Genomic DNA, 62,854 nt, shown 5'->3' on the forward strand with positions numbered 1-62,854 from the left:
CCCAGGTAGCTGGGACTACAGGCACGCGCCACCACGCCCAGCTAATTTTTTCTATTTTTAGTTGTTTGGCCAATTTCTTTCTATTTTTAGTAGAGACGGGGGTCTCGCTCTTGCTCAGGCTGGTCTCGAACTCCTGAGCTCAAACGAAACGCCAGCCTCGGCCTCCCAGAGTGTATTTATTTATTTTTTGATGGAATTAAAATCTTTATTGGAGGCAACAAAGAATAGATTTGACACTGTGGAAAAACATTAAGTGGAGGCTGTATTAGTCAGAACTTTTTAGCTTTAGTGACAGAAATCTACCTCAAGTTCAAGTAAAAAACCAGAATTTATTGGTTTACATAAATGGAAAATTCAAGCTACCTTCGGGCATAACTGGACCCAGAGGCTTCACGGTGTTACCAGGACTCTCCCTCTCTCTCTGGAGCTGCTTATTTTTTAAAAAAATTAAAAGTGCATATGAGAACGGGTGTATTTTTAGGCACATATACAAGGATATAAACGAGCCAAAATCCGGAAAATCTGGGTAGCCACCTTTCTCTTAGAGGTGAACTTAACAATATTCATTCAACACATAACTGCTAAGTACCTAACATTTGCTAGAAATGTAGTTTTGGAAATTCAGCCATGACTTGTATTCCTCCTATAACAGAGAATTTCATATATAACATCTCAAAACTGACTGCACGGTCCTGAGACTCAATCTACAACTGCTCTCCTAATATACTTCCCAAGCCAGAAATGTTCCCAAAACTGCTTCCTATATCGCATTTTCTCATATTAGATCTGACACTTCTTAATGCTGTGCCTCCTAGGCTTGGCATTCAGTTAATTAAGACCGGGCACACCTATCCAGTAGGATCCCTCTGTTTACCTGCTCCTCACATCACATGACAGGTCAGGTAACTTTGGACTCCAGGGCTTCACCAAAGGCTCAGTTTTTAAATGTTCGCACTCTCCAGCAAAATCTCTGATCTGATTCTATCGTTCAAATGTGTCCCCAGCCCTGATGCCTTTCTTCCTATACCATGCACTCAGACCATGGACTTCAGGATCATTCTCAAACTGGGTCACATTCCAATCTAGCACCCCTGGATCTCGAAGACTTTTTCAGCCTGTAACTCGGGTTTCGGTGTTTCCATGCCTGGGACCCCAGGGGCTTGCACACCCTCATTTGGGCTGTGCATGTACCAGAGAGGTCACCTCCGAAACTAGGAGTGTCCCCCATTCCGAGCCATACCCCAGGCTACCCCCAAAGCACCAGCCAGGCCATCACCCTCTTTTCCTCCCTTAAGGCTCGCCCCCAGCCTCCACCCCATGCCTGCGCGGTAAGGGGTCACTGCCCCAGCTGCCCAAGCCCAACACGCGCTTAACCCCACAGCCTCCGATTCCTTCATCACCCCCAAGGCCGGAGCCGGCGCGACCAATAAGGTGCCAGGTCCGCGGCCTCCCCGCCACCGACCAATCACGAGCGAGCCCCCCCGCCGTCGCCTTCCGCCAATGGGAGAAAGCCCGCGGGCCGGGCCGACTAGGCGCACGGACCCCACGAGCACGGCGGCGGCGACAGCGGCGGGCCCCGCGAGAACATAACATGGCGGCGGGCAGGCCGGACCGAACTACAGCAGCGGCCGCGAGAGGGAAGTGAGGTCTCCGCCGAAGGCGGGAAGCTCTGCCCCTCCCCCCGCCGCCGCTCCCCTCTCACCCTCCTGCCCACAGAAGCTCCCGCACACTCACACGCCTCTGCTCAGAAGTCCAGGGAAGAACAGGAGCCGCCCCCGCGCTCCTGCGGAGTCGGGCAATGCAGAGGCCCGGGCACGGCAGAGGGGAGGGGGAAACGTGCGTCACGGACAACGGAGCGCGCGCAAAGCGGGGGCACAAACAAGATGGCGGCCACGCCGTTTGCACCGTCTCCCCTCTTCCCCTCCCCCTCTCCTGGCGCCTCAATTCTCAATATCGTGTAGTGCGTAGAAGCGGAGTTGCTTGAAATCTCGCGAGAATTGGTTAGGGCGACGACCGCGTGAGAGAGAATGAGATCTGAGAGTTTGCGGCCCCGCCTTCTTTCAGGGGGTCTGGAGGCGTTCCCTGGTGACCTCCGTAGGGCGTTCTATCCGTGTGGATCTCTGCTGTAGTGTGTACAGTTGAATGTTAGTGAATAAGTAGTTTTTGTAGGTTTTCTTTTTTTTTTTAATTTAGGGAGAAGGAGCCGGGGGACGGACGACATAGGCGTGCTTGTTAAGCACGCTGTTAAAGAAGATAGCTGCTAGGCCGGGCGCGGTGGCTCAGGCCTGTAATCCTAGCTCTCTGGAAGGCCGAGGCGGGCGGATCGTTTGAGCTTAGGAGTTCGAGACCAGCCTGAGCAAGAGCGAGACCTCGTCTCTACTAAAAATAGAAAGAAAGTAATCGGACAACTAAGAATATATAGAAAAAATTAGCCCGGCATGGTGGCGCATGCCTGTAGTCCCAGCTACTTGGAAGGCTGAGGCAGAAGGATTGCTAGAGGCCAGGAGTTTGAGGTTGCTGTGAGCTAGGATGACGCCATCGCACTCTAGCCCGGGCAACACAGTGAGACTCTGTCTCAAAAAAAAAAAAAAAGAAGAAGATAGCTGCTAGCACCGCGAATTCACAGAAGAGGGCATTTGACACCAAACTGTAAAATGATATGCTCCAGGATAAAGAACAGTACTTCCCAATAATGGTTAGCTTGTAACCTTATGTCGATGTAGAAATTGCCTTTCTCATTTTGAATGCAGAGTTTAAAACTTTATCAAAGAAAGTTGGAAATAACAGCTACAGTGGGCATCTACTTTTTCATACTTACCTCTTTCATCTCCACAACCACTTAGTCTAAAGGCATTAGTATTATTTACATTTTGCAGATGATAAAACTGGAGCTCGAAAGGGTTAAGTAACTTGATCCAGGCCCCACAGCTAGTAAATGTCAAAACCCAATTTGAATAACTTCAAAACCTGTAGATACATTAATCAAATAAGTATTGAATGGAATTACCTACAATGAGACACTTAATGCATTAGGTAGCAAGCACAGAGAGAAATGGTACTGCCTTTGCTGATGGTATCCTTGAATTTTACAAATCACAATAAAATCAACACACTATTATCATTTGTTTCCTTTGGGTTTGTGACCCTGGTAATAAAATAATTGAGAATAATGGAAAAATAATCCCTTGACTTGAACTCAGGAAAATTGTTTTCAAATCCAATTTCAATAAATCTCACTTCAGGCATTCAATTAAGTAATGAATGAATGAACAAAACCTAACTAACTAGAAAACACCAGACTTCAAGTCTCAATTTCTTCATCTGTAAAATGATCTAATTCCTAGTTCCTGGGAATGTTGGGAAGATTGAATGAAATAATGTGAGAATGCTTTGTAAATTGCAAAAGTGTTACAAATAAGTTGGAGATGATGACATTTTCAGACATGAGAAATGGCATAAAAAATTAAGAACAGGCAGACTCAGGCTAGGCACAGTGGCCCACGCCTGTCCTCCCAGCCAAGGTGGGAGGATTGCTTAGAGTCCAGGAGTTCAAGATTAGCCTGGGCAACACAGCGAGATCCCATCTCTACAACAAAAATTTTTTTAATTAGCCAGGCTTGGTGGTGCATGTGTGCCTGTAGTCCCAGCTGCTTGGGAGGCTGAGGCAGGAGGATAGCTTCAGCCCAGGAATTCAAGGCTGCAGTGAACTATGATTGCACCACTGTACTCCAGCCAGGGCAACAGAGTGATACTCTGTCTCTAAAAAAATAAAAAGAGAGACTCAAAATGAGATATAGTATGTTGCAACTGTAGAAAGGTAGACTTAGATGAGGAGAAAAGCTAGGTAAGTTTTTCTACAAATACCTATAGAGCAAAAATACTGCCTATACTGTACTTGCCAAAGATATGTAAAAGTGTGTAGGAAGCAGCAAAAATTAGTGATTATTGTTATAATTAAGTATTGATCGCACATAGGGGCTACAGCCAGTTTCCATTCAAGAGCCTAGAAATCAGGTTGCTCTCAAAATTAAACTAATAAAAATCTACATATTAGTAGAAATTAGCCAAAAGTGATATTAAATGTTTTTAACAAATACTGCTCAAGCATTGATCAAGCAGATTAGAAGTCCACCTAGGGTCCTACAAGTATCCCCCTGGGCTAAGTGTTAACCCTTCAGTTGCTGGTTGTGAATAGTGGGTCCCAGAGGACCTCAAGGAAGGGAGTTGTCAGGAGGCTTGGAATAACAGCTATTTACTAGATAGTACTGAAGCATTTCAATATTTTAATAGTCAATATTATAACTAATAACAATCATACTGGTACATACAAGCTGAATATTACTCCTTGCGGTAGACTTGTCTGTATTATTATCAGTATTCTCTGCCCCTCTTTATCTGGCCTGTCCCTAGAAGATTAGGGTGAGAGACTTCTCACCCTAATGTCATCAAGTTTGGCCTTGTTTCGATCAATGAAATGTGAGTAGAAATGGCATGAGCCACTTCTGAGCAGAAATTTATGAGCCATCTCATGATTCTGCCATATTATTTTTCCTCTGCCGTGAGAGAAGCAGATCTCAAATAGAGCTCCTTCTTCAGCCTTGGGTCCCGGAAGGAAGATGTGCGGAGCCACAGGTGACCCACGTGAAATATAATGTCATGTGCACAAGAAATAAGCCTTTGTTACTGTAAGCCACTGAGATTGTTTTGGTTGGTTGTTACTGCAGTATAACCTAGCTAGCCTAAGCTGACTAATACAACCATGAAATTAGCTATCCATTGAAGTAAGCTAAGAGCTTGTCCACAAACATGATCAAAAAACAAACCAAATTCTGATCCAGGTCATATGGGAAGAATCTCAGGAAGGCAGATGTGATTGTAATTTAATACACAGAAGCCTAATCAATCTTGTCAACTAATCATTCTGTGTCCTATTTGGAGAGAGATTCTGTGAACCAAAGACCTTCATCAGCCATGACATCCCAAAACAAAGCAGTTACAGAGGCTAGCACTACCATTGCTCCTCTAAGCCCTGTCTCAGTCAAGCCAACCTGAGCATTAGGATTTCTTTGTCCACGTCATCCCTGTAGTGGATGAGAGTGACTCACACTACCTCAACTAAGAAATGCTTCTTAAGATCAACATGCTTTACTGGTGTGATACTATGCTCACCAAGCAAATGTCTTGCCGGTTGGGACAGAATTCAGTGATCTGCCATCTAGAGGATTCCAGTTCTTTTGATAATTGTATTTCTCATTGTAAATTAATCAGTTGGGTTCCATTTTATATAAATATCAGTTTCCGTGAGCCCAGTGAATACAAGAGCCCCTCTGGGAAACAGTTCCACTCTCCGCTTACTATTAAAATCAGGCTTCTCAGCCAAGCACAGTGGCTCACGCCTGTAATCCCAGCACTTTGTAAGGTCAAAGTGGGAGGACCACTTGAGGCCAGAAGTTTGAGACCAGCCCGGGCAATGTAGCAAGACTGCATCTCTACAGAAAAAATTAGCCAGGCATGGTGGCACGCGCCTATAGTCCCAGCTACTTGGAAAGCTGAGGCAGGAGAATTGCTCGAGCCCAGGAGTTCGAGGTTACAGTGAGCTATGATTGGACCATTGCACTCCAGTCTGGGTGATAGAATGAGACTGTGTCTCTCAAATGAAAAAAAATTTTTTTAATTAGGCTTTTGAGTTTGCAAGGTTGAAGATCAGTTCTGGGATGATGGTAAATTCCTTAAGGTTATAGCACCATAGAGGGACCTGTCTCGACAGCCAGCTGGACTTCTTTCAGCCACACCCCACTATCTCATTGACTCAAAAGAAAAGCAGTTAGTGCTAAAGTGAGATAAAGTTCATGAGCTTTTGGAGTTCGAAAAAGGGATAGATTACTTCTACTTAGTACAAAATAGTGGGGGTAGTTCAGGAAAGATTTGAAAGGGATGTGACATTTAAAGACTGGCCTTGAAAAGCGAGCAGAATTGGAGAACAGCATACCATGTGTAGACAGCCACTAGAGCCAACGGAAGCAAGGGATCAGTTGACGAAATAGTATAGAGTAAGAGGGAAAGGAAAAAGAATCATATGGAAAGATATATTATGGTCAGATTAAGGCTCTGGGATTTTACTTTCTGCTATGGGAAGTTAGTGGTGGAAATTTTTTGTTTTGTTTTTAAGCAGTTTTAACCATTTTTAAGGGTACAGTTCATTGACACTAAGTGTATTCACATTGTTGTGCAACCATTACCAGAATTTACCATCATCCCATTCTGAAACTCTGTACACTTTAAACACTAACTCCCCATTTCTACCCCTTCCCCCAACCTCTGGTAACTACCATTCTATTTTCTGTCTCTGTGAATTTTCCTATTCTAGTACCATGTACAAGTGGAGTCATACAATATGTGTTCTTTTTGTTTGGCTTATTTCACTTAGCATAATGTCCTCAGGGTTCATCCATGTTGTAGCATACACTAAAATTTCATTTCTTTTTATGGCTGAATAGCATTCTATGGTTTGTATATGAGTACATTGTGTTTATCCATTTATACATTGATGGACATTTGAGTTGTTTTCACCTACTGGCTACATGAGTAATGCTGCCATGGACATTGGTATACAAATACCTGTTGGAGTCCCTGCTTTCAACTGTTTTGGGTATATAACCAGAAGTGAAATTGCTGGATCATACAGTAATTCTATGTTTATTTTCTTTTCGAGAAACCACCATACTGTTGTCCATAGCTGCTGCGCCATTCTATATTCCCAATGGTAGAGGTTTTTACAAAGAGGAGTGACATGGTCAATACTATGTTTAAAGGCAAGCTGGAAGAGAGACTAGGATGGAATAGAGTTGCAGAATGACCAGCTGGAAACTTCCACAATAGTTTAGGCAAGATGTAATAAGGGCCTGAACACATCAGCAGCAACGAGAATAAAAGGAACAAGATGGCCGGGCATGGTGGCTCACACCTGTAATCCTAGCACTCTGGGAGGCCGAGGCAGGAGGATTGTTTGAGCTCAGGAGTTTGAGACCCCATCTCTACTAAAAATAGAAAAATTAGCTGGGCGTGGTGTCATGCACCTGTAGTCCCAGCTGCTCGGGAGGGGTGAGGCAGGAGAATCACTTGAGCCCAGGAGTTTGAGGTTGCAGAGGTGATATTGCCAAGGTAAGATTGAAAGGATTTGATCATTGATTGGCTATTGAGGAGGGGGTGGGAAACTAGAAAAATAAAGGTGTTTCATACCTGGGAAGATGGTAGTCTCCAGATGAACAGTCAGAGTGTGGAGAAGTCATGATTTCAAGTTTGGATATGTGAAGTTTGAATTACCAGAGAGACACTGTAAGTTATGGGGTTGACATTTGTTCTCGTACATGTTCAATGCCCCTTGTCCTTTCAACTGGTAATGGCACCCTACCTTTTCTTCTTTCTTTTAGATTGTAGAATGTATCCTTCTTCGTCTCTGTGTAGGCTGGGCTTTGAGGGTGTGTGGCCATGAGAATGCACTTCTCAGATCTCTGATTAGGGGAATTTTAATTTACCAACAGTCCAGCTCCTGAGCTCTGAAATCCATCCCGAGCTATGAAATACATTGCCCTTCACTCTGAGGTCTTACTTCCCACAGGCTACTCCTAGCCAATGACTGAGCGCAACAGGTGTTTTAAGACAGGCCTGTTCCTGGAATAAGTGATACTCTTCTGATGGATGACTTTGACTCAAGGACTCCTCAATAGCCTTGCCAAACTTTCCTTAGAACCTCACTGCAGTCTAAGACATTTCCACCTAGAATTCCTTTCCCTCTCTCCTTCACTCAGGGTCAGACTTGTGTCCCTGTGTGATGGCTCTCAGTCTTCCCCTGAACACTCCCATTTTCTCTCACAGGTGTTTTTCATAATAAATTTCTAGCATTTTGTCCTGTCTTGGTGTCTGATTTCCTGAGGATCTGAACTGACATGAGGGGAGGGAGGACAGGATACTTCCTACCATAGTGTATCTCCTATACTCCATCAGCCACAGGATTAGGCACACGACCCAATCTGACCAATCACAATGATCCCCACATCTCGGCCCAGTGCCTCCTCGGAGTCTCTCAGGGTCATTAGGCTCCAGACCATTAGCCACTTGGTTTACCTCAACCAGAGACATTGCTGACCAAGTCTGAGTGAGGCCTCACAGTTCTGCTGCCTGAGGCCAATTCGTTGCATATGTGGGGTCTATGGCTTCTTCTTCAAATTTCAGACTCTGGTGACATACCACTTCACAAATCATGGGATCTGGCTTCCCCAGCAGCTGATGAAGGGGCCAATGAAGCAGCCTAGTACAGGGAATTTAGCTACCCATGGGGCAAACTGATCAATGGGAAACAAGAAGGAGCAGGATAGAACAATCCATTCTCCCTTCCTTCCTCTGATGGACTGTTTCAACATGTGATTTCTCCATACAGTCTGTCTAGAGACATTATGCTTGGCCAGTAGGTGTACCTGTCAAGAGACTAGCTGTCTCTTCACAGCTCATTGTGAAGTAGCCAGCACACATTTCCTTGTGCTTTCTATCTTTTCCTGCTTTCCTTTATTCCTCATTCTTACTGCCTCAGGGCTGTGCCTCCCACATAAAGCCTTAGCACATAATCCCTTCTTCAGGCTTTGTTTTCTAGGAAACGTTGCTAAGACAGGTCACAGTTTCTGAAGAGATGGGCACATGACCCAAACTAGGTTATGCAAAGCCTTCCTAAAGGTTTGAAATGTAGACGTAGGAGAGATAGGATTTTTCTTCTAGAGATCTTGAGCCGTGAGGAGCTGAGAGTGGCCATTATTCCCACTTCATGAAGAGTGACTGCCTGAGCATGAACACATCACAGAGGAAGGCAGAGCTCTAAGAAAGTGAGGGAGACAGAGCCCTGACACCCTTTGAATGCTTAGATCCAACTTTCCCCAATATGCCTAACTCTTTTGTCATTCTTTCTCTGAAAACCAGTTTTCCCAATCCATGTCATAGAAAATGTGGTTACTTATGGATTCCAGGTTGCCTCCATTCAAAAGATCATCTAGGTGACTAGATTCTTAGGCTGAATTCCAAATTCTGGAGAGGAAGAGCTCCTGCTTGGGCTAGCTTTGGCCAAATGTCAACCACTGAACCTAACAATATTGTTGTGGAAGGGGTGACAAGGTTATATATAAACACAGTTATATCCACTGTAACCCTGTGAATAAAGGTGTGCTGGAGGGCAGAGGATAAAGTAACACTTCCCTGAAAAGTGAAAGTAGAGGATTGGGCAGACCAAACAATGGCTGTCCACTCCCTGAGAATAAATAAAGGGAAAGAAGGTAAAGAGAAGAGATCAGAAGACAGAACCTGTGCTAACCAATAGAGCTTTCTGCAGTTATGGAAATGCAGAGCCCTCATGACCTAATCACCTCTTAAGGGTTTCTACCTGTCACCACTGTTGCAATGGCAATTATATTTCAATGTGACTTTTGAAGGGACATTGAAACCATAACATGTAGCTATATTAGACAGCACAGGTCTAGACTATTGGTCCACCTCGGGAGGCAGGATGGAGTATTGGCTATAGCATGTGCTTTGGAGCCAGCCTGATCTGGGTCTGAGTCCCTGCTCCATTTGCTTAACCTCTCTGAGCTAGAGAGGTGAAAGATGTAAAGAAAATTCAGCGGTATGTGATACCATAAAGAGAGAAAGGAACGGGGTCAAAGAATCCATTGGATTGGCAATTAGGAGACTATTAGTGAATTAAGACAGAGAAACGTCAAAAGTGTGATGGGGTAAAACCCAGAGCAGCTATCCACCTACCTTTTGGACATCTGCTAAGTTCCTTTCCTCTGGAGGGGAATCCCAGCAGGCAGAGATTGGGAATGCAAAAATCTTCTCTTAATCCTGGTAGCTACATGGGAGTGAGAACTCAAAGATGCGTCCTGAAGGTAGGGTTCCAAGGTCAAGCCAAAATAACAGAATGAGAAACATTGTCAGTCACAGTGTCTGGAGCCAAAGGTGGGGTTCCCCAAACCAAGGAACCCACAAGGAAAGAATACCTCATGTACCTATACTCATTACATAGTACTTACAGAGTGGTAGATCGTAAGTCCTTCAAGGTTCAGAGCTAAGTGCATCTGGTATCTCCAGCACCTACTAAGTGCCTGGGACCATAGTAGTTACTTAATCAACATCTGTTGAATGAATGAATGCAAGTAAGCCAGTCTACTCTCTGGTATATAGTAGACACTCTGCAATATAATGTGAATTAAGTTATTAGAGGGAGAAAATTCTGCAGTGAGAAGGTGCCAGGGACTCCTTCTTGGCTTGAAAACCCTGTTTGTATCCCTTAGCATATTGTCTGGCACAGAGGAATTGTTCAACAAGTGATCACTATGGTAATTATTATTAGATGGGAATAAAATTTTGTAAAAGGTTGGGAGAAGGCCTAGGCAATATGTAAGAGCTAACATATGTTGATCTCATTTACTCTTTAAACCAACTCAATGAGATAGGTTTTATTAGACTAATTCTACAGATGAGAAAACTTCAAGAAGAGATTTCATTTATCCAAAGTCACCCAGCTCAGAAACGGCAGGACTGGTGTTGAACCTAAGCTAGCCCAGAGTCCAGGCTCCATCAGCAAAGGTTTGGGAGCCAGGAAGCAGAAGGAGGCTCAAAGGTGGAGCTTAAGCAAGGCAGTTCTGGGGTCAAAATTCTGATTTCTTCCATTCATACCAATCTTGATGCCTTCTTCTCCCTTCCATGCCCACTACTTGCCTTCTTGCCAAGCTCCTCATCCCTTCTACTGAGTTCACCCCTAGACCCCTCTTCTGCTTCCTGTCCCAAACCACATCTGCTCTGGTTTGACTCAAGGAAGCAGGAGTTGAAAAGGGGCCACACCTGCCTCCACCCTGCCTCCACACCTGCCTCTGCTGGAAACTCCGGCAGCAGCTGGCAGTTATGGGCTTGGAGACCTTCAGCAATTCCAGCAATGGTGGTGGACTACTTTACATGCTCCAGGAATGGTGGTGGTATGGAAGGGCAGCAGTGGGTAGCTGCAGGCTTCCGTTCTGCTAGCAGCATCATTGCAAAGACAGTGCTCCAGTAGTGTCAGCAACAAGTGCACTTCTGGGTGTAGTAACACCCTCCTGTTTGATCCTTTAGGCTTTGGGGTGGTAGAATTTGCAGCTACCAAACTCTATTCTACCCCACCTTACCCTCTTTGCTCCTTCAGGCCTTCTAACACATTCCTAACCAGTCCTCTGAAATAAATTCCCTCTGTTTGAAATTCCAAGCACATTTGTTTTCTTGTCTTCACCCCAGCTGACACAGTGTCGCCCTGGCCATGGGATAGACAGACCGCAATTACTAACTTCCCAGCTATGCTGTTTACAGTTGTTGGGCTGGGCAATGCCATAAGAGCAGCACACTAAGCTCTCAGCTGGGGCACTGGGGAAGGAGCGAGGGCTGACCCTGGAGCAAGCATAGGTGAAGCTGCCTACTCCCGTCTGCCTCCACACCTGCCTCTGACTATTACACCTGGGTTGTGGAGTGCTGACTGCTTGCCTCCCAAGATAACTTGACTCCATGTTGTGGCTGGGAGGGATGGTCTCTGGAATGACGAGGTGGGAGTGCAGCAATGGGTACAGTTGTCAAGGGGTCCCAAAACAGAGTGGCCAGGAAAGGACGTCCTTGCTGTAGAGTAGAGTTTAGGGAGGGAGGAGGGGCAGAGACTCTTCATCTGTTTTAGAGGTGCTGATGGGGGGGTACACTGATGGCTTTCAACCTTTTCTGTCTTACCCTCCACCAAGTGCTCTGTAATCAAAACACAAAAACGGAGACTTCTAACAGCATTTATCCTTGCCAATACCTGAGGAGCTAATACAAAACCTTTACATCCAACCTAGCTTACCTCTATGGCCTCCTGGTGCTACCCAAGCCACTGGGTAATCTAAATCTCTGTAAGAAGTGGAGGGTTAAGATTGTGAATAACACCTACAGGCCCTAAAAGGGCATAAGTGCCAAGAACACTACTTTTCTTTGAGGTCCCTTGCCATCGCCAGTAACGTTTTGCAAGGTGGGATTAGGCAAGTCCTGAGAAGAGGACTATGAACTTAAGCATGATCCTTGATTGGAAACCTTCTAGATCCTACTCAGCCATTAACCTGCTCTGTGATCTTGGGCAAGTCACTTAATTAAGCTCAATCTCAATATTTCCATCTGTTTTAAGAAGAGCAAAGGAATAATTTTTAAAGATCTTTTAAAATAAATTGTGTTGGGGTTGGATGGGATGGGAGAAGTGATAGGTATCCTCTACCTCTCCTTCTTGCCCACCCTCCCTGGGTTTCCATGAATATCAAATAACACAATAAGCATTAAAATGCTCTGAAAAGTACAAAGCACTATACAAAAACAGGGAAGTATTATTATCAAGATAGTTGTTAGCTTGGGAGGATCAAGGCAGGGCCAGGTTCAGAACCAAACAACGGGAAGGCAGGGATCTTAATACCAAAGAAGGAAACTTTCTTTGTTCAGATTCTTCCTGGAGTGGCACTTTCTTTGGAGCAGACCTGGCAATGAAACCCTCTGAGCTGCTGAAGTGGATCCAGGAAAGTATTAAGGGGGCAGGCAGGGCATTCAGCCAAAAGATACTGGAGAAACACCAGCCCTGGTTCCTCAGTTCCTTCGTGATCCAATAAAAGACACAATCAAAGAGGGAGGCAGATTGTATCAGCAGGTCTCAGGTTCAAAGCCAGGTGTGTGCTGGATCCTCTAACAGGCTCTTCAACCAGCCACCAAGCTATTTTGGGAGCCAGGATGGCACTCTGTAACTAGTACTAAACTCAGCTGCCAACAACCTAAAAACCATTCTGTCTATACAATGTTCAAAAAGAACATTGATCTGGAGAGGACCTTAGAGATAATCTAGTCGAACTGAGGCCCAGAGAGGGGGAGAGACTTGCCAAAACAACACAGTAGAGTCAAGCTGATTGAGCTACAAGGAACAGAAGCCTTCTTAATCTAGCTCAAATACAAAGGAGTTTCTTTTAAGAACTGGAATTGAAAGGCCAGCAGGAAAGATACAGGCCTGGGACTCACTGGTCTCACTATCTTTATCTCCTCACCCCCTCCCCATCTCTGGACAGGATTGCTCCTTTCTCCTCTGCCAACATCAGGCTCCTGCTTCCTCTTGGTCTCTGCTCCCTCTTATCTGGGCTTGCACGTGGCTTTACTGCCCTCTCTACTTCAACTCCCTCTGCCATCTGACAATTTCTTTCTGTTCCTTGGTTCAGGAGAGGATCTAACTGGCCCATCTCAGATTGTTGTACTAGGCTGTCTTAGTCTGTTTTCTGCTGCTATAACAGAATACCTGAAACTGGGTAATTTGCAAAAAACAGAGATTTATTTCTTAAGTTCTGGAGGCTGAGAAGTCCAAGGTCAAGGGGCCTGCATCTGGCAAGGGACTTCTTGCTGCATCATCCCGGCAGAAGGCAGAAGGGCGAGTGAGTGAGAGAGCAAAAGAGATGGAGAGAGGAAGGAAGTAGGTTGAATCTATCCTTTTATTGGGAACCTACTTGTGCCATAATTTAACACACTCCCGCATTAATGGCATTAACCCATGAGGGCTTTGCCCTCATGACCTTATCGTCTCTGAAAGGTCTTGCCTCTCAACACTGCTTCATTGGGGATTGAGTTTCCAACACATGAACTTTGTGGTACACATTTAAACCATAGCATAGGCCATTGGTCAGAGGTCACCAGGTAATATATGAAATGGTGACCCTTGACTCAGGTATTGGCCCCATGTGCTCAAGTCTAGAGGCTAGAGGGGCCATGTGGTCTAAGGCACGACCCCAAACAGGTTGTCGTTTGGGCTGATTTTCCTTAAAGTGGATGTGAATGAGGCAGAAACTGCACCATCACTGATTGGAGCCCAAGGTTCCAGATTTCCTGCCCAGAACTTTTTCCCATGAAATTGTCATTTCTTTCCTTTATTTATTCAGCAAACATGTCTTAATGCCTGCTAAATGTCATTCATTAATGTCTTCCTCCCCTTCTTTCTTCTCCCTACCCTGAGGAACTTATGATATAGTAAAAATAATGGCACAAAAACGAATTACAACACACGAGCCTGTCAGAAGAAGTATATACAAAGTAATAACAATAGCTACCACTTACTGAGCACCATGTACCAATCACTGCTGATCACTTTGCATACACTTCCTCATTTAATCTTTACAACTCCCCTGTGAAGTCAGCACCACATTTCACACATGTGGAAGGAAACAGGCTCAGAGAGTGGTTCACAGATAATCAATAGCACAGCAGGGCTCTGCTGCCAAAGCCCGCTCTGTTAACCACTGTGCCCTGCAGTCTTTACCACGCTGTTAGAGCACCGAGGACCATCTTGGCCTAGGGAGAAGGGCAGGGATGATTGAGGAAAGCAGTAGACTTCAAGGAGGTGGTGACATCTGAGATCAGCAAGGGAGCAAGCTTTTCTCAGGCAAATGGAGGGAGGATCATTGTAAACAGAGGAAGCCACGTGTGTGAATAGCAAGATGCAAAGAGCAGAGCACCTGGCGCTGGGAAAGCCTGGAGTGGGGGTGTGAGCAGCAGCAGGGCAGGGAGCACGCTGAGGACCTGAGAGCGACTACCTCCCTACATTTGTACCCTAGGCGCCTCACTTGCTGGACCCAATTGCCAGCCTGGCAGGGAATGTGAAGATGAAGCATTGAAGAGAAGGATCTAGGAGAAGAAAGCAAATTCAACAGAACCTAAAAAATGCAACCATTACTGTTTGGGCCTCTGTTCCTAGAATGGACTCTCAGGGTACATGGATAGAGTCCAAAGTGAAAAATGCAAGAGGAGTATGATCTTTAAAATATCAACACTGAAACAACACTAACACCCTCCCTGCCCTGGATTCCCCACACAGCTTGCTTGCTTCTGCCTGACCTTCAGGTCTTATCTTAGATGTCACTTCCTCTAGGAAGCACTCCTTACTTGGTCTACCATGCCTGCCTTAAGACACCTGGAATACTATTTTGTAATTGACCTTTGCCTTTTCTGTCACCCCCACCAGGCTGTGAATTCCTTGAGGGCAGGGGCTGAGTCTTGTTTACTCCTTTATCTCCAAGACAGCAAGTGGCTCATAGTAGCTGCTCAGTAAAAGATAGATGGAAGAATAACAAATAGTCTCCAAGGAGCTTCTGCAGAGTCTTTCAGGTCATGTCCACTTTACTCGAAGTCTCTGGGATCCTACTGACCTCAGCACTTGGACTCCTACACATGTTTGAGCCAGAAGAAACCTTAAAAATCATCTAACTGGCAAGGCGCGGTGGTTCACGCCTGTAATCCTAGCACTTTGGGAGGCTGAGGCAGGAGGATTGCTTGAGCTCAGGAGTTCGAGACCAGCCTGGGCAAGAGCAAGACCCTGTCTCTACAAAAAAATAGAAAAATTAGCTGGGCGTGGTGGTGCATGATTGTAGCCCCAGCAACTCTGGAGGCTGAGGCAGGACGGTCTCTGAGCCCGGGAGTTTGAGGTTGCAGTGAGCTATGATGACACCACTGTACTCTAGCCTGGGTGACAGAGCAAGACCCTGTCTTAAAAAAAAATCATCTATCTCCTTCCTCCTGCCATTTCACAGAGGAGGTGAGGGTGGTCCAATTATCACTTATTTGTGAACAATCTCAGTTTTTTTCTCTAGCCACAATTTCTCCTTTGAACTCCAAAACTAATCAGCTGCCTATGCAGCCCCTCATCTGGGATGTCCCACAGTGCTTGTGTCTAAGCACATACAGAATTGGTCTCAGCATCTCTCTCATGCCTGGTCATCCTCCAGGCTTTCCTCTCTTGGTGAAAAACATCACCACCCACCCTGCTGCTGGAACCAAAAAGTTGAGAGTCCTCCTTATCACCTCCTACGGCTTCCCACCACCCATAAAACATCAAGCCCAGTAGTGTCTACCACCCAAACCACAAAATTCAATTCCTTCTGCCTCCCTAGACCAAATGCCCCACGGCTCTAATGGACCTCTGCAAAGGTCTCCTCATTAGTTCCCCCCATCTGCTCTTTCCTTATATCAATCCAATGGCTGCACTGCAGTTGGAGTGACATTTTAAAAAATGCTACTTTCTCATTTAACTCCTTTGCTGAAAGACTTCCAATGGCTCTATACTTTTAAAAATAATAATAATTATTATTATTATTATTATAGCTAACACTTATGGAAAACTTATTATGTCCTAGGCCCTGTTACAAGGACTTTACACATTTTAACTCATTTAATCTTCACAACTCTAAATATCCCCATTATACAGATACGGAGACTGAGACTCAGAGAAACAACTTCAGGGACTTTGCATAAGCTCTTACCCCATCCTTGGCTCATTGACCCGACTGACTGTCGGAGCATTTGAGGATCTCCCTTGTTAGGTCAGGTCCCCGTGGCATGAATCCCAGTTTTCATTATATAATTGTTTAGGGGTATCATTTGGTCGATGTCAGTCACTCCAATAGGCTTTAAATGCTATGGCTGTTTTGCTCATAATTGTATCCTCAGTGCTCAACCTATAACAAATACTCACTTGATATTCACTGAATGTATCAATGAAAAGTGTTTTCAATAGGAGAGGGGATGTGGTCAGATTTGTGTCAGAAGGAGTTCTTTCGTGTGGAAGTTTGGAGGTGGTGAGACCAAGTCACTGGCAGGAGCTGAATTCAGGAGTGAGAGGAAGGCAGGCTGGACTAGGGGAGTGGCAATGGGGATGGAGAGAAGCAGGTGAACCTGGGAGGCGTCGAGGAGGCAGCCCTGGTGATTAAGTGGATAGAAGTGAGGACGGAGGAGTCAGGAGTGACTCTCAGATTTCCAGGTGTACCTTGAACTGGGGTAGGAAGCATTTAGAAGGAAAGAGCCAGATTGGGTTGGCAGAGCAGGGCACCCCTAGACTAAGTCAACTGAAACGTGGAAAAGTTCTCAAACTCCTTAGCTTGGTCCTGGTGTATCTTATTCGGCTGCATCCCCAACCTGCCCCCAACCTCGGGGCATGTAGACCTCTGCTCCTCCCCCAGGCCCCACCTGTCCTCCTCCCTGCCTTCCTAAGTACAGTCCTGCCCCCTACCTCTCCCTCACTCCACAGGACTCAGCTCCAGGGACATCATCTCTGGAATCCCTCCATGCTCCTCGACCCCATCCTCTTCCATCCGGGATTCACTGTATCAGGAGTGTTTCTCTGCCTGTCACCCCTGATGATGGTGTTCCTCAATTCTGAATCCCTAGCACCTGGTACAGGGCCTGGATCAAGGGAAACCTCAAAAAAGTTTGTCTCATTGAATTTGCCCAAGGGCTTGGCTTTATCATATTAACAGTTGAGGCCAGAAACGGGACATTAAATCCTGGTGCCATCATTTAGAGTTTCGACAAGTAAGTCACTTCTCTCAAGCCTCTGTTTCCCTGTCTGTCAAATGCAGACGATAATACAGTGGACCTACCTCGAAGAGTTGTTTTGAGGGTCAAATGATATACTCTATGTTGTGTTTACCACAGTGCCTGGAATATGATTAGTTCCCTCAAAAACTAGCTTGTTATTTATTTTAAGGAAAAAAAATTCTCTCTTTAACACCAGGAAGGGGCATGAGCTGGAGCAGAGGATTGCAGTTCTCAGGATGGCCACATGAGGGATGTGGTGAGCAACCTCCGTGCAGACTCTGGCTCCGCTGTGCTAAGGCACCTGCTGAGGACGCAGATGGCCCGGCTGGGGTTTCCGGGGCTTCCCGGCCCCGAACAGGTGGGCCCTGGCCAGGACTCCGCGGGAGAAGCCTCTACCATGTGCTTGCTCTCAGACTCTCACAGCCCGGGCAGTTCCTCCTGCTCGTCCTGGTCTCTGCTTGGGGGAGGGGCTGGCGGGCCAGAACAAGCAGAGTGGAGAGCAACTAGGATTTATCCGGTGAAATTTGTCGTTTGTCTTTCAAACTCGATTATGGTCATTTCTTCTGTATAGAAGTTTCATAGTCAAATTTATCGATATTTTCTTTTATGGCTTCTAGGTTTCATCATACTTAGAAAGTCTAACATCTCCAAGGTTATTGAAACATTCATTCATGTTTTCTTTTGATGCATTATGGTGTATGTATGTATGTATCTATTTATGAAGGAACGAATGAATGACAGAGTCTCACTCTGTTGCCCGGGCTAGAGTGCCATGGCGTCAGCCTAGCTCACAGCAACCTCCAACTCCTGGGCTAGAGCCATCCTCCTGCCTCAGCCTCCCGGGTAGTTGGGACTACAGGCACGTGCCACCGTGCCTGGCTAATTTTTTCTATTTTTAGTTGTTTGGCTAATTTCTTTCTATTTATAGTAAAGACCGGGTCTCGCTCTTGCTCAGGCTGGTCATGGTGTTATTATTTAAATATGTACTCCACCTGGAATTTATTTCAGTGTACGATAAGGACACAGCTTTCTTCCCCATTTTTTTTTTTTTCTGTCTTTCAAGCTGGAGTTTAGTGGTGCAACCATAGCTCACTGCAGCCTCCAACTCCTGGGCTCCAGCGATCTTCCCACCTCAACCTCCTGAGTAGCTGGGACTACAGGTGTGCACCACCACCCCTAAATTTTCTATTTTTCATAGAGATGGGGTCTCACTATGTTGCTCAGGCTTATCTCAAACTCCTGGCCTCTAGCGATCCTCCTGCCTTGGCCTCCCAAAGTGCTAGGATTACAGGCATTAGCCATTGCACCCAGCCAGGACAGAGCTTTCTTCCGTTACCCCAAATGACTTGCCAGTTATTCCACCGATTTGTTGAAGGCCTATCTTTCCCCTCACTCATCTGAAACGCTATCTTTTTCATACACTGAATTCCCGTTTGTGGCTGGAACCATTTATATACTCCATTTTGTTCCGACCGTCTGTCTAGTCCTGCTTCAATACCATACTGATTTAAATATATTGACTTTATAATATGTTTTAATATCAGGTAAGGTGAATCCCTTTTCATTATTTTTTGTTTCGAGTTTTATTCCTGCATGTTTATTCTTCTGTATGCACTTAAGAATTAATAGCCCCCCGCATCTCCCACCCAATCCTTCCAGAAGTCAATATTGAACTTTGGAGACCCTGAAATTATATGCAAAATGTACATTTGTACATTTCTCCGGAGAGAAAGTCCAAAGTTTTCATCAGATCTGCAAAGGGACCACGATTCTGAAGGGAGCCCCCGGCTTATGTGTCTTTGTGAAAGGGGCACAGGAGGAGCTCAGAAGGAGCCCGATTCCTACCCCCTCTCCCACATCCCCAGGCTCTGCCACCATTGTTCCAGGTGCTTCCCTGGCTTCCATCTTGCCTCCCCCAATCTAATCCCCTTTGCTGCCCCAGAGTGACCATTCTACCACACAGGTCCTACCTCTTGGCCTAGGCCTGATGTAGATTAGATGATAACAAAACTTTAGTAAGTAAATGAAGTCACGAGTCCCAGCTCCCCCTCCAACCACTGTGAGACCCAGCCTAAAGCTGGGTCCACATTTTTGGGCCTCAACTCACCCTTCCCATAGGCCAGGTGAGAAGGATGAAATGGGATGAAGGGTATGTGGAAGACAGAGCTAGCTGTCCCCAGGAGAGTCATTTAATCCCAATAACTTTCCTTTTCCCCTCACCTGCCCACTCCTCATTCACATTGTAATTCATGACCTCAGCAGGGGGACTACTCATTTTACCTACCTCTAGCAAATAATGATAAATACTGTCTGTCTTCTCTGTAAATGAATGAATCGAATTACAACACTAGAGCCCAAGAGTGGAATTGACCAGTCCTAAGGAAGGTTAAACACACAAGTTGGGGACAGGCATGAGCCTAGGGGAGACTTTATACAGTATCCTCCTCAAGTCCCAAGCTGTTGAGGAACCCAGGACTCAGGAAGTCCACTTGGAAGTTCATTTAGGTAGATGCCGGGCCCTAGAACAAGCTTTCTCGACCTCAGCACTGTTGACACTTTGGGCCTGACAGTTCTCTGGGGTGGGGGCTGTCCTGTGCATTGCAGGGTATTTAGCAGCATCCCTGGTCTCTTCTCATGAGATGCCAGTAGCAACCCCTAGTTGTGAGGACCAGAAATGTCCCCAGACATCATCAAATGTTCCCTGGGGGACAAAAATTGACCCAAGTTGAAAACCACTGCCCTAGGAGAAGTAGAGGGGACAGGGGAAGGAGGTTAACTTGGGTCTCAGGGTAGGACACTCTCTACTCCCTTATCTTCTGTCTGACAGGGACATTATAAAGTCTTTTTCTTCATAGCAGGCGCTTAGGCGTCTCTTCTCTCTGAGCTTCGGTAATCATCTGTAAAGCGGACTTGATGTTTGTAAGTCATTTTCCCTTCTCTCACCATCTGACGTTCCTGGATCCAGTCCAGGGTAGGGCAGGGGGCGCCGCGGTGCCAGTGAGATCTTGGGAGGTGCCCCAAAGGGAAGGACGAGAAAGAACACATAGGGGTGGCTGCGGAGAGGGATGGCCAGGCAGGAGGCAGGAGCGTCCTAGGGACATGGAAAGATTTGAGGCGTCCACAGACCGCGTTCCTTCGAGGCTCACCCCATTCGAGAGCGCGTTAACATACGTCCCCCCAACCAGGCAAACCCAGACTGTTTCCCTGGGCGCCGCCCACTACCAGGGGTCGGCCCCATTGGCCCCGCCCTGTCCGTGTGGCCCCGCCCCTCAGCAGAGGCCCCGCCTCCAGAAGGCCCCGCCTCTCTCTTCGCCTCCCGCCAGCCCGAGCTCCGGCTTTGCACCCGGCGGCGACTGAGAGCGGTGTCTGCTGCGGAGCCGGCAGCGCAGGCGGGCGGAGCGGAGTTGCCCGGCCCCGTGGCGGGCGATGCCCCCGTGAGCTTGTCTCGCCGCCCCTCCCCGCCCCGCGTGCCTACCCCCCTCAGAGTCCGCGCCCGACTGGGGCCGGGCCGCGCCTACCGCCGGGTCCGCGGGGCGGGGTCCCGGGGCAGCACCTGCCCCGCCTTGCGGAGCCGCCTCGGCCTGCGGAGTCCCCCCTTCCTGTCTGGACCCCGGCCCCACCTCCGGGTAAGTCAGTAGGCCTTGCTCGCCTGGGAGTGGACGTGGGGAGGGGGCTGCGGAGGTCTGGGGGACCACAGGAGGGGGTTTGGCCGTGAAGCGCAACGTAGGGATGTGAGTGTGCAGGGTCTGGGGTGGTGGGGGCCTGGAGATGAGCACAGTGTGTGCGAGGGCTCTGGGGCGAGGGCTAAGGTATGAGAGTGGGACATGGAGTGTGGGGGGAAACCTGGAAAATGGGGTAGGGATCCCCAGAGTCTTGAGTTCTTTGCTGATGCTCAGAGCACCAGGGGCCCTGGTCTCAACAGCATTGCCTCGCATGGCATTTTTGCAAAGTGCTTAGAATCCCTCCTGGAAAGGGAGCTGGAAGGCAGCCTGCCTTCTCCCTCCTGCCTGTGCCCTGGTTGAGAAGCAGCCACTTTTTCCTGCCAACGTGACACCATTGTGGTGCCCAGAGGATCCCCCCACCCCATGAAAGAAAAGGGGTGGTGCTCACTCCAGTCCTAGGTGGGGAAAAGGGGGGCTTCTGGGAAGCTAGGAAAAGCGGTGGTCAATAGCATGGTGGGAAGCCCAGGGTTCATGGAGGCTTGGCAAGACCCTTGGTGGGCAACTTGGGCACCCTCTCATTCATGGGGAGGATATAGTCCCTAGCTGGCCTTCTGGCTGCCTGGACCCCGTACCCCCATCACCTCTGGACAGCCCAGTCCTGAGGAGTGGGTTTCTTCATAGTGTCCTCATCCTGAAACCTCAGGAAGAGCCCATTGCTCCTGTGGTCCTGGATTGGGTGGGCAATGCCATATCCAAGGCCAGAGAACAAGGGGAACTGGCTGATGCTGCCATCTGGGGGCTGTTTGAATGTGGCCCGTCAGGGGGCTTGGGAACCTGGGTGAATGTCAATGTCCAACCCTAGACCTAAAGGTGTTGTCTGGGTGTAGGGAAGAAGGCTGCTGCCCCTTTGGTCCTGTGCTCTACCCATGGTGACTTCTTAAGTCTAGGTTCCTTGGGTTTGGGGCCTGAAGTGATGGGAGGAGGGTCTTTCTGGGTTGGACCTGGTCACTAAGAGGTTAATGAGCAATCCCCATAGTTGCTGCCAGCCACCAATTAGACTGTAATCAGGCAGCTGCCAACTGTCCCTGGGGGCATGTGGGCAGCCTAATGGGGCATTCTCTGGCTGGGGAGGGGGGTGTTGGGCAGGGGCCTGCTGGAGGGGGGTGGTAAATGCAACCTGTGCTTAACCCAAGCACGATGCCCTTTTAGAGTTTGTTTAGAACTCACAGACCCCTTCTCTGCCCTCTCTGTCTGGCTGCCTGGCTTAGGGACTTCCAGCCCTGGGGTTCTACACTTACCTGGCCCTTTGCAGGGTATGAAGCCCAGAGTCAGCTAAACTCGGCTTCAAACCCAGGCTTTGCCACTTCCTGGCTGTGTGATATTGAGGAAATCACTTCCCTTCTCTGAACCCCTTTCAGTAAAATAACCCTACCTCCTATGTCTCTGGAAGGAGTAAATGAAATGGTGGATTTCAGCTGCTTAGCACAGTGTTTGGCACTCAGGAGAGCTCAGAAGGTAACTGCTGAACTCACAAACCACCCCTGTGCCAAGTACTTGCTAGGGCAGGCTTGCAGGAGTCAAGTGCAGAGGACCCAGCAGGGACAGTGGTCCCTTTCCCTCGGGGCATGTGGTCTGTGTCGCTGCTTAACTATTCTCTCTCCTTCCCTCCTTGCCCAGCGGCACTTCTAGTCTCTGGACTTTAATTGGATTTTTCCTCTATGGAGCCCAGGCCTGAAGCTGCTACTCTCTGGGCTCCCCATCTTCCTGCCCAGGTGCTGAGCTCTGCAGGGTCTGTCAGGGGTCTGGGTGATGTCTGCAGCTGCAATAGCAGCTGGCCCTTTAAGGAGGGAAGAAAACAATTATCTGGCCTGGGCATTGCATCAGCTGGAGCCTGGAGGGTCCCTGGGGAGGTGGGGGGGGGGCGGGAGGCCAGTGGTTGATTTCATTAGTGCCATGTGAGAACTCTCACCTGAGTCTGCCCCACTCCCCAGCTGCAGCCTCTGCCTCCTCCTACCCTGGGAGCATCACCTTGGAGGACTTTCTCTGCATGCACCCCCATCCCATGTCATGGGCCTTTTGCAGTGTGAGAGACACTTGGCACTGTGGCAGTGTCCCTCCTGCTAGCATTCTGCTGACTTGGGGTGCAGGGTGCATCTCCTGTACTGGCATTTTGTTCTCAATAGGGGTGTCTCCCTCATAGTGTTTGGCTGACCTGGAGGATGTTTCTCTCACACTGGCATTTTGTTGACCCAGGGGAGGGGTGACTTCTACACTGGCCTCTCACTGACAGAGGGCTGTCTCCTACACTGGTATACTGCTGACAAGACAGGAGAGCTTTGCTGGCTGGCGTGTGTGAACCCAGGCATGGGTTAGACACAACTGCTCTCTGGCTGGGAATGGTGAGTCACAGGGGTTGTGTGTTCTTGGGCAGAGAAGAGACCAGCTACTTGGGCATCAGACAGACCAGGGTTCAAATCCTGTGTCCTCCACTTCCAACCTATTACCACTTCAGGCAGGTGGCCTCAACTCCAGAGCTTCAGTCTTCTCTGGAAAACAGGAATAATTTATACCTGTATTACCCCCCACATCAGGAAGGCCATGAGGGGATTACACGTAGTAACTGGATGTACAGCACCCAGTCCAGGGCTGGCAGGGGGAGGGTGCATACTCTATGGTGGGTCTCTTCCCTTTGCAAGTTTGGGCTCTTCACACCTTGAGTTCAAGAAGCCTGGACAAGAGAAGGAGGGTCCAGGCGTCATGGAGAGAAGGGGAGAAAGAATGCATGGCTCTCCAGCCTCTGTTGCAGGATGATGCTTTCAGTCCGCTGGGTGCCTCTGATGTGCCAAGCTCTGTGAGCCAGGCGGCCCTTGCCCTAGTTGGGACGTGACCCAGAGCAGGTAATTACACATGTGACAAATGTTGAAAGGAGGGGTTCTGGGAGGCTCTGGAGTCTATCACCAGAGGTGTTTTCCTACGCTCTGGGGTCTGGGAAGGGCTCCCGGAGAAGGTGACATCTTAGCTGAGGTGTGAAGGGTACCAGGAAGTTGAGGAGGCAAAGAAGGGGTGAGGGAGGGGGACAGTGTGTCCAAGGCCCTGGTGATGGTGAGGAGAGGGCAGAGCATGGGCAGAGCCCTGGGACAGCCAGACCCAGGGGTCTAGCAGGGTACTAAGGACTTGGGAATTTCTCTTGAGGCCCATGGCAGCCCCTGGAGCATTTGAAGCAGAGGGAGCAGAGTCAAATTTCCAGAGTGTGGGCTGGAGTCTGTGACAGAGCCTTCTTGAGAGTGACCCTTTGCCCTCTCCTACACCCCTTCCTTGTGCGGCAGCCTTGGCCCCAGGGAGCCGGTTGTTTACACAGCTTGCCCCAGGAGGAGAGGGCCAGTCCCAGTCCCTCCAGCTCCCTCTCTCTGGGCCCAGTAGCGTCACAGCCTTGTTCATGAAGCTCAGCCCCTGGGACCAGGTTGCCAGAGGGCAAGAGGCCTGGCTTTGGCACCAGGCTGGCCTGTATTCATATCCCAGCTCTGCAGTTCATGTGTCTCCAACTATAACATGGAGTTGATGCTCTCTGTGGGAAGGAGAAAGTGAAATTCTAGATGGAAATCATAAAGCCCCATCTCAATGTCAGTTGGCATTTTTGCTGTGTTGCATTGCAGCTGACACCTACTCTGGGCCAGGCCCACGGTTGGCTGGGGTGGGCTGGTTTCAAGAGTCTGTGGTCACACAGGGCTCTGCAGCTAGGATCCCACACTTGGTTTAATGTTCTGCTGTCACTGTCTTAAAATTCTTAGTAATTTTGAACAAGGGGCCCTGCATATTATATAGCCCCACAAATCAGGCAGGGGTAGGAAGAGGCAGGGAGAGATGCAGACCTGCAAATAGTTTCTAAGTGGAGGATGCTTAGGTGGAGGGCATGACTAACTGTCCCAAGGTAGGTGGGATGTTAATAATAGTAACGTTTATTTAGTGCTTACTCTGTGCTAGTTCTCTGCTAATCACTTTACAGGCTCATCTTCAAACAGCCCTAGGATTTAGGTACTATTATTATCTCCATTGTATAGATGAAGAAACTGAGGTTAAGTTATTTCCAAAGTCACACAGCTATCTAGTGGCAGAGCTGGGATTCAAAGCCAGGTTGTCCAACAGCACAGTATAGGCCTATACTAGGGATGTCACCGTCTAGAAGGAGCAGCCACCTGAACTGGTGGATAAGCTGGAGTTTGCCCAGGGGCAAGAAGGGGCAGTGGGAAGGGTGCGGAGCTTGACCAGGAAAAGGAGAGCCAAAGCCAGGTGCCTCCAGAGCCGAGAGAAGGGAGCCCTTGGATGTCATGGTTCTGATTTTCCAAGCTCAGAGCCCCTGGTCACTCTGCCCCCAGGTCCCTGCTGCTATGGCTCCTCAGAGCTGCCCGATTTCCCCCCTCCTTCCCTCTCTCCCCAGGTAATCTCCTTTACTCTCTTGACTTTATCTCTGCTGAGCTCCGGACCTTCAGGTCTAACCGCTTTCTGGACCACATTTAGATGCGTCACAGACAATCAGCCTCAGGTCCAAAGCCAGGTCCCCTGTTCCCCGCCTGCACCTGCTCTGCCTCCAGGGCCCCCAGCTTATCTCTGGTGCCATCATCCACCCACTTGCTCAAGCTGGAAAGCTGGAAGTTCTCCTGGACACCTCCCTCGTCCTCACCCCCACATCCCACAGCCAATCCTCAGCAAGTCCTGTTAGCTCTCCTGAATCGCTGTTTCCAGTCCCTGAGCTCTTTTGCTGCCCCCTGCCCTGCTCCAGGCCACCATCGGCTCTCACCTGGGCTACTGTGACAGCCTCCTACCTGGTCTCCTGACATTTCTGTTTTTGCCCCACCTCGTTTCATTTTTCACACTGTAGCCACAGTGATCTTCTTTAGATAAATGTTTGATTGTGTCGTTTCCCTGCTTAAGACCCTTCCAAGACTTCTTGGAATAAAAGCCAGCCTCACCGACGCAGTGTCCAAGGCCCCGTGTGATCTAGTCCTTGCCTACCTTTTCGTATGGTCTTCTACCATTCTCCCTCTCCCTCAGCTGCAGGACTTCGCATGTGTTGTCCCCAATCCTGGAATGCACGCCCCCTCTTGGGGCCCTGCTCACTCCTACTTATCCTCCGCATAGAAACCAGCTTGAACGTCATCGGCAGGAAAGCCTAAAAACCAGAAAATAAACTCCTCCCCCCTCCACAGGACCTCATACTTTATGACACTCAGCACGCTTGCGTTGCTTTTCCGTCATCGCTCTTTCTCGCTAGACCATGAACTCTGTCGGGCCAGGAATCCTGTTCTGCCTAGGCCTGGCGCATAGTAGGTGCACAGGGAGTTGTTCCATAAGTGAAAGAAACAGATGAATCATTGCTGCAGCACCCGAACCGGCCTCTCTACCTCCAGGCCTGCATACAGCCCCAGAACAATCTTTCTAAAACGTGGAACTGACCCTGTCCTCCCCTGCTACTTAAAATACTTCAATAGCTCCCCAATGCTGACAGGAAGAGGCCTCCGCTTCTTATCATGATATTCAAAGCCCTTTATGACCTGCGCCCGACTGCCTGGCCAGCCTCGCCTCCCCTGTTCCCCACCACTCTTTGAAGTCCCGGCAGTCCCTCCAACACGCCAGGCTGTTTTGTGTCCCTGTGCATCTGCACTTGCTGTTCCCTTGCTTGTCCTGCCTCCCCACCCCTCCTTTGTCTCCGTGGAGAACGTCCTTAATTCTCCAAAGTCGGCTTAGCTGCTACCTTCGCTGTGAAGCCTGTAACCCTCCCGCCCCTCCCTGGACAGAGTGAGCCCACCCTCCCTTGGCCACATCTATACGGAGTCTACGTCTCTTACGTGCTGTCTCCCACTAAACTGGGCTCCTCCAACGCAGGCTCAGTGATTATTTTTTTCAGGATTGTTCATCTTTGTACCTCCGGCTCCAAGCTTCTCTCTTGTCTTAATTAGGTCTTTGCTTATATACAGAAACCTACTCAAACCAGCTTCAGTAATAAAGAAGGGTTTATTACGAGGACACAAGGGATTCCTGGGAACTGAGGGGAAGGAAAAGCATTAGCGCCGGGAAGGCTAACTTGAAGCAGCCGTTCTCCGTGCTCCACTGGCCATCTTTGCCTTTCTGTCTCCGTAGGCTGGATTTCTCTGCTTTTTCAGGCACCAAGCCACCTATACTTCCTGTATCTTGTCCTTCAGTTTCAGCCACATTTAGAGATAGAACTCAGGGCACGGCGGATCCCATCCCAAACTCCCAGGAGAGAATCTGATTGGCTCTGAGTGGGTTGGGTGCTTGCCCTGGTCCAATCAACTGCAGCCTACTGGGAAGGATCACAAAGTCAGACACGTGAACATGGCTATCAGTGCCCACCTCAGAGAAAGGGGGTCTTTGTTAACTGGGAAAATACTTCAAATGACAGCTGCTGGAATTCTTAGAGTGCCAAGGTGGGTGCAGTCAGGTGGTCCTGAGCCCCAGCCTTCCATCTGGACAGCACCTAGACAATAGGGACCTGGAATTGTGACTTGAAGGGGAGTGTTTTCCTAGGACAGCAGTGCCCACAGCACTCTGAAGAACTTGTCAAATGTCATTTGGAGGCCTGAGATTAGAGAGAAGGAGATGAGGCCCTGAATTTTCTCACCTTTCTTTGGAGTAGGGAGGGAGAAGAGGAAGACATAAGCACACCAGTTTTTCCTACCAAAATCGTATTCATCCTGTAAGATGTAACTCGTTCCCTTTCCTCAGTGAAGAACCATACCATGCCTACCCACCCCGTGCAGTCAGTCACTCTTTATCTGTATTGATTCTGTTCTTTGTACTTCCCTGGTAATAAACATAATTTTTAGCATTTGCTGTGTGCCATACACTGTGCTCATATGTTATCCTCACACCGTATAGGATGGGTACTGTCTCCATTTTAGAGATAAGGAATCCGAGGTTCAGAGAGGTGGCATTTATAAGCTAGGGACACACAGCAGTGTGACTCCAGAGTTAAAGCTTTTAACCTCTCCTAATCTCGATACTTATTTGCCTGTTTGCCCTTTGGGATTGTGGGGGCCTTACAGGCAGATAACAGGTTACCATCCTCCCCCTTTTCCTAACGCCCAGCACAGGGCCAGCCTAGAGCAGGGGCTCCCAACTGTGGGACAGATGGATGCAGGTATAGTAGAAAAGGCATCTGGGTGGGAGTCAAGTCTGCTACTTGTGGTTCTACCCTGTGTAGCTGTGTGACTATAGAGAAGTCTCTTAAGCTTTCTGAGCCTCACTTTTCTCATTCAAAAATGGACGTGATAATTCCTGCTGTTAGGCTCATGTTAGATGGTGGCTGTGATGACAATTTGTAAATAGGAAAGGACTGAGCAATTTCTAAAGGACTGTTATTACCAGATTGGATTGTGGCAATAGGGTGCTAGCTGGAAACTGTGCCCAAGCTTCTGCAAGAGGTGGACAAGCCTAGAGCTTCGCAGCACGTGGATTGGGACCCGAGATGATTTTCAGTGACTCATAGACCTGCCATTGCATAGCATTAATGCGTATAGTGAGAAAGTAGGTTCCCTTTCAACTCCATCAAATCCAAGATTGTCCCAGGGAGAAAGTATCAGTGAGGTTGCTAGTGTGTCTTTAACAGTTTTCCAACACTTGCTGCCCTCTTTTTCTAATGGGGAGATCTCAGATTTGGCATGGAGTATTGGCTAGTAACTACATGTAGCTAAAATTTAATAATATATCTTTGTTTTTACTGTATTTATTGTCATTTTCTATTTATTAAAAGTGATATTGGCTTTCTGTTTATAGTGGCAACACAAAGTTTCTATTTAAAATAGTTGCATTTAACTTAAAAGTGTCAATTTAAGAAAATAATGAGTAGCAATACAGAAGTATATAGATTTGGCAGAAATTGTTGAGGCGGCACACAGTATTATTTGGATAATGCAAAATTGGAAAGTCGTACAGGGATGTCAGAGATACGCGCGGTTGGCCTAGATAGTTTTGAAGGTCCTTCCACCTACCTGACAAATTTGGGCGTTTCTCCCTGCTGTGCCAGCCTGCTCCCCTCTGCTCACCTTGGGCCTTGGCTTGGGTTTCTTTTGAAGAATGCTGCCATGATTGTCTTGCAGACAGAATTTGTACCACTGTCCTCACAACCTGCCTGAGAGGGGTTCATTTGAGAGGGGGTGTCTGAATAGGGGTAAGATGCACCCCATCTCTGGGGCCAGGACTCAAGACCTCCTGGGGGGAGCAGGAACTGCAGACTCCACAGTTCTCCTGGTGCCCATGTACAACACAGGTCTCTGGGCTTCCTAGAGGCCTGGAGTCCCAGGGAGCAGTGAGGCTTTGGGAGCCACAGGTGAGGGTGAGGCTGTCCCTGGAGCTTCATGCCTCAGAGCTTGGGGCCCAGGGATAGCAAGGCAGGAGGCTTTGGAGTCTCAAAGGTTCCCTTTCCCCTGCTCCCCACTTTACCCACCCCTTTGTGCTGACTGTCCCTGGGGACTCGCAGCAGATCCCCAAGAGGCGTCTGAGGACACCGTGGATTTATCCACAGGGCCCAAGACCAGGGCCAAAGCAGAGAAGGCAGATGGGAGGGAGGTAAGTCCTGTCTGCTCCCTCCCTCATCCCACGTTCACAGTGGGAGGCAGCCTGGTCACCGAGAGGGTGGGAGGCCTGGTAGAGCATGGGGCGTGTGCTTGTGTATCCATGGTGAATGTGTGTGTGTGCGCGTGTGTGTGTATTAAAGCTAGAATTTAAGTTTGTATGTATGTTGCGATGTATGTATGTATCCCTGGTGAATGAAGCTCTGTAGTTCCCAGATATGTCTGAGGGTCTGTGAGAGCATGTTACTTGTGTGTGCACAGTGTGTGATGTGTATGTTTCTCCATGGTGAATACATCTTCATGTGATATGTCTGAGGTTCTCTGTGAGGGAGTTTTTGTGCAGCTTGTGAGTTTGTGTGTGGCAGGGCGTCTTGTGTCTGTGTGTGACGTGCATGTGAGTCTGTGGTACCAGCATCTCCATGCCATGTGTGTCTGTGGTGCATATGGTGTGTGTTTTTATGTGTGTGTGTGTGCTGTGTGTTTGAGCGCCTGGCTAGGTGGCTTGCATACTGGGTGTGGTGTGTGCCTGTTGTTTTGTGTACGTCATCGTCTTTGTACAGCTGTGTGTCTGGCTCTGTGGCGTGTCTGAGTGGCCGAGCGAAGGTGTGTGGCGTGCACACGGCTCTTTGTGCCCCGATAGAGTCGGGGTGGAGGGGGGTGCAGGGAATGCAGTGCGCGTCTGAGGGGCGGTGTCCGTCTGGACTGGGACCGAGGCTGTGCTGGGTTCCTGAGGAGGGTCCCCAGGGCGGGCCGTGGGCGCGGGCGGCGCCTTCCGGCTTGGTGCGGGGCTGGTAACCGGAGCCCCCTCCCCGCATGAAATATTGATCGGGCCTCGCGGGCGGCCCTGGCGAGGGGAGGGGAGGGGCGGGCAGGGAGCGAGCCGCCGGCCGCTGTCCGTGGTGCTGCTTAGGGGCGTGGTGCTCAGGAGAAGGTGGGCCTGGGAAGGGAAGAGATTGCCCGGACCACCAACACCATTAGCTGGGCCCCTGCTCTCAGGACAAGGTTGCCTGTCCCTACCACCCCCTGTCAGTCCCCCACCCCATCTAGGACGTGGGAGCAGAGGAACCAAATGGGTATCTTATTGGGATCTGGTATCCCCCAGAGCTAGGGTGACCATATGGCTGGGTTTGCTGGTGCAGTCCTAATTTTCACCTGTGGTGTGATTGTTAGTAGTGTCCCTGCTCACTCTCCAAAGGGCCCCTGTTGGATGATAAATTATGTGCTCATTTGCAATAAGGCTTTGATCCAAAGATCTCCTCTGCTTGCCGTGGGGGTTCTGTAGCCACGTGGGTGTGCAAGCGTGCGTATGTTTGCATGTGTGTGTGGATTGCCCTTCCTGTGCTAGGGCTGAGCTGAAATAAGTGCTTGGGTGCCCTGGGGCCCTTGGGCTCCTGCTGCAGCCCAGACTCTCCCAGGGGCTGCACCCCTTTCTCTTCCATTCTAAATTCTGCTTTCCATTCAAGCTGTACTCGTTCTCAGGCCTGGGCTTCCCCTGCCTGCTAGGGAGGAGTCAGGGCACTCTCCTTGCCTCCCTTCTGCATCCTGGGCTGGGCAGGCCTCTCCTTGGTCTCCATACCAGGGTGTCGTAGGGCCGCCAGGTTGGCCATCTCTATACTCATGGCATCTTCTCTGAATTCCTTCCTACTTTTAACCACTGACTCTCCCTCCCTCAGTGGATTCCATTTTCCTCCTACTTCTAACTGTTGAGGATATTATCTCTCGACCATTCCTCACTCCGTGCTCTCCTCTGGGCATTCTCCTTCCTTTCCACACCCTACTTTTCTCTCTGGAGAGCACACCCAAGTCCTGCCCACTCGTGTTGCTCCCCTGAGCTCCAGTGGATCTGCCTACCTGCCCAACACCTCTGTGTGGGAGATGCCGTATTATCTCAGACTCATCATAACCGAAATGGGATTCATCTTTTCCTTAAGCCAGCTTTTTCCTCTCAGACCTCAAGCTCTGTTGATGGCACCTCTCAGCCCTTATCCTCCCTGTAGATCACCTTGGATTTCATTTTTTCCCTCTCCCCTACTTGGTCCCTTCACTAACTCCAGGCAATCCCCTAACCCCACCCATGACTCCTGGCTGCCCCTTTCCTCTTCCCACCGCACTGTCTGAAGCAGCGCAGCCCTTCTTACCTGTGTGGGTATAGCAGCCTCCTGGCTGCTCTGCCTGCTGTCAGACTTCCGTCTGATTCTGTACTCTGTGTCAGATTGATCTGCGTAAAACATTACATCTAAATCATGTCGGTTTCACTCCTGTAGGATGAAAGCCAAGCTTCTCATCCCCACGTTCAGAGCCCTTCATTGGCTGCTCCCAGCCTACCTTTCCAGCCTTCTCTCCCACAGTTACACGTACGTCCTGCTCCAGCTGCACTGCTCTAGTCACCAGCCTCTGAACACGACATATTCTCCCCAGGCCTTCCCAGTAGTTTCCACCTCTTTCCTTCAGGGCCACCTCTGCCTCTCCAAACCCCACCTGTCTTTTGAGATGCTCTGTAGTCATTTCCATGTGATGCCTTCTGTGGTCTCCCCCATCCCGAAGGGTTCACTCCTTCTGCAGAACAGCCAGAGTATTTATTTTACCTTTATCTCTCAGTGCCTTGGGTGGTCCATGGACCACCAGCCTGGGCATCACCTGGGACCTTGTTAGACATGCAGAATCTCAGGTTCCACCTGTGACCTGTGGACTCAGAGTGTGCATTTCAACAAGATCCCCAGGTGGTTTGTGTGCACACTTAAGTTTGAGAAGCACTGGACAGTGTGGTCATTGAAGGCAGGACCTTGCTTCTGTTTGGGGGTGGCCTTTGGCCAGGGATGGTGGTGTTCTCGAGTGCCAACTTTAGCAGCCCCTGTCAGGTGACAGACAGATGCCATATCTGGCCAGATCCCACAAGCTATGGTGAATGAATGGTAGAGATGGCTGAGAAGGACGTGTACCCTGGCTGGATCTTTCCCACCCAGAATCTATACCTCACAAGGTCCCAGAGCTTAACCTCTGTAAATGTGACTCTGGAAAGCACTCTAGTGGCATGAGAAGCAACCAATTAATCAGTAAAAAAAGCAGTTATCAAGCATATAGCAGAACTTTTTCCCTCTTCACAAAACACACATTGGTGGAAAGGCCTGTTATTTTAATGTATATTTTGAAAATAAAAATATGTAGTTTTGGTCTTTTTCCTTCCTAATACAGTTTCTAAAGTAGTAATTTTAGGAAACACAATATGTCACATGAAGAAAATAAAAGTGGCTCACAAGTCTAGTATCCAGCTATAAATAGTGCTATTTAATGTATTAAATTGCCACTCATTCATTCTGTAAATATTTACAGAGCCCTACTATATGCCAGACCTGCACCAGGTACTAAAGACTGAGGATGAAGAAGATAACAAGGTTCCTATTTTTAAGCAGCTCACAGCCAGGGGGCGGGATGTGGGAGACAGGCGCCGAGCAAGTTAAGAACAGCAGTGTATTCATTTCTTAGGGCTGCTTGAACAAAGTATTATACCACAAACCAAGTGGCTTAAAACAACAGAAATTTATACTCTCACAGTTCTGGAGGCTACAAGTCTGAGATCAGGTGTTGGCAGGGTTGGCTCCTTCTGAGTGCTATGAGGGAGAATCTGTTCGATGCCTCTCCCCTAGCTTTCGGTGACAGGTGGCAATCCTTGGCATTCCTTGGCTTGTTGATGCATCACTCCAATCTCTGCTTCCACTGTCACATGGCATTCTCCCTGTGTCTCTGTTTTCACATGGCCAACTTCCTCTAAAGACACTAGTCATGTTGGATTAGGGATGCACCCCACTGTGCCATGACCTCAACTTCACTAATCACATCTGCAACAATCCTATTTCCAAACAGGGCCACATTCTGAGGTACTGGGGGTTAGGACCTCAACTTGGGGGAGGAGGGGACACAATTCAACCCATAATAGGCAGGGACAGTGCAGAGTGCAGGGGAGTAACTAACCTCATCTGGAAAGACTCTCCTAGGAAATGACCTTCAAACTGGGATTGAGACAAGAGTAGGGATTAGCCAGGTTCAAAGGCAGAGGGACAGGACAATATTGGGTCCTCCAGTCGGGGAGGTGGGAGCGGGCTGGAGGAGAGCATTCCAGGCAGACAGGAGACAAAGTGGCACTTTGAGGAATGGAAAAAAGCAAGTGTGGCTGGCATACAGAGCAGGGGCGAGAAGCACGGCACAAGCTGGGAGATGGGAGAAGACAGGAGCCAGGTCCCATGGGCTCATGGGCCTTGGTGAGGGGCTTCTCTTTTGTCCTGAAGGAATGGGACGCTATGGCAGGGTGCCAAGGGGGTGTGATTTAGTCTGCTTTTTCGTCGGCTGTCTTCTCCCAAGATGGAGCTCTCTAAAGGCTGTGTTGTTCCTCTAAGTCCCAAGTCCTAAGGGAGGACACGCAGCCATGTCCTCAGGAGCCTCATGGCTGAGTGAAGGCACCAGCAACTCTGTCCGGGGAAGGAGGCATGGCCATGCTCCCGGCAGCCCCTACTTGGAGGGTGAGGGATGAGCCCTGCCTTCAGGAACCTTGCTCTGAACAGGAGACAGGCTCACCAGGCCCTGGGTCTGCCTCACCCTTGGGTGTCCTGAGTCCTCAGTGTCTGGGGGACACAGGTTGGGGCCTGGCCACCCCACCCCCTGCACTGCCATGAGGACTGTGACTTGAAATGTAGCCAGGACCCAAGTGGCTCCCTGAGGCCAGAGGCCCCAGTGCTGAGGGAAGCCAGGGCTCCTGCAGGGGCCATGCCGTCAGCACCCTGTTCTCCTCAAGGGATGTCTGGAGTCTGTACTGACTCCTTGCACAGGACCCGCCCTTTCTGGTGCTCAGCTCGTCCCTTATCACACCCTCAGAGGGCTGCCCCTTTACTGCGTGTGATGGGAGAGGGCCCGCCCTGCGCAAAGCTGCCCGTCGCCGCCTCGCCTGGGCTGGGTGGCCCAGGCTGGGTGGAGGAGAAGTGGGTCAGCTTGGTAGCCATGGTGACAGCAGCTGCTCCCTGCCAGCCTCTCATCTCCTCACCACAAACCATACCGATGAGCTCCTTTGTCCGGTCTGGCAGGGATGGGGGCCCGGAGGGTGAGACTGGGGGCTGGGGTGTGAGTGTGTGTGTGCAAGCTCGCACAAGGGCCTGCTCAGGGCTGGCGGGTGCGCCTCAGCCAAGGGAGCCCACCGCTCCGGTAAGACGCTTCCTGCTTCCCTGCCCACTGAAGCCGTGGGGCTCTTCCCGCCCCTCTGGCTGGGGCTAAGGGGAGGGTGCGTGTGAGTGTGTGCAGATGTGTGCACACACAAGAGTCTGTGAACGCCTGTGGCTGCCCCTGTGGCTGCTTCTGTGTGCCTTTGTGTGGATGAGTGTCTTTGTGGGGGTGTGTGCACATATCTGTGTACACGTGATTGTGTCTTTAAGTGCATGTCATCTGTGCGGGTCTGTATGGTATGTGATCACACACTTGAAGTCCTGTGTGTGTGTACGTGTGTGTGCTTCCTTGGTGCAGCCCACCTCTCCCACCACATGCCAACCCCTGTCACCTCCCCCAGCTCTCACTGACTTTCTGGCACTTGTCTCTGATGAGGGCACAGACTGGCACGTGTGATGTCGTGGGCAGTCCTGGTGCTGGGTTGGGATTGGGGAAGGGGTCTCAAATGCCAGAGCCAGCATCCAGCAAGGGATCAGGAGCCCGAGATGCTGGCACAGTTCATGGGCCACTTCCCACCTCAACTGAGAGGTGCGGGTACCCTGATCCCGCACTTACTCTGGAGCGCTCAGGGCTGCAGTGGGAGATGACCTTGTTAGTCTCTGGGCTGTCCCCTGAAGTGGTTGCACCTGGTGTGCACTCCAGACCAATAAGAATGAACACGTGCACAATCCCTCACCATTTACAAAGGCGCTGTTATTAGTAATAATAATAATTGCCCAACTGAGCATTTAGCATGTACCCATCCTTGTTTGGTAATATTTTATCCAATAATCCTAAAGCAGACGTTATCCTCCCCACGTTAGGGATAAGGAGTGGTAAGCTCAGTGGGTTTGCTACAGAGCGGCAGATCTAGGTTCCAGGTCTGCCTCCAAGCACGTGTTTTTATTCACTCTGTTGCCTGCCCCTCACTGTCTCATCTGATCCCCGGTCCAGCCTGGAGAGTCAGGCACGGCCAGGTGGTGATTAGAATCATTTTACAGAAGAGGAAATGGAGGTTCGGAGAGGCTGAATAACTTGCTCAGGGTCACGTGGCTGGCTAGAAGTGACCCCCCAAGGCATGTCACAGAGTTTCTGGGGAGGGACACAGACCCCATTAGTCAGGGAGAGGATGGAGGAGGAATAGGGTGTAGAGCTCCTGAGGAATTGGTCCTGGATGAGTCTCTCATATGTTAAAGATCTTAAAGTTGTGTGACTTTAGCAGCTTGGCATTAATGTGCCTAAAGGCAGATTAGGGGACCCAGGAGTTTGGACAGTATTGCAAAGGAGGAAATAGAATCAGAAAGATTAAGTGATTTGCTCAAGGTCCCACAGCTCAAGGTCACTTTGGAGAGATAGACTCTCCAAATTCTCTCTTTTTATTCCACAAGCTACTGGAAGCTCTTGAGGGCAGATGTCTTTCCTAGCCCCTCTTCTAAGCTCCCCATTCCCTTCCAGACCCTCTTATCATATTGCCTCCTCCTGGGAGCCTGCCCTGATTGCCTTCACCTCATTTCTTGAAAACTGGTATCTTGGCAGAAGTTGACTGAAGCCTTGTACAGATGCCCTAGGGGTGAGCTGTTGGGAGGAGCACAGCCCACTGTGATGCGGATCACCAAGCTCTGATTCATGAGTTTGGTGAGTTTGTGTTTTCTTCTTCCGGGTGAGAGGTGGGGAGGGAGCACATGAAAGGTGATGTGGAACCACCTGGGAGCTAGGGGACTTGGTTTGGAGCTCAAGGTTTTGTTTTGTTTTGTTTTTTAAGACAGAGTCTTATTCTGTCACCTTGCTGGAGTGCAGTGGTGAAATCATAGCTCACTGAAACCTCAAACTCCTGGGTTCAAGCGATCCTCCTGCCTCAGCCTCCTGAGTAGCTGGGACTACAGGTGCACACCACCATGCCTGGCTAATTTTTTCTATTTTTGGTAGAGACAGGGATCTCACTCTTGCTTAGGCTGGTCTCAAACTCCAGACCTCAAGTGATCCTCCCACCTCGGCCTCCCAGAGTGCTAGGATTATAGGTGTGAGCCATTGTGCCCGGCCAGAGCTCTAGTTTTGCTCCCAATATTCTGTGTGACCCTGGTGTCTCTTCCCCATTCTAGGCCTTGATTTCCTACTCTGTAAATTGAAAGACTCAGCCTGGAATAGAGATGACAAGTCAGTTTTAGCTCATGAGCTGGTTCTCATCAGCTGGTGCTAGAACACTATGTTGAGAGGGATTCTGAAATTCAGTCTGACCTTGATGGGAGAAAGATGGATTAGTGATGTCTGCTGTGGGCGGAGAATGGGGAGGGGTGGTAAGAGCCTCAGTTATTTGCAATCCCTTCTAGCCTAACAGTCCATCATCCTGTGATGGATTCCTTGGTCTTTCCTGTGGAAAGGGTGAGTGGATAGATTCATCTTGGACTTTTGGGTGGCCTCTGACTCTCAAAAAAAGGCTCATTATCTGGTTAGACACATGGTCAAGGGGACCCAGGGGCCCAGGGTGGTCTGGCAGAACCCTGAAGCCTGCTGTAGTCAGGATTCAGGAGAGGGTTTGGAGAGCCCTTAGGGTACTGAAACATCAGGGTAGAGGCCAAACATCAAGGACTGAAAAGAAAACACAAGGCTTATTCCTGGGGAGCTTGGAAGGTATCTTCTGGCATGGAATTTCGGCAGGAGTTGGGGCAGTGGCCCTTCTCCCTGGAGGACGAATCACAGCAGAGTTTTTCTACTGCTACAGTAGTAGCCGGGAGTCAGCAGAGAGCACTTCAGAGTGAAGTCTCTGTGACCGTTGAGATCGCAGGAGGGTTCCTTCCTTGAGATGCCATGACCTGGGCTGAGAGAGAGACAGTCTTGCTCAGAGGCAGGGGGATTGTCGAAGTGACTTTCACAGAAAGGATGTAGTTCATTTAGCAATTGTTTAGAACCACGAATGTGCCATGCTGTGTTCTGTGTCCCGTCGGCCCCTCGCCAGTGTGCCCCCCTCTACCTCCTCCCCGTCCCATCCCTGTGGTCTGACGGCTCAGGGGTTGCTATGCAGTGGACGTCCCTTATTATAGTGGTCCTGTCTGTATCTCTGGCATGTCCTTCCCGCGCTAGGCTGGCTGCCAGAGAAGGAACTGGAGCCCCACTTCCGAGCCCTCCACCACAGTACGCGCTCGTAGACTCAGTCCTCCCAGTCAGAAGGCCTTTTGGAGATTGCCTAATCTGACCCCTTTGTTTACATGCAGATGGGGAAGCTGAGGCCCAGAGACGTTCAGACAAGGAATCTGTTCACATTCTAATCCTGCGTCCTGATTCCTAACCCTCCCAGGCTGCGCTACCTAGGACTCCTGGACCAGAGGGTCAGGCCTTCGGACCTTGGGTCCAGTGCTTTGGGTCTGGTTCTTCCTGTCCCCTTGGGGAGTGGCCTGCAGGCTGGGCCCTCCCTAGCATTTATCAGTTCTCCAGGCCCCCTGGGTGATCCCTGGGTGGTTAAAGATGAGAAAACCGCTCTGGATGGTGCAGAGTCCTGGATGCCAAACCATCTGCTTGTCAGTTCTGTTTATTATTCATGAGGAAACACGAGCCCCTGGGTTGGCAGTGTCAGGAATTTTGTCCCTTACCCCCTTGCTTTCTCAACCCCCGAGGTGGTGCTCTCAAGCTTCCTGGAGGCTTCGGGAGGGAAGCGCTTGCTTCTCCAGCTATGGTCTGCTTGGGGTTTCTGCTGCCACTGAGATGCTCAGGCCAGCCGTGGGAACCTGGGCCAGAGGAGGTGTTCTCATGATAGACAGTTTCCTTGCAGTTTTCTCAAAGAGCCCAGGACCCAGGGCAGAGCCCTAGCTTGGGGGATGGGCCCATATCCTTGGCTGAGCTCTGGGTTGCAGGGGCAGGGGCTGCTGAGCATGTCTGTTTCTTTGTGGAAACAGGAGGCTTGGGTTCGAGTCCAGGCCTTGCCACTTCTTAGCTGAGTAGGAGGGGCAAATCTTTTACTTCTCTGAGACTCAGTTTTCCCGTCTACAATGTGGAGATAACTACACGGCTCACAGAAATACTATAAAGACTTACCCTGTGGCAGAGCCGCAGTCTCAGATAAGCAGTCTTCTACCTTCTACCAAACAACCATGCAGATATACCCCCCCAAAAAACAAGCAAAAATAACAACAGAAGAAACACCACAAACTGGCACCAGCATTGGAAACTAAAGAGAAGAGATCATCGCAGGCCAAAGTCTAGGGGGACTTTCCATTAGCTACAAGGTTGATGGGGGATGGAGAAATGTAATCTGGGGCTCTGCACACGTCACGGGGCGAGTGAGAACGCTCCAGACAGTCACAAAGAAGGCAAAACAGGCTTTGACTCATCCCCTCTGCAGCTCTGCTTCGCCAGGCAGGCAGGAGCCATGCTGAGACTGGGTGACCATTCTCAGGGGTCTGGGGACTGTCTTCCTCATCCGCCAGAGTGGTGCCAATCCTCTCCCACCTCCATTCTCCCTCCCCTTTCTTTCTATGTCCTTTTGAAAAGTCGGACTGCCTCAGGGAAGCAGGCCTGAACCCTGGGATGGGCAGCTGCCCCAGGAAAAGCACTGGGGGGTGGGACACAGCGAGGAAGTTGCCGGGTGCAGAGCAGGCTGGAGAGGCTGGCTCTGTAGCTTCTGCTCGAGCAGAGGAGGCCGCCTGCAGCAGTGACCTTCGCAGCCCAGTCGTCGAGGCTGACAGCTGCAGATCCCACTTCTGCTCAAAACAGAGCCATCGACACCTGCTGTCCCCCTCCCCCAGAGTGATTCTCAGAGCCCTCTGTCCTCCTTTTCCCTAGCACTTACCATAACCCTCATTAAATATTTAGTTGTATAATTAGTTATTTACTCTCTCTCTCCCTCCTGGACTGGAGGCTTTGGGAAGGCAGGACCAAGTCGGCCTGGCTCACTGCTGTATTCTTGGCATTCCGCATTGGCCTGGGAATTTTCGGGGCCTAAATGTTTGTCGAACGCAGCTCATGGGGAGTGTAAATTTCTCTATTTTCAAAAGGAATTTGGTAATATATTTCAAGAATCCAAAACACATTTATGCCCTTGGTATCACGTAGGGTACTTTTGGGTATAATAGAGAACTCTGATTCAAACTGGCTTCAGCAATGGAAAATATATTATCTCACATAACTGGTAGACCAAGTATGGCCTGAGAGCCTTTCTGTCTGTGTGCTGGGCTGCCTTCAGCTACCCTGGCTTCATCTTAGGGTTGGGGTCTTCATGGGGGTAGGGAGAAGGAAGGAGGGAGAAAGAGGGGGAGAGATAGGAAGAGAATCTCCCACCTCTCTGTAAGCACAGAATCCAAATCTTCCCATCCTTGGACAAGTAGGAGTTGCCAAGGTGAATGCCAGTCTCAGATTGCCTTAAACTAAGATCTGCCTCTAAAACAAGGCAGGGGTGGTACCTGGACAAAACCAGCCCTCTGTCAGGAAGCAGGAAGGGGGAGCAGATGTTGGGGAAGCTGCCAGCAGTATCCACACCCTCTAACCCAGTCACTCCATTTCTAGGAATCGACCCTAAGGAAATAAGCAGATAAAATCAGTGTAGAAAGATATTTATTGCAGTGATTATTTTAAAAGAAAGGAAAGAGATGGGAAAAACTTGGGCCTGATCTCAGAGGTAACTGTATTGAAATATTTAAGTCAATTGCAATGGAATATTACAGTAGCACTGAAGCATTTATACAAACTGTTAATGACATTGGGAAATGCTTATGATACGATGTTTAAATGAAAAATATCAGGATATAAAATTGTATTTGCAGTATCAGTTTAATTATTTTTAAAAACACAAAGGAAGGAGACGGGAAAGAAACAGGTTGAAATGCTTACTGCGGCTGCCTCTCAGAAGCGCAGTGAAGGGTGATTTTGTACTCTTCCGTACCGTCCCCTTCGTGCAGGACCCCACCAAGGTCTGCACAGTCCACAGCCAGTTTTGTTCTCCCTGTTCTTACTATTTGCTGTGAAAATAACAATCACTAATAATTGCTGAATATTTACTCTATGCCTGCCACCGTTCTAGGCACTTTACATGCATTTCTAATCTAATTCTTGCAACAGTCCCATGAGGTAAGTGCTTTTATTTCTTGTTTTGCTGAGGTGTTCACTGAAACCCCAAGATGTCTGGTCACAAGGTCACACAGCTAGTGTGTAGAGGCCTTTGGAATTCAAGCCCAGGCCATCTGACTCCACAGCCTTGGTCCTCGTGGCCAAACCAGGTCCCTGCCAAGTTATTCGTAGCCATGTGCTAAGAAGGATAGTCCCATTTATTGAGCCATACTCCACGAATGACCCTGGCATTTATTTGTTCATTTAAACCCTACAACATCAGAGAGGTCGAATGACTTGCCCAAGGTCACACAGCTAGGAAGTGCTGGGGCTGTGATAGAGTCACCCAGGTCTGACGTGGGATCCCTTTGTCTCCCACCCGCCTCCAGAGTTGCCTGAGGTCCTGCCGCCCCGGGGACCATGTTTAACGGGGAGCCAGGTCCAGCCTCATCCGGGGCCTCCAGGAACGTGGTGCGGAGCTCCAGCATCAGCGGTGAGATCTGTGGGTCCCAGCAAGCCGGAGGCGGGACTGGGACCACCACTGCCAAGAAGCGGCGCAGCAGCCTGGGCGCCAAGATGGTGGCCATCGTGGGCCTGACTCAGTGGAGCAAGAGCACACTCCAGCTGCCCCAGCCTGGTGAGGGGGCATGGGACATCGAGGGGCGGGGTGGGGGTCACTTTGCGATGACAGAGTACCCAGGGACTGTCCTGGTGGGTCTGCACTCCCACACCCACAGACACTTACACTGTAGCACTTCCCGTAGACCAGCTGCTGTGCTAGGTCCAGCCTGTGCGCTGACCCATTTAATCCTCGTGCAGCTCCACGAGGCAGGGACCAAAGCACAGAGAACGGAAGTCAGATGCCCCAGACTGCACAGCTAGTGGTGGAGCCTGGATTCGAACCCTAGCAGTTGGGCTTTCCAGTCCATGCTCTCAACCTTTACACTCTGCTGCCTCCACGCATGGACTTGCTCATTATCAGTAATCATTTATGAAACAGTCGTATGTTCCTGGCACTGTGCTAAGTGATGCCACAGTTTTACAGACATATGCATCCACAAGGCTCAGTCTCACTTGTAATCTCCGAGTCTCCTGAATACAAGTAGCCACACAAACATAGTTACATAGTCACACGTACGTGTCACAAAGTCACAAGTGAGACACACACGAAGGTACAAAGATAGGTGGCTTGTACAGCCACATAAATAGAGTGTTCAGTTGCTCAGGTAAGCCACCCAGATTTCCAGGAAAGCACAATACAGTCATTTTCTCTGTACATGGTCACAAATGAAACCAGTCACACAGATCACATGAACACGGCCCTCTGAGTACAGGCACACAGACCCAGAAACATGTCACACGTGTACAGGCATATCTCACACAACCACACTCACACGCACCTTAACAGCTACATCCTGATCAATATGGTGTACTTTCTCAGACACACAAGTCCCAGTTATGCTCAGAGGGTGGGGGACCACCTTGTGAAACAGCCACACACAGACCCCGCGTCGCAGAGGAGCCAGCCCTCCCCACCAAGACCTCCTCACTTTGTGGCATCAGCCCAGACACCAGCTGGTTTTGTTTTAAAATCTCTTCCTGCTTATTTTGTTCAGAGTAACAACTTCCCCAGAAACCTTCAAATAGGCAGCTGGATGGGGTGGTGAGGGGGCGGGGCGCCGGGGATCCGGGGAGAATGCTCATCGAGACTTCAGTTGGGGTTGGGGGTGGGGGACTTCTCTAAGCCTTAAAATAGATTTTTACAAAGCCCTCGACAGGAGCACGTGGGCGGGTCTTTTCCAGCAGTCAGGCTGAGATGTGGTTTCTGGCACAGAACAAGGCTGGATGGGGAAGGGGCTTGAGGTCATCAGTGTCCTAGGGTGGGTGTGGCCTCTGGGAACATGCAGTGTAGGCCTGGTGCTTGGGAGTCAGGGAGGCAGGGATCTGGGGATCCTGGAGTTGGGCTGGGATAGGACCAAGGGTGGGATTAGGGATAGGGGATTAAGATTAGGAGGTCATGGAGGTGTTGGACCCAGGAGTCTGCCTCCAGGGGACTAAGCCCAGGATTCCAGCTGGTTCAGCTTCAGACCCAAAGCCTTCTTCATGCCCAGTGATTTGGAGGGGCAGTCTCCCAAGACCAAGGCAGGGGCCTGAGTCATCGGGAGACATTCTGGTGATCTGCCGAGACTTCACAGTCAGCAGGCAGGGATTGGGGCAGACACGAGGAAGACCTTTCGCCTTGAGAAGAGATGAATGATGACGGGGCTTCTGGGCCCTTGTCTCCACTGTCTGTAAGGGCATGGCTGAAGCCTGGTGCCTGGAGCTGGGGGAATTGCCCAGATGCTCTTCTAACTGAAGGTCTCTGTGAATCATCTAATTGCTGAATGTCGGAGCAGGAGGGGTCCCTTGAGAGCATCTAGTCTGATGTACTCATTTTATCGACGAGGCATCCAAAGCCTGGAGAGAAACCATGTTCCTGGAGAACGACCTCAAGTTCTCTCCCAAGAGCCACACCCTGCCACGTACTGGCTGGGTGACTGGGGCAAGCTATTTCACCTCTCTGAGTCCGCTTCTTTGTAGAATGAGGAAAATAATACACACCTTGCAGGGTCGTCCGGGGGGTTACATGAGATTGGATATGCAAAGGCACCAGCCTCGTGCCTGGCACGTCGTAGACTCAGTGAAGTGTCGATGCTTTACTATTGCCCACAGTCGCACAGCAGAGCCCCACGCGGAGTGAGTTCTCTGCCTCCACACTTCCGCCCCTTCCCTGCAGCGCACTCCTCTCCACCTATAATTCCTTCCCCCCGTTTGTTTTTTTCTCCCAGGCCTTGAGGATGCCAATGTCCCAGCTCGGAGCCCCCTCCTGGGTGGCAGAGTCTGGTGCCAGAGGGATGTATGGGGTGGACTCATCTTGGGCACTAGCCCTGGAAGCTGTTCCAGGAAAGAGCCTAGAAGGGCGCCCCCTCTAGGCCCAGCGGAGATGGCTCAGTTCCCTGCAGGGCCGGGCTGTGGGAAGTGGGGAGGAATTCCACTCCTGGGCCCAGCCTTTGGGGCTCTGGTCTGCCCTTCCTAGGGGCCTCCTTCCTCCTAGTTTTTCTGTACCCTGAGTTGGCTACAGCCCTGCCCTTCCCTCTTTGTTTCAGAGTCTCTGCCCTGTCTCAGGGCCCATGATATCCAGTCTGGACTATTGCACCAGCCTCCTCTCTGGCTCCCCTACCTCCTGCCTGCCACCTTCCAGATTGTTCCTCATGTTGCCCTAGAGTGGATTTACAAAACCTCACCCTGACACTTTAGATGGCTGGTCATGGCTCCGTAACTTCCTATGGGACCTTGGGAAAGTCACTTTCCCACTGGGCCTCAGTTTCCTCTGCTGTAAATAGAGCTAAAAATTCTCTCTCTCAGCTTCCTTCTAGATCTAACATTGCCTAAGTTGTGGAACCAGTGAGGAGGGTGATGTAAGAGCTTTGGGGTCCAGGACACAGGCTGGGTCCAGGACACAGGGCCATCCTGGGCTGTCTCAGCCCCTGCCCAAATGGAGCTCGTCTTTTCAGTACCAGAGACAGCGTCTCTTCTCTCCAGGCTCTGTCAGGTCAGGGTGAGGAGAGGGCTCAGGGCCATTCCAGAAGGGGCCATGGGGAGTGCTGCTGCAGGTGTGGCTGCCCCTCCCCGGTATGCAATGGGACAGATGGGATGGTTCCTGGAGTCTTTCGGTCTCCGGGGCCCACAGAGTTATTGCAGGCAACTGGGCCAGGTTCTCTGAAGAGATAGGCTACGTAAAATTATTCCCCAGATGAACAGGGGTTGAGCCTGGACACGTACGATGCCAGTAGAGGGATTTTTTCCTGAGATTGCAAGACCTTTCTCTCCCCCTGAAGACATGTAACTTAATCTCTACTGAATCACATCTCAGATGCACGGGGATGGGGAGGGGAATGAGAAGTAGCATGTCAGTAGACTGGGAGTCTGTGGCCTGGAGTCTAGTCCCAGCTCTCTCGGCGCCTAGACTCCAAGCTCCCCGTCTGTGAAATTGCAGAGGCGGCGGGTGGGTGGCCAAAGTATCTCTGGCGCTCCAGGATTCTGTGACTCCCCCACTCAGGGGCCCACATTGGGTTAGACAAGTCTTACTTAAGAAGGCAGATTTGCTCCCAAATGGGTCAAAGCTTCTGGAAGCTCTAAAAGAGGATGGTTGGGGTCGTGGGGTGGTGAGGCTCTGGCTGAGGGTGTGTGTTGGGGGTGAGAATGTGTGGGGGGGTGACTTGCAGCCCCCACAGCCCATCTGTTCTTCTGTGTTAGACAAGATGTGGCAGTTAGGAACCAAGGACTGGGAGAGTCCCCCCACACACCCACCGTTATTACCCAGGCCTCTATGTGTGTGGTGTGTCACACACCATTTGTGGGTTCGCACGATGTATGTGTTTGAGCGGACGGGTTCAACTCCAAGCGTTACGGTGTGAAGATCACACGCGCCTGACCTGAGTGTGTGCAACAGAGTATGTCATGTGTCCATGTGACTAAGACCTGCTAGGACCATTTGTGACTGTGTGACTGTTGTATAAACATACACATGATCTTATAAATTAGATTACTCTATTCATAGATGTGATTTTTGATGCTGTGTATGTCTGCTTATGCCGGTCTGTGTGAAAGAAATATGTATGAGCTAACGTGACTCTGTGCGTGTATGTCTGTGTGACAGACAGACATCCTGGTGATCTCATTGGTTCCTGGATGTGATAGCTATTCCAGTATCCCAGAAGCTGGGACAATTTCAGAGAAGACGTTCCTCCTCACCCCCAGCATCCCATCCGCTAGTGATCCTGGCCCTCTCAGCCTTCCCTCCCCCACGGGGGACTTCCTGGAGGATAAGCAGGTGAAGCAGGAGGAATAGAGCCCTCCTTTTCCCAGGCTGGGGTCTTGAACATCCCCTCCCTGACCCACTGTTGGGTGTGGTGGGAGAGAGAAACTCTAGGGTCACCAGCTCCCCACTCCACACTGCTTTCAGGGGCTGTGCTGCCTGCCCCCCCGGCCCCCTGGCCTCTCCCCATCCCTGTAGGCAACTCCACTCTTAATCTGCTTGGCCTCTAACCAGTGACAGCAAATGGCTCCTTTGGTACAGCTCCTATGTGAGCACCACTTCCCTCCCCACCAGCAGCCAAGCTTCAGTGGGGAAGTCCCTGCAAACCCTCAACCTGTTTCCCCCCAAACCCCCGCCCCCAGGAGGAGAGGGTGTCTAGAGGGACCACACTGCAATGCTGAGGAGGTTGCCATGGAAACCCAGGCAGGATGATGCGCAGCTAGGAGAGAGAAAGTGCCCCGTGTTCCCTGCAAGGCTGGGAGGGGCCGGGATGTGGGGGAGACGGCCTCTGCTCGCACGGTACAGCTACTGGGGTTCTTCTGCAGACCTTTCTCTCAAAGCCAAAGTCGGCGTGGGTCAGCCGAGCAGTCCCTCGCTCAGTCTAGCTTCCCTGATGGCCTCTCCAGCTCTGCACCCTTCCCTCTCCATGTTCACCCCACATGGAGAAGGCGAGTCTCTTTGAGAGTGGCCAGGCTTTATATGGGGGGTTTTATGGGGCCAGTGAAGGTATCAGTGAGGTGAGTTGTGGGGTCTGGGTGTGATAGGGTCTGTGAGGATACCGGGAAGAGGGAATCCGAGAGAAGACAAACTTTCCAGAATAGAGAAAGAGGAGGAGCACTTAGGTTCGGGGGCAAGAGCTGAACTCAGGTGGGTGTCAGGGAGCCTGGCGAGGACAAGAGTGAGGCCCCCAGCACCGCCATCCCCACTCTGCCTCCAGCCGTCCTTTTGGCCTCTTCTGTCTGTGTCACTGCCTTGAGCAGGGCCATGTGTCAGGCTACAGACCAGCTCTGAGGTCAGCTCAGCCACGTCCCCATCTCAGAGCCCTGTTCATCCTGCCCTTCCCAAGTGTGTGACTTTGGTAGGGCTCTTGGAGAAGCCTCGTCTGTGATCTGACCTTGTTCCCTCTTTGTGCTTGGGGCGAGGGGCCACAGAAGGGGCCAGCAAGAAGCTGCGCAGCAACATCCGCCGGAGCACAGAGACGGGCATCGCCGTGGAGATGCGGAATCGGGTCACGCGCCAGGGCAGCCGGGAGTCCACCGACGGGAGCACCAACAGCAACAGCTCTGACGGCACGTGCGTGCAGCCCACGCCACAGTCCCCACCCTCCCTGCTCCCCGAGTCACGGCCAGGGGGCAGGGCAGGAAAAGCTCCCTGTTTGGTTTCTAGCTGAGATGTCTGGGTTCCTCTAGTCTCTGCCTCCCTCCGTCCCCCTCCCCTAGACAGCCAGTGTCTGGGCCCCAGCCCCTCCTATCACCCCCGTCAGAATACCCCAGAGACCCAGAGCAGTTCATTCCTTCTGTAACATTCAGGAAGGAACCCTGCCTCCTACCTCCCACCACCTACATACTGCCCTGCTCCAGAGGACAGTGTGGAAAGGAAACTGTGATCCTAAATTCCTTTTAAATCTAAAACCATTGTTGTGGCTTAGCTGAGTGGAGTTCTCACAAGTAGCCCTGCTTGGAGCTTAGGGAAGGAGATTGGACTAAATCAGTGTTTTTCAAACTGTGGATAGTGACTCATAGGTAGGAAGTAAAATCGGTTTAGTGGGTCAAAACCAGCATTAGAAAAAGAAATAGAAAACTCAGCTGTATCCTAGGAGGTAAGGATAAATTACCTTGTGAACCCTGTTTCAGTTTTTTATGTATAATGCGCATAGATTTATACTGGGTCATGATGTTAAATCTTTTTCTTACCTGTGGGTTGCAGTCAAAAATTTGTAAGTCACTGGGTTAGATATTCCCCCCCGATCTCTTCTAAATCTGCGAAACTATAGCTGTGTGACTAAGATCTTTCGCTTGTGCTTCATCAAGGCCCAGTGATTTCCCGGCTCAGGATTCTGGGGCTCCGTCGCTTAGATTCAGTGACCGTGTGTCTCTCTGCTGTACCTGCCCTCCATGAACGCGAGTACTCGCTAGCATTCATATATGATAGGATCTCACCACGGAGACAGCACCGTGAGCACCTCAGATCAGCGATCCTCACACTGGGATCTACTGGCTGTGATCAGATCAGGGGCAATGACCACTGGGATTCGCATCCTACGATTATCTCCATTTAGCAAGTGGAGAAACTGAGGGAGCAGAGTGGGGCCAAGTACCTACCCAAGGTCACGGCCATTCATCGGTGATGGAGTCAGGATTGGAACGAAGGCCTTTGACTCCGTAACTTTTGTTCACAATCCCTACATTCTCTATACCGAACTCCTACAATTCTGCGACCTCAAGAGTCTAAGTTTCTTTATTTAACCTTCTCAGATCCCATTGTCCTAAGAATGTGATTATCAGGCTATTATTGACTGTGGCCAATAAAAGTGGGTGGGCCTTAAAGCCCCTTCCAGGGCAGTGAGGAAACACAGGCTCTCTCCAACAAGTATACACAGCCTGATCTTCCCTCCCTGCCTGTCACCGGCCAAGGGGAACTCAAGGCCGGCTGTGCAGTAGGAGATTCTTTCTTGGACAGTCTTTTATTTGTCTAGCCAGGAGCTTGGGCCATTCTAGGAGATCTTAGAACTTTGTTTGTTCTGTCGTAGCCCCTAAGCAGACCTGGGCCAACCCTCCCTCATCTGTCTTTTCTCTGTTGGCCACACCCAGTACATCTAGGCTTGGGGACATGAAAAAGTAGCCCTTTTCCCTTGATGCTAAAACAGCAGCAGCAATAACTACCAATTAGTGGTTTCTGTTTGTCTGGAATTTTTCATGCACTATTTGCCCTAATCTTCACCATAACCCTATGATCTGGGCATCATCTCTGTTCTGTAGGCTAGGCCAGTCTCTTACCTCCGGGAGCCTCTGTTTTCTCATCTGCGAAATTGGGTGGCAGCTCCTACCACACAGCATTAAATGATATAATGCACACGGAATATTTAGTGCACTGTGGCCACCCGGCCAGCTTTCAGTCACCATCAGTTTTCATTACTATTTCCAGGCGCCCCTCCCATCACTTGCCATTCAGCCCCACCCTACGGTTGTGGTATTTGGGTCTCAGGTGCTGTTTGGAGCACCACCTCATGTTTGACTTGGATTTCAAACTTATGGTCAACTGAAACTTCAGTTCTTAGAACTTGTTCCAGGCATTGAAATGTCTGGCCCAGGTCACTGGTTCTTGGCATTGACATCCCCTGGTGAGGACACAGGTGTCTAACAATCCCTGCCTTGTAAGAGTCACCTCAGATATCCCCAGGGCTGCAGGATTAAATACCATCATTAGGCTACAGTTTTAGTCTCTTTTCTCAAGTGACATCAAATTATTTTTCTTTAGTGCGCAGAAGTGAACAGTTCTGTTTGCCCCCAGCCACAGTAGCGCACTCAACGCTGTGTAGAGGAGAAACTGAGGCGCAGAGGGGCGTGCCCAGTGCCCCAGGGGCAGAGCCCTGCAGCCCACCAGCCACACCCCCGCCCAAGGCTGCCCTGACACCCTCATGCGGCCCTCTGCCTCCTCCGCAGGTTCATCTTCCCCACCACCCGGCTGGGCGCCGAAAGCCAGTTCAGCGATTTCCTCGATGGGCTGGGCCCAGCCCAGATTGTGGGGCGACAGACGCTAGCAACGCCACCCATGGGTGAGTCTTGCTGAGGGGAGGGCGAGTGGGTTAATGGGGTCCCTGCGCGACATGGTGAGAGCAGCACAAAGGAGTCCTCGCTCAGGCCTTCGTGCCAGCGAGGAGGAGTTAGTGCCCACTCATCAATCCCTCCCCGTCAGAGAGGAACGGGTCCCAGCCTTTCCCAGCTGGCCGCCCTGCAGCAGCTTTCACAGCACGTCCCCTCCGTCACTTCACCACACGCTCACCCCCCTCCCACCACCCACCGTGTGCCCGGCAGTGTGAAGGGCCGGGCGTAAAGTGCCCAACAAAAATGTCACAGCATTGGTTGTCATGGTTTATTCTATTACCAATTCTCTGTGTGACCTTAAGCAAGTCACCTCCCTTCTTTGAGCCTCAGTTTCCTCATCTGTAAAATGGGAATGATAATGCCCACATTAGTTCTGCAATCTGACAACACTTTCTTGAGCTCCTCTTAGATGCTTTGCTTGAAGTATTTCAATTTGCTCCTTCGGAATTGTGGCTAATTTGACTGGTTACTCCTCATAGAACAAGCCTTTTAGTCATTTTCTCACCCCTCCTCCCTGCAGTCAGCCCTCCGTATCCATGGGTTCCACATTCATGGACCCGACCAACTCGGATTGGAAACATTTGAGGGGAACAAAATTCCACAAAGTTCCAAAAAGCAAAACTTGAAGTTTCTGCATGCCTAGTACTATGTCAAATCCACCCAAACGAAGTGATTTGGAGGCCTTGTATTAGATACAAGGACAGTCACACTTAACGATGGGGATGCATTCTGAGAAATGAATTGTTAGGTGATTCTGTCATTGTGTGAACATCACAGAGTGTACTTACACAAACCTAGATGGTATATAGATTTTTATTCATATATATCTTTTAATCTGGAAAGCCAAATTTCCCAGCACCACTACTGAGTATCAGTCATTTCCCCTACTTGATCTGTTATACCAGTATCAAATGCCATATATCAGGTTTCTAAATATGCTCCATTATAATCTTATAGGACCACTGTCATATATGTGATCCATCATTTACTGAAATGTCATTATGTGACACGACTGCAACCTAGAGATGATTTAAAGTATACGGGAGGAGTCAGGTGCAGTGGCTCACACCTATAGTCCCAGCTAGTCAGGAAGCTGATGCAGAATTGTTTGAGCCCAGGAGTTTGAGACCAGCCCGAGCAACATAGAGAGACCCAGTCTCAAAAAAAAAAAAAAAAAGGATATGGGAGGATGCACATGGGTTATAAGCAAAAAATAAGCCAATAAAAAAAAAGGAACTGAACAACCGGGGCCTTTGGGAACCGGGGGAAGGGGGGGGGGGAAGGGAAGCCCAAAAACAAACCCCCAAGGAAAACGAAGGCCGAACGCAACTCCTGAAATTTAAAACCGGGCCCCCTGGCCGCCCAATTCCCCAAAACCCAAAAAGAACCCCCCCCAACCCCCCCCTTAAGGGGTCGCCGAGGTGGCCTCCAACAACCCCCCCCCAAGCCAACCTCCCCAAAACCGCCCCCCCGCCCCCAACCCCTCCCCCTCCAGCCGAACGAATAAGGGCCCAACCAGGCACCCCTGCTTAGCCCTCATCTGGACATGTTGGACCTTTGACCCTCACAGCAAATGAGGAAGCCAGTGCAGACAATGCCCTGCTATGATTCATGCAGTAGAACTGGGGTTCCATTCCAGGCAGGACTCTCCCCCTTGCACTGCCCTCAAAAGTGCCCACTGTCTGCTGGAAGAGGGATCCATGGGGACCTTTGGAGGATAAGGTCAGCTCTCATCTGGCCCTTGGATTGGCCCTTGCTTCTAGTCTCTTAAGCGCCAGGGGAGCTGCTTTTCCCAGCCCTAGACCCAGCCACCGGCTGGGAGGCAGTGAGCAGAGCCAGCCACTTCCACAAAGCTAACACGCTATGGGGCTTGCAACGTTTGTGTGTGGTGCCCCCTGGTGTCCAAACCTGGGAAGGACAGGTTTGCATCTGCTTGTTACAGTGAGACAAGATTAATTCCCAGGACCTTCCCTTTCCCCCTCCCCAACGAGGAGGTCAGGAGTAGCTGGATGGAGGGGGATGAATTCCAGATGTCTCCTGAAAGTAATAAATCCCCATCTTCCCCAGTATGCCAATACAAACAATGCCATGATGGCTCAGAGAATCTAAAATGGGTGGCTGAACCCAAAATCTGGCCCATTTAATTTTTCTGGATCAGGCTTATGATCCTGAGCCCCTTTGAAGGACTTCACTGTGTTCCAAGTGGCTACTACGTAATTCCAAATTCTGCCAACCCACGTTGACCAGAGCTAAGAGTTCCTAGAAATCAGGTAACTGACGTGACCACACACAGATCTTGCCCCAGCAGGGTCATCCGTTTTGTGGGAGCACCTAACTCCTCACTGGGTGCAGGGAGGCGTTCTCAGCTCTCTGCAGCCAGGAAGCCCGCCAGCCTGCCCGTCCTCCATTGGCAGCGTGTAAGCAGGTCCTCACTGTCAGGTGGCACCTCATGTCCTGTGCACTGTTATAGCTCAGCATCTCTTCATATTGATATCCTTTCGATATTTGTTCAACATACGTGTAGAGGAAGGTGAAGAAGAGCCACTGAGCCCAGGCTGCCTTCTGTCTTCCTGACACAGGAAGCTCTGTCCCCCAACTTGCCATTCTACTCAGTATAACAGAAGCCTCCCAGTTAGCCAGCCTTAGATGGGAGTTTGGTGGCCACTTGTTACCCAAGCCTGCCCCTTAAGGGTCATGCCCCGACCCCACCCCAAGGGACCTATCAAAGTATCTCTCAGCCGATTTAAAGTGGTCTCCCGAGGGCTGGTCTGGCACATGTGGTTGGCTCCATCTCGTTCCCTTTCCAGGGACGATGCAGCATCCTCTGCAGACTGGCATTCTGCATGGTGCTGGCTGGCCCGCCCTGGCCTGGCTGTGCGTGGACTCACCCTCTTCTCCCTCGCAGGGGACGTGCACATTGCCATCATGGATCGCAGCGGCCAGCTGGAGGTGGAAGTGATTGAAGCTCGGGGCCTGACTCCCAAACCAGGCTCCAAATCCCTCCCAGGTGAGGGATTTTGGAAATGGGGTCCTGGCAGGGAGGCTGTGGGTCTAGCAAGTTCTGAGTTGGCCTAAATCAGTATTCTTGACAATGGAGTGACACCTTGGCTGGAAGGCCAGTGACTAGGGCAGGGGGAGGGGAGGGTGGAGAAGTCAGTGCTTTAGTTCCCTGTCCCATGTGTGGTCTGCTGGTGGGCTCATCCTATGCACCCCGCTCACCTCCAGGTCAGGGGATGGGGCGGGCCATAGGAGTCCCTCCTGGACCCCTCCCCATCATGCTTGTTCTCATCCCTCAGCCACTTATATCAAGGTTTACCTGCTTGAGAATGGAGCCTGCTTAGCCAAGAAGAAGACAAAGGTGGCCAAGAAGACCTGCGATCCCCTGTACCAGCAGGCCCTGCTTTTTGACGAGGGGCCCCCGGGCAAGGTGCTACAGGTGAGTGTCACAGGGCAAGTGGGGCAGGGCAGGCTCTCAAAGGCTGGAAGTCGTAATTTAGTCTTTCATTTACGATTTCTCCTGTGCTAGGCATGTTGATTTGTATTACCCATTTATTTTCACAGTCCAGTGAGGTGTTATTGCCCCCAGCCGATTCATAAGGGAGGCAAGGTTCAGGGCGTAACGAAATTGCTCCCCAGGTTGCACAGCTGGTGGGCAGAACCAGGATCTGTCCGACTGCTGCCTTCTCCTTCCCCTGGTGCTGATGTTTATTGCACACCCGCTCGGTGCCAGGCTTTGTGTTAGGTGCTTTCCAAAGTGACCTTGTTTCAACCTCGAGATGATCCTGCGAAATAGCCATGACTCTCCCCACTTTACGAACGAGGAAACAGAGTCTCAGAAAGATGATGTGACTCGCTTGAGGTTTCAAGCTAGTAACTAGCAGAGCTGAGTTGAACCCAGGCCAGCAACAATCATCTCAACCACTTGAGAGTGACAAAGCCCTTCTGCACACTTTGTGTTGTTAGCCCTTCACAACAGTCCTGGGAGAGAGGCAGCATCACTCCCATTTCATAGGTGAAGAACCTGAGGTCACGTGAGGACACAGCACAGTGGCGGCTCTGTCTCTGGGCTCAGTCCTGAGTTCAAACTCCAGCCCAACACTCACTAGCTGCAGGTGGTCTGTTGTGAAGATTAAATGAGAGATTGCATGTAGAGAGCCTGGCATGGTGCCTGGCACCTAGACACTACGCGGCAAGTATTAACAGGCATGGTGGTGGTAGCTGTTGGTCTTGCCTGAGGCCACGTGGGTGGCAGAGAAGAGGCCAGAGCCGGGGCTGTCTGGGCTGTCCGACTTCTCGTGTAGGGCTGTTCCTCTGGGCTGAGCTGGTTCTGTGGCAGGGGCCCTTGGAGTTGGAGACTTAAAGGACTGCAGAACCCTAGGGCTCAGGGGTAGTGGGGCATGGTCTTGGGTGTCTGTTTAGAAAAGGATTCACCAATAAAAACACACGTGTGAAAACCTCTGGGCTAACCTGTCCCTTCTCACAGCATTATGGTGGAAACACCAAGGGCCGGCGGCTTGTGCAAGCACCACAGCCAGCCAGCAGCAGGGCTGGGGCTGTCATCCAGGTCCCGGACTCTCAGTCTGCCCCTTCCTAGGGAGCGCTGTCGTCTGGAATGCTGGAAGCTTGTGGAGTCAGACACACCCACGTTCAATGCCAGCTCTGCCACAAATTACTGTGTCTCTTTGGGTTAATGAACCTTTCTGAGCTGCAGTTTCCTCTTGGTGGATGTAATAATGCACAGCACCGGACCTACACAGCTTGTTATAACAATTGAAATAATGTCTGTAAAGTCCATAGGATCACACCTGGCACATCTTAAGTGCTCAGTAAGTTGTTGCCCTGAATCGGTCTGAGTCCTGGCTCTCTCTGTCCCATCTGTGCCCAGGTGAAACTTATAGGTTCCTGGGGCCACTGTCCAGTCCTGGAGTCAGGGAAGGAGCTCAGTCCCTCCCTCTCTTCCTCCCCTCCTGGCAGGTGATCGTCTGGGGAGACTATGGCCGCATGGACCACAAGTGCTTCATGGGCATGGCCCAGATCATGCTGGACGAGCTGGACCTGAGCGCTGCGGTCACCGGCTGGTATAGACTCTTCCCCACCTCCTCAGTGGCAGATTCCACACTCGGCTCCCTCACCAGGCGCCTGTCCCAATCCTCCCTGGAGAGTGCCACCAGTCCCTCGTGCTCCTAAGGATGTCAGGGAGAGAGGCTGGGATGGTGGTGTGGGAAGGGGTGCCTGCGGATCCCCACCTCCTCCCCTGTACATAATCTCCATGTCTTTCTCGACCCCCTGTCCTGCTGCATGCCTCTTGGCTACTGGGCTTGTCCCAGCTGGCAGTGGAGACTGGTGTGTGTGTGTGTGTGTGTGTGTGTCCACATTCTATCTATCTGTTCACCTGTCTGGGTACAGTCAGACCTGGTGACTACATGGGCTGAAATGTCTCCATGTCTCTTTGTATCTTGTTGAAAAGAACCCCAAAGGAGTGTGATGGGGACATGACTCACCCTGAGGGGTCTCCAGGGATGGAGGTGGGGGATGCGGCCACTGGTCAGTCCCACCGTGTCCAGGAACCAGAGCAGAGCCTGCGTGTCCCCACCTGTGTCTGCTCCTTGTGGTCTCCACTTTGTCTTCCGTCTTGTCTTTTGTTCCGCCCTTGCCTCTCCCAGCACCGCTGCTGTTTTCTGAGGAATGTAGCATCCACTGCAGCTGGCCACGCCGAGGCCCCTCTGGGAACCCCATCTCCCCCACTGACACCCTCCTCCGCACTTGAGCTGCTCCGGCAGCTCTTCCTTCATCCGCCGAATGTGTCCTGCAGCATGTAGCATGCCCATCTAGCACCTTGGCCAGGGCCCCGGGGGAGGCAGAGGATGCTGGGGCGCTGGGGGCTTGGAGACTGCCTTCTCTGTGGGGCTGGAACCACCTCCTTCCTATAGCAAGGCACAAGGAGGTCTTAGTCCCCAGGGCTGCTGGCCAGGTGCCCCCTGAGCATTTGTCCTTCATCTCCTTTATCTCTTCAAGCCTCCTGCTCTCCAACATGCCAAAGGAGCTCTCCCGGCGGGACCAGGAGGTCAGCCTCAGAGGGGATGTTACCTGCCAAAGCAGACAGTCCCCCTCTGGGCTCATCCCTGGCAGGGTATGACTTGGTAAGGAGGTGCTGAGAGCAGGGCTTTCTGCTGGAATAAGCCAGGCAGCGGCTGACTTGTTCCGAGCCACCGTTGAGAATCCTGCCTGACCTTTGTGATTAGCTGCATGAAGTTGTTCATTTGCGGCTCTATGTTTTGCTCATTTCCAAACCAGGGTCCCAGTCTGGGAGCTCAGACTCACATGGGCTCCAGCCTTCTGGCTCCATGAGCAGCCTGGCTCCAGACTCTAGTCTGCCACTGTCACCAGCTCTGTATAAGCAATACTTCCCCCTCGGCCTCCCTGCCTTCTTGCGCTCCACCACTGCCCCCGGAAAGTGGCCTGCCCTAGGCATGTCACCTGCCTCTGCTTTCTCCCCAACCCTGTCTGGTTGGAGCTTCTCACGGCCACTCACACCCTGACTTGATTTGACAGCTGGGACCTGTTGGTGGGGACCAGTGTCTGGGCTGGACCCCCTGTGAGATACGTCTGCTGGGAATCTTGAAGTCTGGCTCAGGGATGCCCAAATCTGTCCCTCTCCCTCCTCGGCTCTGGGGTGAAAGGTGAAAGGTGCCCAGGAGATGGGCAGAGCAGCCCTTGGGTTCAAAGTGGGGGAAGCTCTCTTTCTCCCTCTTCCCGAGACATCACCCCCAAGTGCTAAAATGACTGTGGCCCAAGTACCTGAGGCAGGGAAGCGCCCCCCAGGTAGCAGTGGAGAGGTGTCAGCCCAGTGCTGGGCCTCCATTCATAACCAAAGTTGGGGGGTGGTACATGGGCCATCTCAGCCCAAAGGGCCTCCTTGCCTGGCAGGGTTGCTTGTTAGGCTGAAGCCTGAGTCCTGTCACCTCCCTCCCAGGAAAACTGGGAGAAGAAGCCAGGACCCCACCCGTCCTGCCCACAGGAAAGAGGGGGTAAGGACAGGAAGGAAGGAAGTAGAGTTAGCTCCTGGGCTTATCTCCCACCTGAGCCTCCATTCTTGTATCTAGTATCGGCAGAGAAGGGAACCTTCGTGCACGGAGGAGGGGGGAAGGCAGCTGGGTTGGTTTGTCTTTTGGCAGAAATGCTCTCCCCAGTCCCAGTGCTCAGACTGGGTAATGCATGCCTTTCTCATGTTCCTACCAGTGGGGCAAAGGGCTCTATACTCCTTGACTCTAGTGGGGGGAGGAAACTTGCTTGCAAAAGAGTATTCTTATCTTCTATTTGTGAGGTATTCACCTCTAGAGCAATTGCTCTAAGGATGGTACGAAAATACTCCACATCTCTGGAGTGATGGGATTGTCAGTGATCTGCAGGGTAGTGTAGACGTTTGCTGATGTATCACCAAGGGGTGATACCCAGACCGTGCAGTCACTCCCAGGAAATGGGGTCTACCAACACAATACCCTCCTTTCTCTAAGGGTCCAGGAAGGTGGGGAGCTGCCAGCAGCGTGGCTGCCACTGGGCAGCTCTAGGCCACAGTGCCCTTGCCTCTGGGGGGCGGTTAGCACAGGGAAGTTCTGGCCAGAGGAGGCGCCTCATGTGCTGGTAACTTGGGCTGACCCGCCTACAATCCCCAGCTGTCAGAACGGCCAGGAGTTGGGCCACCCCACTGTCTCACCTCTGTAATGGAAGGTAACTGCTCTCCAAATTGACCTTGGGGAATTATTCTTTTTCACCCTTGGCATCAAATAGATTACTAATCCCCACCTGTATTTCCCCCACGAGGGTGAGGATGTGTGAGGCTGCTGTGCATGTGTGATGGGGTTGGCTGAATTTAAGAGTTTCTCAGCATCCTGGATGCAGAGGCTTGTCCGAGAGGCCACTCTGGAGCTAGCCTGTCCCAGAAAGAGGAGCGTGCACAGGTGTGACTCCTGGCCTTCCCTGGGCTGGGAGAGCATGTGTCCTTTGAGGAGGGGATGGTGGGGAATGAAGGAGCCTGATCCCTCCAGAGTTCTTCCTACCCTGGTTCAGTGTCCTGGCTCCAGGTGCCCCCTCGCCCCAGATGAAACCCTGCAGTGGTTACAGGATGGGGCTCTTTGTCATTCCATCTGCTCTGGTCAGGAGGGTCATCACAGATGTGGCAGAGACAGGAGTGGCCCTGCAGTGATGCTGGGCTGTGGGCAGGGACAGTGATGGGTGACTCAGAGCATCTGTCTTCGTAGTCTGTTCAGTCTGCCCCACTTTCTTCACAGACTCCTTTTTCCTGCAGTGGGCTTTGGTATGAGGCAGGCTCCAGTAAAGGGAGCCAAGTTTTGGCTTGACAAGGGGAGTTTGATCCTTCAGGAAGAACCATCTCCAAAACTCCTCCCTACCCAGTCTCTTCTGCCACCCAATTCTATGAGGAAAGGAGCACTTAGGAGGCTCTTGGGACCAGCAAGTCCCAGGCAATGCCAGCATTTCGTGGGGCTGGAGCAGAACCTAGGAGCGCCAGGGAAAGGGCACCCAGGGAGCTCATCTCTCATGGAATCACTGCCGGTTAGAGCACTGAGGTCAAGCCAGTCCTCCTGGGGGCATGACACCCCCCAGGGAAGCACACCTGACCTCTTCTTTACTGCCAGCCTTGAGGAGAGCGGAAGCCTCCATTTTTAAAGACAATAAAGACCTCCAAGGGTACTTCTTTGGAAATGAAATGTAGCACAATCTCAGCCTGCGTTCCCAGGAGCCCTGATGTGCAGCCAGGGTCCTTCCTGCAGGCCCTGCTGCCCAGGAGATGCTGAGCTCCTCTTCCCCTGGGGTTCCAGAGCTCCTAATACCTCATATTCCCCACCTTCCTCAGCCCAGAGCGCAGCAGGGCTTTAGCAAGGCTGCTCTTCTGTGTTCTTCTGACTGCTTCTAGCACTGTGCAAACTCTGCAAGAAATTGCTGCCTTCGCTCGATGTTGTAGATGAGTTGCTCTCCACCTGGGGGAGAGACGGCCTGTCACTCGGGGCCAGGAGGTTGTCCAGCAGTGTTTCTGCAGTGGCCGAAAGGCGATGGAAAAGAAGAGGCCTGCTTCCCTGCCACCTCCTACCCTCCTCTTCCTCTCCTCAGAGTTTTCTTCTCCAATATCCTGACACATAAAGAGATTCTTTAAAATGCTGCTTCCTCTACTGGACTGTCTTTCACTGAGTTATCAGGGAGGAGATGAAAAGGTGGACATGTCCCCTGCCTTCTCCCTCTCAAGTCTGCTTTTCGCTCAGGTCAGAAGAGGTTGGGGCAACACAAGCATGACTGAAGAGCAGGGGAGCCCCCCACAGTCAGGCGAGGCCTGGCGGGGGCTGCACTGGCCTGGTCTGGCTGGGAAAGGGTTATTTTGAAAGTGTGCCTGAGCATCTCAGAGCAATGTCAGTGATGCCAAAGAGAGCAACTTGGCCTCCTCGGGCACCAACTCTGCTGGCTGAGCTGCACAGAATGTGGCTCAGATGTTGGCGTGCCGTGCCCGACGGTGGGACCTTGTTCTCTGACAAAGGGCTTAATCTTTCCATGTAGCAAAGCAACTCCCCCTCCCCCCAACCCTGAGCTTGGGCTTTTGTGGGCCCAGCATGGCTGTGCCTGTGAGGGAAGCCACATCAGTGAGAGAAACTTGCATTCTCTCAGGGGCCTAGACTGGCTTGGGGCAGGTGCTCGTTAAAAATATGAGTGTTTCTGCTTTGGGAAAACCTTCCAGGGCTCTGGAAACTTGGCCAGTAAGGACAGGGCCTTGGGCCTCCCCAAGGAGTTCACGCTGACGCCAGGAAGGGTCTGTGGGACTGGGTTCCGGACAGCTTGGCTACCAGAAATGGGGCCTGGGAATTTCAGGGGCAACTGAGCATCTGCCCCATAGCCAGTGACCTGGAAAGGGATAGCTGGCTATAGGAAATCAAAGGCTGTTCTGTATAGTTTTGCCAGAAACCGTGACCTTCTCACTTTTCTGGGCCTCAGCTTCCTCATCTGCAATATCAGAGCATTCGCTGGTTGCTCCGTGGTTCCCTCCAGGTTTTAAAAGTCTCTGATCTGGAGCTGATGAGGGTTGCCAGCCTGGTGCACCTGGTGCCGGGTTCCACGGGCTGGTTTCTTCCAGCCACTGGTGCCCCAGCTGGGCGCAGGTCTTCATCTGGTCCGTGCCCAGATGCTGCTTCTGACAAGAACTCTGGGAGTCCTAACAGACTCTGCTTTCCCCTCTTCGTGGTTTGTCCTCCCTCTTTTACTCTTGTGTAATGACAAGAAATAAGGGTTATCTACAATGGACAATTTTTAAGGTGCTGATGTGATGTCACAACCTCAGCTGCATCCTGAGTTAGGTCAGTGTCCCCACCAGCAGATGAGGCTGGGTCATTCCTCATTTCTGCTTCTAGGATGGCATCAGTGGGAGAGTTGAAGATCTGAGAATTTTAAAGGAAATGCTCTGTTATGGGAGGAGAGAGAGATCTTATTACCTTTCAAAATATTTTGCTCCTTAAAACCACTTCTCCCTCCAGAATGCCTTTTACCAGACATCACCCCAGAAGGCAGAGTGGCTGCTTCCTTCAGGAAAGCAGGCCTGATAGCTCTACCAACTCCTTCAGCATGTAAACTCACAGCAGGTGGGAACCCCGTTTTTAGAATTTCCAAATGCATCCTGCGAAGAGAGAAGATAGCTGATAGGGACTGACAAGCACACTGTTTAGATTAGAAGCAATTAGCCTTTTATATCTGTGCATTATACATTTTCTATGTGCAGCATCTTTCCAAACTTGTGGTTCCTGGGTGGCAGGTGGACAGCTGGGAGGGACTGCCGGCTGTTTCGTACAACGTTCTTGCCAATTCCCTTGGGAGAAAATTCTTCACATGGCTTCTGCATGTACAGTATTCGGGCAGCAAAACATGATTAAAGTCATTTTGAAAATGGTTTCATGTGTTGCTTTCTGTAGACAGTTCTTAATTCTAGGAGAGAGAAAACAGGGTTCCAGGTGACTAAAAGGAGGAGGAAGAGGATGCCTTGGTTGAGAGGCAGGAGAGAGCAGTATATCTTGGGAAAAGGCATGAAAGCGATGACATGGGCCTCTGACTCCTGTCTGGGGTCCAGGCAGCTTCTGGCTGTGTTTCCCAAGATCCCTGCCTCCAGGCCCTCAAAGCCTTCTATTCCCATGGACTCCACAAGGGTAAATGGAGCTAAGGCCCCTGCTTTTGACCCACTGTTCATTTCTTTCTGAGCTCTTGGGTCCAGCAGCTCTGCTCAGGCATATGGCTGGGTCAGTCTCCCTTCTTTCAGCCACACTCAATACAAGCAGTAAACAGCAATGACCTCTAGTGCTGTGAACTACATCAATCGCTGACTCCTGGAGCACCCCCTTCCCTCCTTTCCTCATGGAGGGGCAGAAAAATATGTCCACATTGAGTCATTTCTGGGCAAAACCATTGTCCTCCTAGGGCTAGGTTTGGGGGTACAAAAGATGGATAAAGGAAGTGTAGCATTGTCTTGGCATGTGCTTGTTGGCACAAGGCTGGCATCCTCCATCCCAAGAGCCCTCCAGGGGACCTCCTCTGCCTTGGCTCTGGGTCTTGGCCTTGCAGGCCCCATGGGCACCATTCCTTGAGAGAAGGCTTGAGTCTGGTACGGGAACGCTGGTGCTCCCCAGGATTCTGACATATACTCTCATGAATTTAAGAATTTCTATGCTTCTATTCAGCAAAACTCTTTCCAAAAATAACCAAAAACAAAAACAAGACAAAACAAAAAGGGCAGACAACAAAAACTGAGATCCAAAGAGAAAAATTCTAAAGGATGTTCTTCAGACAGAAAGAGCACAGTATGTACCTCACAGGGTTATTGGGGGAGTAAGATGAGATAATATCTTTTGTTTTGTTTTGTTTTGAGACAGGGTCTTGCTCTGTCACCTGGGCTAGAATGCAGTGGCATCATCACAGCTCACAGCAACCTCAAACTCCTGGGCTCAAGCGATCCTCCTGCCTCAGCCTCCTGAGTAGCTGGGACCACAATGTCCAGCTAATTTTTCTATTTTTTGTAGAGACAGGATCTTGCTCTTGCTCAGGCTGGCCTCAAACTCCTAGCCTCAAGCAATCCTCTCGTCTTGGCTTCTCCAAGTGTTAGGATTACAGGTGTGAGCCACTGCACCCGGCCCGATAACATGTTTTGTTTTGTTTTCCGATAATATGTTTTACAGTGCTCAGAACAGCGCCTGAAACATAGTAAATCCTATGTGTTCTCTATCACTAAGGGAAATGATCCTGGACAGAAGGGCTGAGATGCAAGAAGGAAAAGTGAACAAAAAAATAGGTTTAAAATATTAGTAAATAATAACATACACAAATTGTAAAAACTATAATAATGTTTTAATTTGTAAAATTAAAGATAAGCATGACTAACAGAGGAGGAGGAGGATGCCTCCTCCTAAAATATTGACAAAGGGCAGCACGTAAATTAGTCCTTGGAATGTTCTTGAGAAGGATAAAGATACTGAGTGACTTCATTCTTCCTAAGTATCCATTCTAAAATCTTTAGAGTAATATTAAGAAAAGAGAAATAGAATTTAGTAGATGTGAAAATCCTCAATATAAACTATAAAATACAACAGTGTATTAGAAAGTAATATATCATAATCAAGTAGCGTTTATCCAAGGAATGCAAGAATGGTCCATTATCATCAAAAAAATTCATCATTGTAATTCACCAGATTAACAGACTAAAGGAGAAAAACTGTATAATTATCCTAATGCCTTTGCTTGTTATAAGGTTTAATCCTATTCATAATAAGACTCTTAGAAAACAGAAGGTAACTCTCCTAATTTGATAAAAGTCATATAACAAAAAAAACTACAGCAAATATTATGTTAATGGAAAAACTTTGGACACAATCTCTTTAAGATTAAAGTCAATACAAGGAGGCCCACTGTCATTGCTACCATTTTACATAGTTCTGGAAATCCTGTACAATGCCATAAAGAGAACAAGGATATAAGGATTGAAAGAGAAGAGATAAAACTATCATTTATAGATAATTTGACAACCACCTAATTTTTAAAATGGTATTAATTATTAGAACTAGTAAGAACATTCAGCAAGGCTGCTGAATACAAGATCATCCTACGAAAATCAATTGCATTTTCTATAACAGCTAAAACCAGTAAATAATAAATATTGGCCGGGCGCGGTGGCTCACGCCTGTAATCCTAGCTCTCTGGGAGGCCGAGGTGGGCGGATTGTTTGAGCTCAGGAGTTCGAGACCAGCCTGA

General features: G+C 50.4%; 2 protein-coding genes across 2 annotated transcripts in view; one reads left to right on the forward strand and one right to left on the reverse strand.

Moving 5' to 3' along the window:
• NFYC (nuclear transcription factor Y, gamma) overlaps window positions 1-1,908 on the reverse strand; it is a 73,757-nt gene extending 71,849 nt beyond the window's left edge. The window contains exon 1 of the mRNA XM_012646746.1: window positions 1,735-1,908. The gene's annotated coding sequence lies outside the window, so the exon portion shown is untranslated. The remainder of the gene's footprint in view (window positions 1-1,734) is intronic.
• Window positions 1,909-20,989: 19,081 nt separating this feature from the next.
• RIMS3 (regulating synaptic membrane exocytosis 3) lies at window positions 20,990-55,046 on the forward strand. Its single transcript, XM_012646690.1, has 8 exons — window positions 20,990-21,041; window positions 36,389-36,487; window positions 41,275-41,522; window positions 46,895-47,036; window positions 49,406-49,518; window positions 52,473-52,574; window positions 52,864-53,003; window positions 54,542-55,046. Exons 3-8 carry the CDS (start codon window positions 41,306-41,308, stop codon window positions 54,752-54,754), a joined length of 927 nt encoding a protein of 308 aa, XP_012502144.1. The 5' UTR covers window positions 20,990-21,041; window positions 36,389-36,487; window positions 41,275-41,305; the 3' UTR covers window positions 54,755-55,046.
• Window positions 55,047-62,854: the final 7,808 nt, after the last annotated feature.

Source organism: Propithecus coquereli, unplaced genomic scaffold (genome assembly GCF_000956105.1).
Source record: "Propithecus coquereli isolate 6110/MARCELLA unplaced genomic scaffold, Pcoq_1.0 Scaffold249, whole genome shotgun sequence".
Classification (NCBI taxonomy): domain Eukaryota; kingdom Metazoa; phylum Chordata; class Mammalia; order Primates; family Indriidae; genus Propithecus; species Propithecus coquereli.

What these genes read in the sequence shown, in the direction of transcription:
- RIMS3 (XM_012646690.1), top strand. Translation starts at nt 41,306, where the DNA reads ATGTTTAACGGGGAGCCAGGTCCAGCCTCATCCGGGGCCTCCAGGAAC. An exon ending in AGCAACAGCTCTGACGGCAC is followed by an intron (nt 47,037 to 49,405) that starts GTGCGTGCAGCC and finishes CCTCCTCCGCAG; the next exon opens with GTTCATCTTCCCCACCACCC. An exon ending in AGGCTCCAAATCCCTCCCAG is followed by an intron (nt 52,575 to 52,863) that starts GTGAGGGATTTT and finishes CTCATCCCTCAG; the next exon opens with CCACTTATATCAAGGTTTAC.